General features: G+C 32.1%; 6 protein-coding genes and 2 pseudogenes across 6 annotated transcripts; 6 read left to right on the forward strand and 2 right to left on the reverse strand.

The window, feature by feature from the left end:
• The first annotated feature begins 1,777 nt into the window (after positions 1–1,777).
• On the forward strand, positions 1,778–2,812 carry LOC146929145 (uncharacterized; annotated as a pseudogene).
• Positions 2,813–7,301: 4,489 nt separating this feature from the next.
• Positions 7,302–8,272, reverse strand: LOC146929146 (uncharacterized). Its single transcript, XM_085701202.1, has one exon. It carries the CDS (start codon positions 8,270–8,272, stop codon positions 7,577–7,579), a length of 696 nt encoding a protein of 231 aa, XP_085557328.1. The 3' UTR covers positions 7,302–7,576.
• Positions 8,273–15,241: 6,969 nt separating this feature from the next.
• LOC146929147 (S-adenosylmethionine decarboxylase proenzyme-like) lies at positions 15,242–17,875 on the forward strand. The gene is made up of 5 exons (XM_085707228.1): positions 15,242–15,319; positions 15,435–15,489; positions 16,261–16,416; positions 16,516–16,527; positions 16,559–17,875. Exons 3-5 carry the CDS (start codon positions 16,279–16,281, stop codon positions 17,747–17,749), a joined length of 1,341 nt encoding a protein of 446 aa, XP_085563354.1. The 5' UTR covers positions 15,242–15,319; positions 15,435–15,489; positions 16,261–16,278; the 3' UTR covers positions 17,750–17,875.
• Positions 17,876–22,499: 4,624 nt separating this feature from the next.
• Positions 22,500–23,534, forward strand: LOC146929148 (uncharacterized; annotated as a pseudogene).
• Positions 23,535–33,767: 10,233 nt separating this feature from the next.
• On the forward strand, positions 33,768–34,274 carry LOC146929149 (uncharacterized). The gene has a single exon (XM_085707229.1). The coding sequence runs from the start codon at positions 33,768–33,770 to the stop codon at positions 34,272–34,274; it is 507 nt and encodes a 168-aa protein (XP_085563355.1).
• Positions 34,275–42,235: 7,961 nt separating this feature from the next.
• On the reverse strand, positions 42,236–43,976 carry GLYI8 (Lactoylglutathione lyase / glyoxalase I family protein). The gene is made up of 2 exons (XM_085701210.1): positions 43,617–43,976; positions 42,236–42,647 (listed from the first exon to the last, which is right to left on the reverse strand). The coding sequence occupies exons 1-2, from the start codon at positions 43,959–43,961 to the stop codon at positions 42,390–42,392; spliced, it is 603 nt and encodes a 200-aa protein (XP_085557336.1). The 5' UTR covers positions 43,962–43,976; the 3' UTR covers positions 42,236–42,389.
• Positions 43,977–49,699: 5,723 nt separating this feature from the next.
• LOC146929151 (S-adenosyl-L-methionine-dependent methyltransferases superfamily protein) lies at positions 49,700–54,058 on the forward strand. Its single transcript, XM_085701209.1, is given in 9 exon segments — positions 49,700–50,049; positions 51,544–51,657; positions 51,759–51,827; positions 51,963–51,982; positions 52,074–52,126; positions 52,238–52,268; positions 52,369–52,450; positions 53,600–53,766; positions 53,768–54,058. Coding segments are annotated over 9 exon segments (741 nt in total). The 5' UTR covers positions 49,700–49,865; the 3' UTR covers positions 53,789–54,058.
• Positions 54,059–62,685: 8,627 nt separating this feature from the next.
• On the forward strand, positions 62,686–67,219 carry AGL15 (AGAMOUS-like 15). The gene is made up of 8 exons (XM_085701213.1): positions 62,686–63,148; positions 64,426–64,504; positions 64,610–64,683; positions 64,794–64,893; positions 65,186–65,227; positions 65,865–65,906; positions 66,010–66,182; positions 66,844–67,219. The coding sequence occupies exons 1-8, from the start codon at positions 62,967–62,969 to the stop codon at positions 66,920–66,922; spliced, it is 771 nt and encodes a 256-aa protein (XP_085557339.1). The 5' UTR covers positions 62,686–62,966; the 3' UTR covers positions 66,923–67,219.
• Positions 67,220–69,638: the final 2,419 nt, after the last annotated feature.

Consider the following 69,638-nt stretch of genomic DNA (forward strand, 5'->3'; position numbering starts at 1 on the left):
CTTGCATACATTATGCATTGTCCATACCAACTGAGCTATGCTCACGAGGACTTATTTCGTTTGTTTATAGTAATTAAAATCAAATTTTTTAAATAATTTTGTTTGTTTGGATAACACCATAAAAAAGGGGATTTTTGTTACAAAATTACATCAATCTTTTGACACTTATTTTCTCTCTTATCTAAAAAAAATTCAATATTTTGTTACAAAATTACATCTAAAAAAAATTTAGAATGAGGTTACAAAATCAATATTTTGTTACAAAATTACATCTAAAAAAAATCAATATTTTTTTACAAAATTACATCAATATTTTTGTCACAAAAGTACCTAACTAGTTCAATTTTTTTAGTTTGTTTGGATACAAATATAAACAAGAATATAGAATGAGGTATAATTGAATTTTTGCTGGTTACTCCCTCCGATCCTTAATATAAGAAAATTTTCAAAAAAAGTTTTGGTCCTAATTATAAGAAAAAGTCACAACATTTAAGATTTAAGATGTAGTTATTGTTTAAAAGACTTTTTTTATCCCTCATTTAATGATTGTCTTTTTAATATTAGTGGATGCATTTAATGTTTCACAACATTCTATAAGAGTATATTTGTCAAAATGTTTAAAAAGTTACAACAATTAATGATAGCATTGGTATTAATGTTTTTTGGTTTTTCTTCTTATAATAAGGACCGGAGGGAGTAAGAGTATTATTTTTCATAATCAGAGTATTATTTTTCATAATCAGAGAAAGAGAAAGATTTGTAAACCTGATTTTTTTTTTTTTGACAAGAACCTGACTTATTTTTATTATGGAAATTTTTAATTAAAAAATACCAAATCTTTTTTATTTTGGAAAATGAATATATGCACGTGCAAATTTTCCTTTAAAGTTGTAACCAAAAATAAAAATTTCCTTTAAAGCACGGTTAGCATATGTAAACAAGTAATTTAGTTTCTGTACCGTATATATATATATATATGTGTTTCAACTCTGAATCATTCATCAGAGTACAGGGAGACAGTTTTGTACCAAAAAAACAAAGAAATAGTAGCACTGAAATCTGAATCGGTACTTTTTATCTCTATTTTTTTTCCCACTCTGTCTCTAATAATCTTGTTCTTTGAACTTTATCTTTTAGGTGAATGACATGATTTTATTCATTCTGTTGACCTTTGTCTCAGTATATGGATTCACCTGCATTCTTTTCTTTTGACGATTTTTTATTTTATTTCGTGTTGCTTTACTTACCTTATTTTTAGGGTTTGCTTTGGCATTCTTTGTTGGTTTGCTTTGATCTCTTTTTTTTTTTTTTTTTCTTTCTTTCCGTCTGTGCTGTTTCTTTTTATTATGAAAAGCCATTGTTTCTTTTATGTTGATCGTGTTTTGTTGTTTTTCTTTTTGGCTTCGCCTTCTGCGGCGGCAAAGGCCTTGTAGTTTCTGTTTTTCCCTTTCTTGCTCTCCTTGAGCAGTTTGGGTTTGATATAGACAACCTGAGTAAAACTTAGGGTTCAGTGATAAAAAGACAAATTTTAGATTGAGGTTACCGGTTTAAGTCCACGGGTACCCTTAGAGAAGGTAAATCTAAATTATGTTGCAAGTGTTCTTTAATCTTTAATGTCTTCTCTACTTAGACTAGAGTAGAATCGTTTTCTTGTTTTTTTTTTTTTATAAGCAAGTATTTCTTCACTCAATGGTTGAATCAAAAGATGAACCATTGCATCAACAACATCATTTTGATTTCTTTTTATGCCAACATTTACAGCTATCATCATCGTATCATGTCGTTCTCGTTCTATATAACGGCACAGGAAGTGGTAAAGTCTTTGAAAGAGAGTCTCATGGCACTGAATCCCAAAACTCATGTTGAAGATAAAGCCCTTACGAAAGCTTTAGAGGAAGTTGAAAAGAATTTTGGAACAATGAGAACTATGCTTTCTGAAAATGGAAAATATTCAGAATCATTGAATTTAGATCGGGTTTCACAGTTCGTGGAAGAAATCTGCAAGGAGGATGTTCTTACTCTTGTAATTCAAAAGCTGCCAATACTTGGATGGCAAGCAAGAAAGGATTTAGTCCACTGTTGGTCAATATTTTTTAAACAAAAGGTTGTTGACTCCAACGATTATTCGTGTGTAGAATACATTGAACAACACATTGAATTACTAGACTTTCTTCTTGTTTGCTATGATAAGAATGGAATTGCGCCGAGCTCTGGCATAATGTTGCGGGAGTGCATCAAATTTCCTAATCTTGCAAAAGGGTTATTGGAATCTCCAAGATTTGGGCTGTTCTTTAAATATGTAGATTTGCCTAACTTTGATGTAGCATATGATGCATTTTCTACATTAAAGGACCTTCTCACTAGACATGTTAATGTGGTCTCTGAATATTTGAAAACTCACTGTGATGAGTTCTTTGATCTATACAATGAGAATCTCTTGAAGTCGCCTAATTATGCCACAAGGAGGGGGTCTATAAATCTTCTCTTGGATATTCTTTTGGAAACTTCTAAAGAAACTTCCGATGCTCAGATAATGAAGCGTTACATCTCACAAGTTCGTTATTTGAAAGTTACAATGACATTGTTGACAGATTCAAGTAAAAAAATTCAGTTATCAGCTTTCGACATTTTCAAGGTTTTCGTTGCGAATCCTAATAAGCCTAGAGAAGTGAAAATTATTCTATGCAAGAATAAGGAAAAACTGCTAGAATTGCTTCATAAATTATCTCTGGAAAAAGATTCAAAAGAAGATGAGCAATTTAAGGAGGAAAAGGAGTTTATCATCAAAGAAATTGAAAGAATATCAATCTAAGTGGTTTATTCTATACCATTTTTGTTTGCGGTACACTGATTTTTTTTTTTTTAGCCATGTTTGTGGTACACTTTGTGTTGAATATTTTTACTCATTGAGTTGTTTTTCTTTGCCTTGATGTAGTATTTGTTAGCTTTTCAGTTAGTTACTTTCTGTATGTACATTTAAAGTACCTTTGTTTCTTTTCATTTTTTGAGTATCCTCTTTGATCACAATGATATTATTACAGACAATGATAGTAAGTATTGAACAAAATATTGCATGACATGAGAAAACAATATATGACAAGATAGAATTCTACTGGATAGAGATATATAGATGATGTTGAAATATAAAGAGTATTTTGGTATTTTTTTTACAGGTTGTACTCTAGATAAAAAATTGTCTCATGATTTAGAGAGGTACAAGAATTTCAGTTTTTCTCGGTCTCTTGCTGCATGTTTTGTCTTTAACAATTTCTAAATCACACAAGATACAAAAAATAATTCAGTCCAATCATCTATTTTTAGCAAATTTCCCTAAAAAAAATCTATTTTTAGCAAATCAAATACACATGTGCAGCATCTAATACATAGTATTAATATTATGAAGAGGAAGCTAAAGAGCTAGGCCAATAAATCAATTCCGTGCTCATTTTTACAATGATATATGAGTTAATTTGTATACACTTAGGCAGTGTAAAGCTGTGTTACACATAAATTCAATTAAATCATGAGTTTAATTCATAAACATCGACAATACAACAAAGTTTTATATATGTATCTAATGATATGTTTTCACATCAATTAATGAAGCATGTCGAGTCATGTTCTTAATTTATTTAATGAAGTGTTAATACACAATTGAATGTATGTATAAAACTTTGTTACATTATCAGTGTATATAAATTAAACTTAAGTGACCGTACTAGGACATTTGAGAGAATGGGATATACGTATGAATATGATTAGTATGATGGGAAAATGATTATGAACTCTTTATGGGAAAGATTACCAACCTTTAAGAAGAGGACATATAACAACGATATGTTCGAAACTCTTTATGATTCTCCCATATTTTTTATATTATTTATAAGTGAAAGTTATTTTCTTTCAAAAAAAAAAAGTGAAGTTTATATATTAATGGTTTTTATTAGAAACGCAAGGTGAGATAAAATCATATGCACGTCATAAAGTATATTAGTAAATGTAAATTAAATACATGACTAATTTGTTACGAATTAAAAAAAAAAAGTGATATTGACATTCAATAATTTATAGATTTTATAGAAAAGTATAATAAATTTTGTGATGGTTTATCATGATAAAAACCACCTCTTTTCAGCTAATTAAAACTAAAAATTAGATTGGTAATCATATAAAACTAGTATTCATATCCTCCTGATGATTTCTCATATGTTTTCAGTTTGTCTTTGGTTGTGCTTGAGTAGTAACCATAAATAAACAGTTTCATATGCATCATCGGATGTCTTTTTTTTTTTGAATGGCCAAATATATATATAAAGATAAATAGCGATAGAAACAACCGCAATAGAATGTAACAATATACACAAGGGGAGCCAACAAATGACTCTACACCCAACCTCCACAAAGGCAACAGCGCAAAACCCCACAGGCGGGGCCAGGCCGAACCCACAGAGAGAAAGCCCCAAAAATAATAAAAGCACCAAAAGGACCAAAAACACCAAAAGCCAAGCGCCCACCAAAGCAGCAAGCCAAGCAAACACCTGCAAGCACAAAGAACAGCAAGAAAGAGCCCAAGGCCACACCAGAAAGGAAGGGGAGATACAACCCCACCCAACCCAACCGGAAGCCCCAAGCAACCAACCACCACAAAACCCTACCGACTCAAACACAGGATGGGCTGCACCTCCCACTCAAAGAGAGAGCAGGGACTAGCAGGGCACTTAGCCTGGAACCACTTCCAAGCTAAGAGTTTAACTCTATCCACCACAGGCTCCTCACGGAGTAAACCACCAGCAAAAATCCAGTCGTTCCGGGACGCCCAAATGGTCCAAATAACAGCATGCCAAACAAGAAGCAGACCTAACCTAACTTTCCTCCCCCTCCTAACCCAGTAAATGCCTGAAACTGCTGGGGTAGCCCCAGAGGCAACAAAAACTCCCAACCCAACCACCTAGAAACTTGGTACCAAACTGGAAAGAAGGAAGGACAGGAAAGGAACAGATGCACCGCAGACTCAGACGGACAGTCGCAGAAAGCACACCCCACCCCACCAATAGGAAGCGGCACACCGGGCCTAGAGAGATTACGACGAGACGGGATCCTATCTAGGAGAAGCTGCCACGAGAAAACAATCACCTTTGACGGAGCCAGCATCATCAGATGTCTTATCTTCAGTTTTTTTGAAATATATTCTTACTTCTGAAATTTAATGGGAACTATATATTGATAAAATACAAATGAGTATATGAACTATATATTAACAAAAATATATCTCACTATATTTTTTTACGGGAATATGTTAGTATATATTTATTTATGAAATGTATTTTCATTTATTAGCTTTTTTAATATTGTCAATACTAAAACAAGAACAATATTATAATATATTATGATTAATCATACTTCAATTTTTTCCCTTTTTTTTTGAAAATGTATCACTAAAAAAATCATTGGAGTGTACAATTGTAACACGGGACCCATTTTAGTAACTACAACGAGTGATCAATTTTAGTTAGTATTTTTTTTAATATCTCTATTTAAACACCGCGACTGCCTAAGTTTTATTAATATATTGAAAAAATATACGTGGGTGTATGAACTATTTATTAATAAAAATATATATGTGAGTATATATTTGTTTTTCGGAAATATATTAGTATGTTCTTATTTCTGAAATCTAATGGGAACTATATATTGATAAATATATATGAGTGTATGGACTATATATTAATAAAAATATATCTCACTATATGTTTTTATACGGGAATATGTTAGTATATGTTTATTTGTGAAATGTATTTTCATTTTTTTTTAATATCGTCAATACTAAAACAAACAAAAAAATTATAATATACTATGATTAATCACACTTCAATTTTTTCCATTGTTTTTTAAAAAAATGTATCAATAAAAAACCCGTTGGAGTGTACAATTGTAACATGGGACCCATTTTAGTAACTATAACGAGTGATCAGTTTTAATTAGTATTTTTTAATCTTTCAAAAAAATTAGTATTTTTTAATATCTCTATTTAAATACAGCGACAGCCTAAGTTTTATTAATATTAATAAAGTATATGTGGGTGTATGAACTATATATTAATAAAAATATATATGAGTATATGTTTGTTTTACGGGAATATATTAGTATATTCTTATTTCTAAAATCTAATGAGAACTATATATATTGATAAAATATATATGAGTGTATGGACTATATATATATTAACAAAAATATATCTCACTGTATTTTTTTTACGGGAATATGTTAGCATATGTTTATTTATGAAATATATTTTAAGATAACAATATTATATAATCAATTAATTATGATTTTTCACGGGATGCTTATTAGTATTTTTCACACCAAAACATATTAGTAAATAAAAACTATGATTATTTTTATTTATTAGGTTTTTTAATATCATCAATACTAAAATCTAATATATATAATTGTTCATATTAAAATTTAATTTTTTTATAATTTTTTATTACTAACGATCAATATATACATTATTATGCTTTAAATGCTTTATATTTTTTCACTATAGACAAAAAAAATAACTATGCCAAGTGCATCCGAGACGCGACACGCGGTGGAGCCGCGGCCATACAGCGCGGCGAAGCCGCGCTACCCGTGCTGTAGCACGGGTATCTCGACTAGTATAACTCGGAAGCATTAAACTATTGCATATACGTGTCTGTCAAATGATACTCCACACACCAACTAAATTTCAATTCCATCCAAACACCATCAACTATTGCATATGTTACTATAGAGCATGTTTCTCATTTCTATTTGCTTCTTAAAAGAAGTGTTTCTCTTTCTTCCGCACCATCATAAAATCTTTTGGTTAACGTTACACTTGTTAGGGTAAATATGTTTTTATGGAAGAGAGGTAGATGAAACACAAGACAATGCTCAACAAAAATGAGTGAAGATTTCAAGAATACAAAGTTACAAACTAGTTTCAGTGCTGATAATAAATGTGACCAAAGCCCCATTTTTTTATCAACTATTATAGGCAACAATGACTAATCTAAACTAAAAACGACAAAGTGGATTCACTCCTCTTAACTAGAAATTTTTCATTACTCAAGAGTCATGATTACAAACCAATAATCACTTGCTAAAGATGAATAAATCTCTTACTACTTACACAATTCCCATATTGTTATCAAAGGACTGGTGTTTGATAATGAAATATACTTGGCTCAAATTATAAACTGAATGAAACTAGTTAGTCATACATTGGAAACCAAACAAGTATTGGTCATTCCATATATATAAAAAATAAAAAATACTTAGGAATTGGATTCAATGGATCCACGTAATTTTATTCATAGAAAACCAAGCATACCAAAATATACAAACAGTACGGCTGTAAGATTCTTGCAAAGCAATAAAAAACCTGAGATTCATTCATTCAACTTGACCAACAGGTTGAATGTGTATCTGGACAGCAAATCAGCAAATGTGGAAGGATGTTAGATACATTGAGCAATAAAGTTAAAAGAGAAACGAAAAAGAAACCACGATAACTGTTGTATGAGAGTCAGAACTCCGAGAGTCATTTCATTCAAAAATCCAACCATTTCTGATAATAGACACATGTTGTTGGAGAGACAACGCCATCTGTTGAACAAAAGCTCATCCGTTGACAAGAAAAACATGGAAAGGGAGTCGAGTCAGCAGATTTCTTTTCACCCTTGCTTTTGCATATGTAACAAGTTTTGCCAACAGGAATAGATGCAAAATCCCCATATCCAGTACTTGTCATCTGCATGATCTCATCATCTAAAACCAAAGTTTGCAAAATCTCTTCTATTTGTTCTCCCGTGACTTGAGTTGTGATGACCCCACTCCTTTTAACCCACTCCAAACATCCATCACATGTGGAAACTCTCTGTAATGAAATGCATTGCAAGCACGTTTGCTTTAGAGCGTCTATAAAAACCGTATCAAGACTCCCTTCGCTGTAAAAATGCCCACCAGTTATATCCTTCGAAGGCTCAAATTCTGTTCCCATGTAGATCTTTATACCTTTGTTTTTAATGGAAGGAAGTTCCTTTACCATACTCTTGTTCATAAGTGCCTTCATGTGTTTATTAAGCGCAGCAATAGGAAGGTTTGTTTCTCTTCTCATGTCTGTTTTTGAGATCCCTGAGTTTTCCTTCCTAAGTATAAGGTCATAGAGTATACGCTCTTCATTTGGCAGCGACGACAGTTTTTGTTGTTTCTGTTGAGAGGAACCAGATTCTTGCAAACGTTTCATTCCTTACAAGAGAAAAATGTCAAGCAGAGTGTTAATTATATCATTCAAATTGAAAGTACTTTACAGTTTACACTTTCAAGTAAATAATACTTTCCTGAATCATAATAAAGAATCTTTAAACCCTACTCATCTAAAATTTTGGAACATGGAAAAAATGAAATAGGCACCATGACAAGTCAATATGCATTATGTAGACAAAATGATCAATTATTTTAAGACATCTATGATTGACTAAGACAACTCCAAACACATAACAAGCAGCAGAATCCAAAATTTATAAGCGATAAAGTGACCAGAAACCTTTGAATAAAACACCAAAAGCCATGAATTATGATGAAATAGCAAAATAAATCGCCCAATATAACTATGAAGCCACAGTTAGGCCTGAGTAGTAACTGTCATGAAGTAAGATATAAAATATACAAAGGGGTCGATCAGTTCCAAAAATATTTAATATTTTACAGCTTCCACTTCCTTTATCTTGAATGTGAAGTTATGATATTTTGAATAAGAAGTATGTCTATTGAAAGTATAGAAAATTCTGAATCAGTCCCATGTTAATGATTTCTTTCTACCTCTTTAATATTTTCATCTAAGCAATTTTGCTCTTCTGCCATTTTGGCTTCCTGTTTCTTTTCTTCTTCAAGCAAATTAGAAAATTAGTAATTTTTCTTCACTTACATCATCTTCGGATACTAAAATATAATGTCCAGCATTTGATTAGTCTAATTCAAGTCATAGAACGCTGTTTGAAGTAGTATAAACCAGAACAGAAAACCATTTCATAAAACAGTTTGAAAACCGGTTCCCTTTGAGAAATTGAGAATGACAATTTAAAACAGTACTTAGCTCAAAAAAACAGTACTGTAATATTCAAATTTGATATCTAACAATACATGATTTGTAACTATTTCCAAAATCAAAAAACATCAACTACTAACTAGCAATACAACACATACACAGTTTCGATTCCCTTCCAAAAGTCAATTTCAAATTCCCTACTTAAACTCTGTAATATTTCCAAAATCAAATTCGATTTCCTCCATCAATTAGGATTTGTGCCTTTGTGGAGAGATGGAGTCGGAGAAGGACGAAATTGACACTGAGATATGAATATGAGTGAACTGCGTGCGACGGAAGGATCAGAAAAAGGAAGAGTGGAAGTTTCTAGGTGGTGAATGAAGGTCCATGGAGCCTGAGGAAGAGTGAGAAGCGTTCTTCTGTTCTGTCACCGGAGAGAAGATGAAAAGAACGCTACGCTTAAGAGTATACTGCTCATGTAATGTTATTAGATTTTTACCTTTCCATTTATTTGAGATTTTGATATTATGTTTATTTTGAAACTGTTTCAACAGTAAAAGTTCAGATGAAAAGTCAAAAAATCGATTCATTTTATAAGTTCCGAGTCAATTATTGATGATTTCAAGTCACTCTAGATGTGTGAAACATCCCTTAGAGTATTTGTCATGTAGTTTGTTTTTTGATGATCGGTTTTAAGTATTATTTAATTTAAATTTTTTATGAACGAAACCGAAATGGGTCATATTGGACATTATATGATTTATACATTTAATTTATTTTAATTGCGGTCACCTCATACTTTTTTTGTCTGGCTCCGGCACTGATATAGATTCTCATTGCATACCCATTCACTTAAAATGTGCATATATAAACTACACTGAGAAGCAATAAATTGATGAATGCCATAAGCAATTTTCCCAATTCTGATTAGCCAATAAGCATAAGCAATTTTCTAAACAGATTATTGCCCAATTTTCTAAACTCTAACCCTAAGCAATTTTCTAAACAATTAAGCAATTATCTAAACAATTAAGCAATTGGATAAATTAGAGAATGAATTGGCTTACCTTTGTTTGTCTTGTTTGTTTTGTTAGCAAGTGCAGCATATGCTAAAGTTTCAATCTCAACCCTTCATTTAATAATATTTGCCACATGTCACACATCTAAAAAAACCTATGTGGGGTTAAAGGCAGCGATATGATCAAAATCATGAGGGTATTATTGTCGTTGAACCTTCACCTTCGCTCTTTCTTTCAGCTGTTTTTCTTTCGTTCCTCATTTTTCTTCATTCTCTGTAAGTGCAATATTACGATTTTCCTTTTGTTTTTTTATCTTTTCAATTGTTTTGTTTTTTGTGATGATTTCAATGTTTTGATTATTTTTTCTGTTTTTTTATATTGTTTGATTTAGGTCATAATAATTCAGAATTCTGATTCATTTAATTGGTCTTCACTTATTTACAATTGTAAGTATGATTCAATTTATGAATGAATTTTATTTTCAATTTTTCGTAATTTTTAGATTATTGTTTATGGTTTTAGGACGAAGAAACATGCTTCAATTTCTGAATGAATTAGAGATTGAATATAAAAAAGTTGAATGATAGCATAGCATTTAATGGTTAAATCCTAAAATTGATTATAAACTTCAATCATATATATGTTTCTTAAAAAAGTCTGTTTATATAAACTAAAATTGTTATACATTTAATTTATTTTAATTGCGGTCACCTCATACTTTTTTTGTCTGGCTCCGGCACTGATATAGATTCTCATTGCATACCCATTCACTTAAAATGTGCATATATAAACTACACTGAGAAGCAATAAATTGATGAATGCCATAAGCAATTTTCCCAATTCTGATTAGCCAATAAGCATAAGCAATTTTCTAAACAGATTAGGGTTTGTGCCTTTGTGGAGAGATGGAGTCGGAGAAGGACGAAATTGACACTGAGATATGAATATGAGTGAACTGCGTGCGACGGAAGGATCAGAAAAAGGAAGAGTGGAAGTTTCTAGGTGGTGAATGAAGGTCCATGGAGCCTGAGGAAGAGTGAGACGCGTTCTTCTGTTCTGTCACCGGAGAGAAGATGAAAAGAACGCTACGCTTAAGAGTATACTGCTCATGTAATGTTATTAGATTTTTACCTTTCCATTTATTTGAGATTTTGATATTATGTTTATTTTGAAACTGTTTCAACAGGAAAAGTTCAGATGAAAAGTCAAAAAATCGATTCATTTTATAAGTTCCGAGTCAATTATTGATGATTTCAAGTCACTCTAGATGTGTAAAACATCCCTTAGAGTATTTGTCATGTAGTTTGTTTTTTGATGATCGGTTTTAAGTATTATTTAATTTAAATTTTTTATGAACGAAACCGAAATGGGTCATATTGGACATTATATGATTTATACATTTAATTTATTTTAATTGCGGTCACCTCATACTTTTTTTGTCTGGCTCCGACACTGATATAGATTCTCATTGCATACCCATTCACTTAAAATGTGCATATATAAACTACATTGAGAAGCAATAAATTGATGAATGCCATAAGCAATTTTCCCAATTCTGATTAGCCAATAAGCATAAGCAATTTTCTAAACAGATTATTGCCCAATTTTCTAAACTCTAACCCTAAGCAATTTTCTAAACAATTAAGCAATTATCTAAACAATTAAGCAATTGGATAAATTAGAGAATGAATTGGCTTACCTTTGTTTGTCTTGTTTGTTTTGTTAGCAAGTGCAGCATATGCTAAAGTTTCAATCTCAACCCTTCATTTAATAATATTTGCCACATGTCACACATCTAAAAAAACCTATGTGGGGTTAAAGGCAGCGATATGATCAAAATCATGAGGGTATTATTGTCGTTGAACCTTCACCTTCGCTCTTTCTTTCAGCTGTTTTTCTTTCGTTCCTCATTTTTCTTCATTCTCTGTAAGTGCAATATTACGATTTTCCTTTTGTTTTTTTATCTTTTCAATTGTTTTGTTTTTTGTGATGATTTCAATGTTTTGATTATTTTTTCTGTTTTTTTATATTGTTTGATTTAGGTCATAATAATTCAGAATTCTGATTCATTTAATTGGTCTTCACTTATTTACAATTGTAAGTATGATTCAATTTATGAATGAATTTTATTTTCAATTTTTCGTAATTTTTAGATTATTGTTTATGGTTTTAGGACGAAGAAACATGCTTCAATTTCTGAATGAATTAGAGATTGAATATAAAAAAGTTGAATGATAGCATAGCATTTAATGGTTAAATCCTAAAATTGATTATAAACTTCAATCATATATATGTTTCTTAAAAAAGTCTGTTTATATAAACTAAAATTGTTATACATTTAATTTATTTTAATTGCGGTCACCTCATACTTTTTTTGTCTGGCTCCGGCACTGATATAGATTCTCATTGCATACCCATTCACTTAAAATGTGCATATATAAACTACACTGAGAAGCAATAAATTGATGAATGCCATAAGCAATTTTCCCAATTCTGATTAGCCAATAAGCATAAGCAATTTTCTAAACAGATTAGGGTTTGTGCCTTTGTGGAGAGATGGAGTCGGAGAAGGACGAAATTGACACTGAGATATGAATATGAGTGAACTGCGTGCGACGGAAGGATCAGAAAAAGGAAGAGTGGAAGTTTCTAGGTGGTGAATGAAGGTCCATGGAGCCTGAGGAAGAGTGAGACGCGTTCTTCTGTTCTGTCACCGGAGAGAAGATGAAAAGAACGCTACGCTTAAGAGTATACTGCTCATGTAATGTTATTAGATTTTTACCTTTCCATTTATTTGAGATTTTGATATTATGTTTATTTTGAAACTGTTTCAACAGGAAAAGTTCAGATGAAAAGTCAAAAAATCGATTCATTTTATAAGTTCCGAGTCAATTATTGATGATTTCAAGTCACTCTAGATGTGTAAAACATCCCTTAGAGTATTTGTCATGTAGTTTGTTTTTTGATGATCGGTTTTAAGTATTATTTAATTTAAATTTTTTATGAACGAAACCGAAATGGGTCATATTGGACATTATATGATTTATACATTTAATTTATTTTAATTGCGGTCACCTCATACTTTTTTTGTCTGGCTCCGACACTGATATAGATTCTCATTGCATACCCATTCACTTAAAATGTGCATATATAAACTACATTGAGAAGCAATAAATTGATGAATGCCATAAGCAATTTTCCCAATTCTGATTAGCCAATAAGCATAAGCAATTTTCTAAACAGATTATTGCCCAATTTTCTAAACTCTAACCCTAAGCAATTTTCTAAACAATTAAGCAATTATCTAAACAATTAAGCAATTGGATAAATTAGAGAATGAATTGGCTTACCTTTGTTTGTCTTGTTTGTTTTGTTAGCAAGTGCAGCATATGCTAAAGTTTCAATCTCAACCCTTCATTTAATAATATTTGCCACATGTCACACATCTAAAAAAACCTATGTGGGGTTAAAGGCAGCGATATGATCAAAATCATGAGGGTATTATTGTCGTTGAACCTTCACCTTCGCTCTTTCTTTCAGCTGTTTTTCTTTCGTTCCTCATTTTTCTTCATTCTCTGTAAGTGCAATATTACGATTTTCCTTTTGTTTTTTTATCTTTTCAATTGTTTTGTTTTTTGTGATGATTTCAATGTTTTGATTATTTTTTCTGTTTTTTATATTGTTTGATTTAGGTCATAATAATTTAGAATTCTGATTCATTTAATTGGTCTTCACTTATTTACAATTGTAAGTATGATTCAATTTATGAATGAATTTTATTTTCAATTTTTCGTAATTTTTAGATTATTGTTTATGGTTTTAGGACGAAGAAACATGCTTCAATTTCTGAATGAATTAGAGATTGAATATAAAAAAGTTGAATGATAGCATAGCATTTAATGGTTAAATCCTAAAATTGATTATAAACTTCAATCATATATATGTTTCTTAAAAAAGTCTGTTTATATAAACTAAAATTGTTATACATTTAATTTATTTTAATTGCGGTCACCTCATACTTTTTTTGTCTGGCTCCGGCACTGATATAGATTCTCATTGCATACCCATTCACTTAAAATGTGCATATATAAACTACACTGAGAAGCAATAAATTGATGAATGCCATAAGCAATTTTCCCAATTCTGATTAGCCAATAAGCATAAGCAATTTTCTAAACAGATTAGGGTTTGTGCCTTTGTGGAGAGATGGAGTCGGAGAAGGACGAAATTGACACTGAGATATGAATATGAGTGAACTGCGTGCGACGGAAGGATCAGAAAAAGGAAGAGTGGAAGTTTCTAGGTGGTGAATGAAGGTCCATGGAGCCTGAGGAAGAGTGAGACGCGTTCTTCTGTTCTGTCACCGGAGAGAAGATGAAAAGAACGCTACGCTTAAGAGTATACTGCTCATGTAATGTTATTAGATTTTTACCTTTCCATTTATTTGAGATTTTGATATTATGTTTATTTTGAAACTGTTTCAACAGGAAAAGTTCAGATGAAAAGTCAAAAAATCGATTCATTTTATAAGTTCCGAGTCAATTATTGATGATTTCAAGTCACTCTAGATGTGTAAAACATCCCTTAGAGTATTTGTCATGTAGTTTGTTTTTTGATGATCGGTTTTAAGTATTATTTAATTTAAATTTTTTATGAACGAAACCGAAATGGGTCATATTGGACATTATATGATTTATACATTTAATTTATTTTAATTGCGGTCACCTCATACTTTTTTTGTCTGGCTCCGACACTGATATAGATTCTCATTGCATACCCATTCACTTAAAATGTGCATATATAAACTACATTGAGAAGCAATAAATTGATGAATGCCATAAGCAATTTTCCCAATTCTGATTAGCCAATAAGCATAAGCAATTTTCTAAACAGATTATTGCCCAATTTTCTAAACTCTAACCCTAAGCAATTTTCTAAACAATTAAGCAATTATCTAAACAATTAAGCAATTGGATAAATTAGAGAATGAATTGGCTTACCTTTGTTTGTCTTGTTTGTTTTGTTAGCAAGTGCAGCATATGCTAAAGTTTCAATCTCAACCCTTCATTTAATAATATTTGCCACATGTCACACATCTAAAAAAACCTATGTGGGGTTAAAGGCAGCGATATGATCAAAATCATGAGGGTATTATTGTCGTTGAACCTTCACCTTCGCTCTTTCTTTCAGCTGTTTTTCTTTCGTTCCTCATTTTTCTTCATTCTCTGTAAGTGCAATATTACGATTTTCCTTTTGTTTTTTTATCTTTTCAATTGTTTTGTTTTTTGTGATGATTTCAATGTTTTGATTATTTTTTCTGTTTTTTATATTGTTTGATTTAGGTCATAATAATTCAGAATTCTGATTCATTTAATTGGTCTTCACTTATTTACAATTGTAAGTATGATTCAATTTATGAATGAATTTTATTTTCAATTTTTCGTAATTTTTAGATTATTGTTTATGGTTTTAGGACGAAGAAACATGCTTCAATTTCTGAATGAATTAGAGATTGAATATAAAAAAGTTGAATGATAGCATAGCATTTAATGGTTAAATCCTAAAATTGATTATAAACTTCAATCATATATATGTTTCTTAAAAAAGTCTGTTTATTATAATTTCTGAATTTTTTTTGTTAACACGGATACAAACACGGACACCGGACACGACACGGACACGACACAGACACTGACTCTGACACGACCACACAGCTAATAATTTCTAAAAATCGCATAATTCAATGTAATTACAAGTGTTGGTGTCGTGTCGGGACACGCCTAATCCGAGGAGTGTCTGTATTTCATAGATTGTTAAAGATGCATTGTTTCACGCTGCATATTGAATTTGTTTTGATTTCACATTATTTAGTCACTATATTAAAAAAATAGCCCATAAATCATGACATCTTGTGTTGTTTTTTATTTTTTGGAATAAAAATACCATCTAGATTTGGTTGCATAGCTGTGTTAACTTTCAATTGCATTTGTAACAACTTGTTAAGAAATTGATATGGTCACTATCCAATTTTGATGTATGTGTTGTTCATGCTATGCTATATTATTATTTCATGTTACATTTTGAATTTCTATGATTTCACATATTATAGACATTTTGCAATTACCGGCTTATTTTTGTGTTTTACATTTTGATTTATTCTTTTTCCAGGAAAGTGTGAATGAAGTAATGGAGTCTAAAGGTGGTAAGAAGAAGTCTAGCAGTAGTAATTCCTCCTGTTTGTACGAAGCTCCTCTCGGTTACATCATTGAAGACGTTCGACCTAATGGTGGAGTAGAAAAATTCAAATCCCCTGATTACTCAAACGTAATAATTTCCCATTTCAATTCCTTTGATTAATGTCTACATTGTAAGATTGGTTGATTTGACTTTGTTTTTTAACACCCTTTTTTCTTTATTATGCAGTGCACCCGCAAACCATCCTGAGATTTTCTGGGTTCTGATATAGTTCTTAGGTTTTTCATTCTGCAAAATTATTCAGTTTACTCCTCTCCTTTTTCTTGTCCTCCCTCCATATTCTACAAACTACAAAAATTATTTTCCCCTTCGAGTCAAGATGACAATGACAAACTCAGCTATCGGTTTTGAAGGCTATGAAAAGAGGCTTGAGATAACTTTTTTCGAAAACGGTGTTTTCTCTGACCCTGCTGGATTAGGCCTCAGGGCATTGTCCAAAGACCAAATTGACGAGATTCTGAAACCAGCAGAATGCATCATTGTTGACTCACTATCTAATGATTATGTTGATTCATATGTTCTTTCCGAGTCAAGCTTATTCATCTATGCGTACAAACTTATCATCAAAACCTGCGGGACTACCAAGTTGCTTCTGTCGATACCTGTCATTCTTAAGCTGGCTGATGGTCTTAACATTGCTGTGAAATCGGCGAGATACACTCGCGGAAGCTTCATTTTTCCTGGAGCTCAATCGTTCCCTCACTGTAGCTTTTATGAGGAAGTTGCTGTTCTTGACAGATATTTTGGCAAACTAGGTTCTGGTAGCCAAGCTTATATGATGGGTGATGCTGATAAGTCACAAATTTGGCACATTTACTCTGCTAGTGCAAAGCTAGAAGCTTCACCGGATGCTGTCTATGGCCTTGAAATGTGCATGACTGGTTTAGATAAAGAAAAAGCATCAGCATTTTTCAAGTCCGATGCATCTTCAGCAGGTTTGATGACTAAGAATTCTGGAATCAGGAAGATCCTTCCAAAATCCGACATTTGTGACTTTGAATTTGAACCTTGCGGGTACTCAATGAACGGAATTGAGGGAAGTGCAATATCAACTATCCATGTCACCCCAGAAGATGGGTTCAGCTATGCAAGCTTTGAAGCAGTAGGTTATGACTATGAAGAGAAATCTCTGAATGAACTTGTTGGAAGGGTTTTAGCATGTTTCTATCCAGCTGAGTTTTCTGTTGCATTGCACATTGATACAAATGGTGAAAAACTTGACAAATTTCCTTTGGAGGTTAAAGGATACAACTGTGGAGAGAGGATCAATGAAGTGCTTGGAGAAGATGGCGCTGTTGTGTACCGTACCTTTGTTCGAAATGATGGCTGCACATCTCCAAGGTCTACTCTGAAATGTTGCTGGAGTGAGGATGAGAACGAGGAGGAAGTTAAGGAGATATAATAGTACTTTTTTCTTTATGCTGTGTTCTTGTTTATGTTTACTGTTATCAGGGTTGTTACCTGAATAAATTTAAACTTTCGTTTTGAAAGCGATTCAATAAACGTGTTGTGTTATGTTGCTTGTTCATTTTTTATGAGTGTTGTACCTGGAATGGATTATATCTCTAAATAAATTAAGTATTTGCTATGAGAAATATCAGTCAATCATCAAATATTTGTTATGAGAAGTATCAGTCAATCGTCAAATGATGATGACCAATGCTGCAAAGATATAAAATAAGGGAAATGCTTGAGATAGCGAGAAATGACGTAGTGACAATTTCACGAAGGCTAGGCTTTGCAGCGTTATACAATTCAAATTCCACTACCCCGTTTTTGCCGGCAAGCATGAATTGTGAGTGGTTCAACAATAGTTCGGGACAACTTTATACAATAATATTTACATTGAAAAATAAGAAAAAATTAATAATAAAGATGAAGATAATAATAAAAACAATGAAATAGTTGTTATCAAATATTATAAAGTAATAGACTAAAAATATGTGAAAATACTATAAATAATAAAATCACATTAATGATAAAGACGACATTAATGAGTCATGTGATTTTTATATATCATTGAAAAATATTTGTAATTTTTTTATCAATTCTTTTAATTTTATATAAATTTATAAATAATAAATATGTATTAAAGAAGTAGAAAATGTGTTGTAACATTCCAACTTTAATTAATGATGGAATAAAACTACTTAAGATTTTCAATGTTATATGAAATGGCATCAAACTCAACAATTTCTTAACTATTTGGCTGAATTGCTATGGGAACAAGAAACAAGAATAATTTCAGGATGGCAGCTCTTGTCCCTCGTTTGAATATGTGAGTTCTCTAGTAATCTTGAATTTGATTAGATAGGGATGTATTTGTTAGTTTGGTTATGGTGGAATTTTAAGAATTGTTGGTTAAAATTCGTATAGACCTATACTGTCAGAAAAGCAGTAGTAAATACTTGTGCTTACATCGTTTTTTGAGTGGGAATAGAACCATTTGAAAATAGACAAAATTTAACACGAAATAGGCTCTGGAAGAACTTAATTTCGTTATTCTATGTTTGATAAAACTGAGTTAGAAGTTTGACTTACTGAATTAAAATCTGCATCATTGCTGTTGGAATGTTTCTGTCATGTCTCATTGTTCATACTTCACTTTGGAATGAGACTTGTACCATTAGAAAGAAGACAAAAAATTAACTTGAAATAGGCTTTAGACTGGCTTAAATCGATTATGTTATGATGGAGAAAACTAAGTTACAAGTTTCAATTGTTTAATCAAAAATCTGCACTAATGTGGTTGGAATGTTCATGCTAAAATATTCGGTTCGCCAGCTAGATTGAAAGGACAATGACTGAAGCGGAGGTTTGAAACTAAGGTTTTAAGAGCAAGAGAAAAGGGCTGAAGGGAAAGCAACGACATGAGCTTGGAATTGGGGCATAAGCTGTTGAGAGAATCCAGAATTGTTATGGTGAGTTCCTATTAGCTTAGTTCCCACCCTTGGGTTAAATTATGTTTTGGTTGAGTGAGATAATTGTAATTAGGTATAATTATTGTATGATAGCTTCCCTAGTGTGTTGGTATCGTCATTTCTGTTAACTCACAAAACAGTAATAGGCAGCTTTGTTGTGTAATAGGCAGCTTCAGATCAATCGGCTTTAGAATAAATTTAAGTGACCATACTAGGACACTTGAGAGAATGGGATATACGAATGAATATGATTAGTATGATGGGAAAATGATTATTAACTCTTTATGGGAAAGATTACCAACCCTTAAGAAGAGGATATATGACAATGATATGTTCGAAACTCTTTATGTTTCTCCCATATTTTTTATATTTATAAGTGAAATTTATTTATTAATGTTTTTTATTAGAAACACAAGGTGAGATAAAATCATATGCACGTCATAAAGTATATTGGTAAATGTAAATTAAATATATATATGGTTGATTTGTTACGAATTAAAAAAAAAAGTAATATTGACATTCAATAATTTATAGATTTTATAGAAAAGTATAATCATGATAAAAACCACCTCTTTAATCCCCGTGAGCTTAACTCAGATGGTAAGGATATTTCATATTATATGTTGGGGATAGAGTTCGAACTTCGGACACCCCACTTCTCCACAATTAAATTATGTGAGCTCCAGCCACTAGGCTACTTGACAAAAAACACCTCTTTAAAAATACAATTTATGGCCCATATTGTTATAAATTAAAATAAAACTTGATATTTATTAATTTATAGATTTTATAAAAAATCGGAATTTATTTTGTTTGTTTGTCGTAATTAAAATATCAATTTTTAAATAATTTTGTTTGTTTGGATACAATTATAAAAAAAAATTACAAAATTGCATCATTCTTTTGACACTAGTTTTCTCTCATCTACAAAATCTATTTGTTGAAAGGCTACTCTTAACAACTTTTCATTTGAAGTTGTTATTAGATATTTTTTGTAGATTATATTTTTTTTAAATGTTTCTCTCATATTTTTTATATTATTTATAGGTGAAATGTATTTATTAATGTTTTTTATTAGAAAGACAAGGTGAGATAAAATCACATGCACATCATAAAGTTTATTTTTAGTAAATGTAAATTAAATATATGACTGATTTGTTACAAATTAAAAAAAGTGATATTGACATTCAATGATTTATAGATTTTATAAAAATGTATAATAAATTTTATGATTGTTTATCATGATAAAGACCATCTCTTAAAAAAAACAATTTAGGGTCTATTTTGTTAAAAATTAAAATAAAAGTGATTTTGATATATATTAATTTAGAGATTTTATAAAAAAAAAAAATAATTTTTTTTTTGTGGTGGCCGAGGTTTGAACCCAGGACCTTGCATACATTATGCATTGTCCAATACCAACTTCCAATACCAACTGAGCTATGCTCACGAGGACTTATTTTGTTTGTTTATAGTAATTAAAATCAAATTTTTTAAATAATTTTGTTTGTTTGGATAACACCATCAAAAAGGGGATTTTTGTTACAAAATTACATCAATCTTTTGACACTTATTTTCTCTCTTATCTAAAAAAAATTCAATATTTTGTTACAAAATTACATCTAAAAAAAAAAATTAGAATGAGGTTACAAAATCAATATTTTGTTACAAAATTACATCTAAAAAAAAAATCAATATTTTGTTACAAAATTACATCTAAAAAAAAAATCAATATTTTGTTACAAAATTACATCAATATTTTTGTTACAAAAGTACCTAACTAGTTCAATTTTTTTAGTTTGTTTGGATACAAATATAAACAAGAATATGGAATGAGGTATAATTGAATTTTTGCTGGTTACTCTCTCCGGTCCTTAATATAAGAAAATTTTCAAAAAAAGTTTTGGTCCTAATTATAAAAAAAAGTCACAACATTTAAGATGTAGTTATTATTTAAAAGACTTTTTTATCCCTCATTTAATGATTGTCTTTTTAATATTAGTGGATGCATTTAATGTTTCACAACATTCTATAAGAGTATATTTGTCAAAATGTTTAAAAAGTTACAACAATTAATGATAGCATTGGTATTAATGTTTTTTGGTTTTTCTTCTTATAATAAGGACCAGGGGGTATTATTTTTCATAATCAGAGAAAGAGAAAGATTTGTAAACCTGATTTTTTTTTTTTTGACAAGAACCTGACTTATTTTTATTATGGAAATTTTTAATTAAAAAATACCAAATCTTTTTTATTTTGGAAAATGAATATATGCACGTGCAAATTTTCCTTTAAAGTTGTAACCAAAAATAAAAATTTCCTTTAAAGCACGGTTAGCATATGTAAACAAGTAATTTAGTTTCTGTACCGTATATATATATATATGTGTTTCAACTCTGAATCATTCATCAGAGTACAGGGAGACAGTTTTGTACCAAAAAAACAAAGAAATAGTAGCACTGAAATCTGAATCGGTACTTTTTATCTCTATTTTTTTTCCCACTCTGTCTCTAATAATCTTGTTCTTTGAACTTTATCTTTTAGGTGAATGACATGATTTTATTCATTCTGTTGACCTTTGTCTCAGTATATGGATTCACCTGCATTCTTTTCTTTTGACGATTTTTTATTTTATTTCGTGTTGCTTTACTTAACTTATTTTTAGGGTTTGCTTTGGCATTCTTTGTTGGTTTGTGTTTTTTCTTTTGAAGATTTTCTTTCTTTGTGTTGCTTTACTTGCTTTAACATCAGGGTTTGCTTTGATCTCGTTTTTTTTTCTTTCCGTCTGTGCTGTTTCTTTTTATTATGAAAAGCCATTGTTTCTTTTATGTTGATCGTGTTTTGTTGTTTTTTTGGTTTCGCCTTCTGCGGCGGCAAATGCTTGTAGTTTCTGTTTTTCCCTTTCTTGCTCTCCTTGAGCAGTTTGGGTTTGATATAGACAACCTGAGTAAAACTTAGGGTTCAGTGATAAAAAGACAAATTTTAGATTGAGGTTACCGGTTTAAGTCCACGGGTACCCTTAGAGAAGGTAAATCTAAATTATGTTGCAAGTGTTCTTTAATCTTTAATGTCTTCTCTACTTAGACTAGAGTAGAATCGTTTTCTTGTTTTTTTTTTTTTATAAGCAAGTATTTCTTCACTCAATGGTTGAATCAAAAGATGAACCATTGCATCAACAACATCATTTTGATTTCTTTTTATGCCAACATTTACAGCTATCATCATCGTATCATGTCGTTCTCATTCTATATAACGGCACAGGAAGTGGTAAAGTCTTTGAAAGAGAGTCTCATGGCACTGAATCCCAAAACTCATGTTGAAGATAAAGTTCTTACGAAAGCTTTAGAGGAAGTTGAAAAGAATTTTGGAACAATGAAAACTATGCTTTCTGAAAATGGAAAATATTCAGAATCATTGAATTTAGATCGGGTTTCACAGTTCGTGGAAGAAATCTGCAAGGAGGATGTTCTTACTCTTGTAATTCAAAAGCTGCCAATACTTGGATGGCAAGCAAGAAAGGATTTAGTCCACTGTTGGTCAATATTTTTCAAACAAAAGATTGTTGACTCCAACGATTATTCGTGTGTAGAATACATTGAACAACACATTGAATTACTAGACTTTCTTCTTGTTTGCTATGATAAGAATGGAATTGCGCCGAGCTCTGGCATAATGTTGCGGGAGTGCATCAAATTTCCTAATCTTGCAAAAGGCTTATTGGAATCTCCAAGATTTGGGCTGTTCTTTAAATATGTAGATTTGCCTAACTTTGATGTAGCATATGATGCATTTTCTACATTAAAGGACCTTCTCACTAGACATGTTAATGTGGTCTCTGAATATTTGAAAACTCACTGTGATGAGTTCTTTGATCTATACAATGAGAATCTCTTGAAGTCGCCTAATTATGCCACAAGGAGGGGGTCTATAAATCTTCTGTTGGATATTCTTTTGGAAACTTCTAAAGAAACTTCCGATGCTCAGATAATGAAGCGTTACATCTCACAAGTTCGTTATTTGAAAGTTGCAATGACATTGTTGACAGATTCAAGTAAAAAAATTCAGTTATCAGCTTTCGATATTTTCAAGGTTTTCGTTGCGAATCCTAATAAGCCTCGAGAAGTGAAAATTATTCTATGCAAGAATAAGGAAAAACTGCTAGAATTGCTTCATAAATTATCTCTGGAAAAAGATTCAAAAGAAGATGAGCAATTTAAGGAGGAAAAGGAGTTTATCATCAAAGAAATTGAAAGAATATCAATCTAAGTGGTTTATTCTATACCATTTTTGTTTGCGGTACACTGATTTTTTTTTTTTTAGCCATGTTTGTGGTACACTTTGTGTTGAATATTTTTACTCATTGAGTTGTTTTTCTTTGCCTTGATGTAGTATTTGTTAGCTTTTCAGTTAGTTACTTTCTGTATGTACATTTAAAGTACCTTTGTTTCTTTTCATTTTTTGAGTATCCTCTTTGATCACAATGATATTATTACAGACAATGATAGTAAGTATTGAACAAAATATTGCATGACATGAGAAAACAATATATGACATGATAGAATTCTACTGGATAAAGATATATAGATGATGTTGAAATATAAAAAGAGTATTTTGGTATTTTTTTACAGGTTGTACTCTAGATAAAAAATTGTCTCATGATTTAGAGAGGTACAAGAATTTCAGTTTTTCTCGGTCTCTTGCTGCATGTTTTGTCTTTAACAATTTCTAAATCACACAAGATACAAAAAATAATTCAGTCCAATCATCTATTTTTAGCAAATTTCCCTAAAAAAAAATCTATTTTTAGCAAATCAAATACACATGTGCAGCATCTAATACATAGTATTAATATTATGAAGAGGAAGCTAAAGAGCTAGGCCAATAAATCAATTCCGTGCTCATTTTTACAATGATATAAGAGTTAATTTGTATACACTTACGCAGTGTAAAGCTTTGTTACACATAAATTCAATTAAATCATGAGTTTAATTTATAAACATCGATGATACAACAAAGTTTTACATATGTATCAAATGATATGATTTCACATCAATTAATAAAGCATGCCGAGTCATGTTCTTAATTTATTTAATGAAGTGTTAATACACCATTGAATGTATGTATAAAACTTTGTTATATTATCAGTGTATATAAATTAAACTTAAGTGACCGTACTAGGACATTTGAGAGAATGGGAATACGTATGAATACGATTAGTATGATGGGAAAATGATTATGAACTCTTTATGGGAAAGATTACCAACCCTTAAGAAGAGGACATATGACAACGATATGTTCGAAACTCTTTATGATTCTCCCATATTTTTTATGTTATTTATAAGTGAAAGTTATTTTCTTTCAAAAAAAAAAGTGAAGTTTATATATTAATGGTTTTTATTAGAAACGCAAGGTGAGATAAAATCATATGCACGTCATAAAGTATATTAGTAAATGTAAATTAAGTATATGACTGAATTGTTACGAATTAAAAAAAAAATGATATTGACATTCAATAATTTATAGATTTTATAGAAAAGTATAATAAATTTTGTGATTGTTTATCATGATAAAAACCACCTCTTTTCAGCTAATTAAAACTAAAAATTAGATTGGTAATCATATAAAACTAGTATTCATATCCTCCTGATGATTTCTCATATGTTTTCAGTTTGTCTTTGGTTGTGCTTGAGTAGTAACCATAAACAGTTTCATATGCATGATCGGATGTCTTATCTTCAGTTTTTTGGAAAAAGGAACAATTTGATCCTTAGGTACCCAAATGGGTTAGTACCAGAAAATTGTTTCCTCTCAATTATGAACCTTAGGAAATTAATATTTGACATGACTATTGATTTTGCAACTGGTGCAAAACTAGTATTAGAAGGATGATTAATTCTGGCACAAGGATCATAAACCAAGAACACATTTCATTTGGATCGTACCTCCATAATAAACTATAGCCACCCTAGTTACTTCCCTTCGATCAGATAATAAGTAATTATAAAAATGAATTCCAAACATTTCTTCAAGAGATGAATTTTAGCTCGCAGCTCTTCATTTGCTTTTATTAATTTCAAACTATCTTCTTTAAGAATGATGTATTTTTTAGAACCAAAGGAATATTTGAGATTCTAACATCTAATTAGTTTTGATGATCAAGATATTTTAATTGCCTACCAGTTAATAACAACACCTTGGATCCGCAAATCGCTGCAAGATTTTATCTTCTACGTTTGGTTATTTGAGATTGTTTACCAACAATAGCGAATCAATTTGGGAGAGGTGTTTTTGACGGAATTCGTTGTGTGGTGTCCAGGAATTTCAGAGTCGGAGGAGTATTTGTTTGCGAGGTGCAAACTTGCAAGGGCTATTTGGAATGATATCTTGAAATGGATATGAGTGGTTTACGTGGTAACAATAGTTTCTGTTTTCATATAAAAAGGGGAAGCAAACGAAAGAGTTGTTGTTGATATGACACAATTTTTTGGTATTTTACTCTTGTTCTGGACCGGTCAAATAACTAGGCCCAATTGAAATAGATAATCATGGGAAACACGCGATTCTACGATTTTACGATTTACTTAGTTCTGCGATCGCAATGAATTCTTTCTTTTTCTGTGGTTATCTCCCTTAGAGGATGGTCCTAGGTTTTCATTAGATTTTCTTGGTTGTCTTCGTTATTTTTGATCATCTGTATTGCTATTTCAATCTCCCCCTCTGGTTTTCTTCATCATTCCCTTCAACCCGGTTGATCTAGGTTCTATCGTTCTTTATCTTCCTTGGCTTTCCCTTCTTGTCCCGCTCATGGAGTTTTCACCATCATCACCAAACATGAATAGCACTAATCAACAGAACAATCTCAATTCTGTTTCCAACCCCAATTCCCATAATCAAATTTCTCACGACCATGATTCTTTCTTGTCTCTTCTCAATTTTGTTAACAACCAACCTGAATCATCACACTAACCTGCTGCGTGGAACAACCACCACCATACATCACCCACTAACCACAATAACCACCAATACCCAGGCAACCCCCAAAAAAAACCCTAAAACTCATACCTTGCAGTATCATACACCAAACATCCATATACCATCCCCCTTTTTCACCCAACCCTTCAACAATCAAGAAACATCACCAAATCACCAAGAAATCTTTGCCCATTGCCACTCTTCTCCCCAACCTTCTTCAAGTTCACCACATGTCCCAAGATTCTTTGTGTATCGTGATGCAGAGGTCTCTGAGGGAGTTAATTCCTGCAAAAGAAGCATATTGGGTAAGATAATTACTGACAAACATATCTATATATGTTCTTTTCAATCTGGTATATCTGCTATTTGGGGTGCCCCTGCTGGGCTCAGCATTCAAGAACATGAAGGGAATGTTCTAAAATTCTACATGGATAACCTTGAAGACCAAGAAAAGATTATGCAGAGGAGCCCATGGATCTTTCGTAACTCTTGGCTCATACTACAACCCTGGGATAGGATCACTGACCCCCAAAACTATAAGTTTGATCAAGTTCCTATTTGGATCCAGTTATGGGGATTGCCTCGTCATTGCAAAACAAAGGCCATGGGAAAGAGCATAGGTAGCCTCTTAGGCCAGGTTTCTGAAGCTGAATTATATGAATATCCAGGGAAAAAGGTTATAGTCAAGATAAGGGTGGATATCCAGGTCAGAAACCCTATCACTCCAGGCATACACATAGGCAATACCATAGATGGCACAAACTGGATTGACTTCAGATATAAGAACCTGCCTCAAATGTGTTTCGATTGTGGTTTAGTTGGGCACCCAGGGAAATTCTGCAAAAATCCAAAACTGGAAATTGAGAAATCTGCCCCCATAGGACCTTGGATTGGATCCAACATATATGGCAGAAGAATTATAGACCCAAGAGACCGGAAATTCTACAGCAACCCTACCATGGCTAAAAATTATGGTCAGGTTAGCCCATCTGCACCTGAGGATCTACTAAAACAGCTAGAAGATATGCGTATACAGGAAACAAGGGAGCAGCATCAACCCTTGAACCCATTGAAGCGCCCCCATGAAACTCCTAATAATAGTCCAACTCAGAATCAGTGGAAGAATATATTTAGTGGGAGAATATATTTAGTGGAAGAATATATTTAGTGAAGAAATATAATTATTTAGAATAATGAGGCTTTAGGGCAGAATTGGAATTAAGAGAAAATAAATAGGTTAAGGTTTATATAAAAAGGAGAGCTAGAGTTAGAAAATTATATTACGTGCAAAACTGTTTTGGAGAGAGAGGAGAAACCTAGAGAAAGAGGAGAAACCTAGAGAAGAGAAGAGTCAGAGAAGAGAAGTCTATAGAATCCTTGCAATCAATCAATCTAAGGTAAGGGTGGGACTATCATTCAATAATCTTGAGTCTATGATTCTGGAAATTTCATTTAACATGTTGTAGGTTTAGTTTTTGAGAATAGGAGAATTATGGTTAAGAGTGATAATTGATGATTTATGTTATGTTGTTGTTGATTTGTAGTTGTCGATGATTGTTGTTGTTAATGTCATATTATGAATTGGGTATGAATTATGTTGAGTTGTTGTTGTTGATTGTGATGATTTTGAATGAATGTGAAGTTTGAATAATATAAGTTTCTTTTCCTAAATTTTTCTTATCTCTGTCCCGAATTTTGAAATAGAAACTGGTATTGATCGGTACAGAATTGGTCTTAGGTGTAAACATAAAAGTTGTAGGTATGGAAGTTAGTTTTCTAATGTTGTTGGTCTAACGTCAAAATGATTTATAGAACTTGAGTTATGGCCAAATTACTGCACGTAGGTCACAGTGAATTTTTATGGACTTTTTGCACAACTTTTTCGAATTTGAAACGAAAACTGATATTGATCGGTACAGAATTGGTCTTAGGTGTAAACACAAAAGTTGTATGTATAGATATTAGTTTTCTAATATTGTTGGTCTGACGTCAAAATGATTTATAGAACTTGAGTTATGGTCAAATTACTGCATGTAGGTCACAGTGAATTTTTATGGACTTTCTGCATAACTTTTTCGATTTCGAAATGAAAACTGGTTTAATCGGTACAGAATTGGCATTGGGTGTAAACATGAAAGTTTTAGATAATTTTGTTAGTTTTCCAGTGGCTTTGGTTTGACATGGAAATATGTTATGTATAATTTATTATGTTTTTACAAAATTGCATGATGAATTATTGATGTTTGAATACGATGTTATATGATGAATTGTTGATGTTTGAAATATAATATTAACGATGATCTGTGAAGTTGTTATAAGATGATTTAATGTAATTGGTCTTAGGTGTAAACACAAAAGTTGTAGGTATGGAAGTTAGTTTTCTAATGTCGTTGGTCTGACGTTAAAATGATTTATAGAACTTGAGTTATGGTCAAATTACTGCACATAGGTCACAGTGAATTTTTATGGACTTTCTGCACAACTTTTCTGAATTTGAAACGAAAACTGGTATTGATCGGTACAGAATTGGTCTTAGGTGTAAACACAAAAGTTGTAGGTATGGATATTAGTTTTCTAATATCGTTGGTCTGACGTCAAAATGATTTATAGAACTTGAGTTATGGTCAAATTACTGCACGTAGGTCACAGTGAATTTTTATGGACTTTCTGCACAACTTTTTCGATTTCGAAACGAAAACTGGTATTGATCGGTACAGAATTGGCCTTGGGTGTAAACATGAAAGTTTTAGATAATTTTGTAAGCTTTCCAGTGGCTTTGGTTTGACATGGAAATATGTTATGTATAATTTATTATGTGTTTACAAAATTGCATGATGAGTTGTTGATGTTTGAATACGATGTTATATGATGAATTGTTGATGTTTGAAATATAATATTAACGATGATCTGTGAAGTTGTTATAAGATGATTTAATGTTGTTACTGATGATATATATAATCGTATATGCATTATGTGAATTATAAGTGATGTTTTGAGACGATGATTACAATTTGATATTGTTATATCTTGAGATTATTGATGTACTGTCATGTTGCTGTTTACTATTGATTAAAGCTGCATGTGTCGGTCTAAGATGTGAGATGTTGATCCAAATTATTGGAGTCATATAAGACGTTCATGTTGTCTAAGTTGTAAGATGTTGAGTCCATGCATACTCATTTAAAGACGAGGGCTCATGCCCTAGGAGCTTTTGCTCAATAGCGACGAGGGCTCATGCCCTAGGAGTATATTTATGCTCAAAAGCGATGAGGGCTTATGCCCTAGAATGGTACCACATGCATGAGTAAAATGATATAGTTGCATAGTCGAGTTAAGTTGCATTGTTGAGTCAAGTTGTTAAGTTCATTTATGAAGTTGATATTGATGTTGATTATGAAGTTGATTATGATGATGATAATGATGCTACATGACCATTGTTGTGATATGTTGATGATGTTTATGTTGTTAAATATAATTGTTGAATTATATGCTTAACATTATTGTTTGTGAATCTCACCCCTTCTGCTTGGAAATGTTGCTCTTCGTATGAGTAACTTTGCAGGTAATCGAGATTATGTAGCTGTTGATTGCTATCGTGAGTGGCTATCTCTCACTGTGTCTTTAGGTGCTCTGATACGTAACGGGATGGGAACTTTTGTGGTTATTTTCTATTCTTTACGTACTGCTTATGATTTTACATGACTATGATTTAGTTTTTGGATTATTACGAGATGTTTTGATGAGGCCTTCGTGCCAAGACTAATTATGTTATTGAATTAAAATCCGCTGTGAAGTTTTTGAATATTTATGTGGACCAATTTATGAAGGATGAATTGTTATTTATTCCATTTATGATTTTTAAGAAGTGTAGCATTCCGTTTATGTTGAATGACTCTGATTTATATGTGAAATTTTTATGTTGGGAAAACAGTGTGTTACAAACTCTACTCAAATCAAGGCTATGGAATGGACAGGGAACAATACTTCAGTCATACACCAACTAGAAACTATCAGCTTCTCATCCCAAACAAAAAAGCTCAAAGTGGATACTGAAAACCATCAAAAACAATTGGCAGGCCTGCAAGAGCAGGCTGGCCAAGGAAGATGAAGCTTATTTCGTGGAACTGTCAAGGGACTGGTAATCCTAAGACAGTCAGAGCCCTAAAAAAGCTCATTTGGGCAAGCAAACCTGATATTGTGTTCCTCATGGAAACCAAAAAACTTAAGTCTAATTCCTCTAATCTCTGTAATATAGGTGATCTGAATGGTTATTTTTTTGTTGATTGTTCCACTGCTGGTGGAGGTAAGGCAGGTGGCCTAGGTCTGTTATGGAACAAAGATTCTGTTAACATTGAAATAAAAGGTTTTGATTTTCACTATATTGATATGTTTGTCTCTGCTCACGCCCCTAACTCTCCTACTTGGAGAGCCACTGGTATCTATGGCTATCCCTAAAACCAGAACAAGTTCTTTACTTGCAATTTGATTACTGATTTGGCTACCACTAACTATCAGCCAACTTGGCTAGTTTTTGGGGATTTTAACATAGTTTTAAACAATCATGAGAAACAAGGGGGAAACCCCATTGATGAGAATATTGCAAACTGTTTTAGAAATACTATCAATGTGTGTCATCTGAAGGATTTAGGTTACCAAGGCTTACCTTTCACTTGGGCCAACAACCATGACCCTGAGTCTTACATACAATGCAGATTAGATAGATTCTTAGCAACTGATGAGTGGTGTTCCATTTTCCCAAATTTTAAAAAGCATCACTTGCTCAAGTTTAAATCTGATCACTGCCCTATTCTTTTAGATTGTTTTACCTCTTTTACTTGTCATTACAGATATCAAAAACCAAAAAGGTTTGAACAATAATGGCTCACTGATGAGCACCACAAAGATATTGTTCAGGGCCACTGGAATCACTCTACTGGGGATATAAAAGCTAGACTCCAGGATACCCTTCAAGCTCTGCATTCCTGGGGTAACCAAACGTTTGGTACCATTCCTGAGAAGATTAAAGATACTCAAAAAGAGCTCCTTAGCTTGGCTGCTCACAGTGACCAACAAGAGGCCCAACTTAAGATTAAGACTAAAGAGTAGGAATTGGATGAACTTCTAGCTCAAGAAGAGCTTTGGTAGGAATCAACGCTCTAGAGTGTTATGGCTGACCAGTGGGGACAAGAACACCCACTTTTTCCATCAGAAAGCAAATCAGATAAGGAGGAACAACAAGATTGAGTCAATTACCAATCAAGATGGCAGAATAGTCAATGAGAGACAACACATAGAAGCTAGTTTCCTTTCCTACTTCCAGGACATTTTCACAAGTCAACAAACCTACAACATAGCAGATACTACTAGAGTGGTGCAGAACAAGGTCAGTCCTGATATGCAAGAAGATCTAGCAGCACCCTTCTCTGAAAATGAGATCATTACTGCTATCACTAGCATGAAAGGTCTGGCTGCTCCTGGCCCTGATGGGCTCCCAACTTTGTTCTACCAGACTCATTGGAATATTGTGGGCCCTGACATTATTAAAGAAGTCCTCAATGTGTTAAACAACAATGGTGGACCCCACCCTTTTTAACCAAACTCATATTTGCCTTATCCCCAAAAACAAACACCCTGTCCAGCCTAGTGACTACAGGCCTATCTCTCTTTGCAATGTTAGCCTAAAAGTCATCATCAAAGTTATTGCTAATAGGATAAAACCTATTTTAGCTAAGATTATAAGCCAAAATCAAAGTGCTTTCCTCCCTGGTCGCCTTATTTCTGATAATACTATCATTGCCAATGAGCTCTTCCATTATTTCCACCATACCACTAGCAAACCTGGTTACATGGGTATGAAAACTGACATGGCAAAAGCCTATGACAGGGTGGAGTGAGTTTCCTACAGGCCACTATGTTATCTATGGGATTCCCCAACCATCTAGTCTCTACCATCATGAAATGTGTCACCATTGTCTCTTTTCACATCCTCATAAATGATCAACCTTCTAAACCCTTCACCCCTCAATGTGGCCTAAGACAAGGGGACCCCCTTTCACCTTATTTGTTTCTCATATGTGCTGATGTACTATCAAATCTCCTTATCAAAGCTCAGGACTCTAATACTATTCAAGGCATTAAAATAGCCAAAGAGGCCCCCAGAATTTCTCATTTGCTGTTTGCAGATGACAGGCTTATTTGTTGCAAAGCCACCATTGAGGAAGCTCACAATATTAAAGACATCATTACCCAGTATGAGAAGGCCTCTGGCCAAAAGGTCAATTATGATAAATATGAAATCATCTTTAGTAAAAAAAACCAACGAAGATATTCATAATGAGATTCTCCAAATTCTTAATATGAATAAGGTTGAAAATTTCTCTAAGTACCTAGGAATGCCTACCCATATTGGTAAATCTAAGAGGCATGTATTTGACTTTCTCCAAGACCGTATCCTTAAAAAACTCAAAGGATGGAAAGAAAAGCACCTCTTATTTGCTGGTAGAGGTACTATAATTAAAGTTGTTGCCCAAGCCATCCCCACCTATATTATGAGTGGTTTCCTCCTTCCTAATCACTTCTGCCACAAACTGGAAAGCCTTATCTGCAAATTTTGGTGGGGAAGTTCTACTGACACTAAAAAGATCCATTGGATCAGCTGGTTTAAGATGTGTAAAACCAAAAAGAATGGTGGAATGGGGTTCAGCGGGCTTAGAGCTTTTAACGAAGCTCTGCTTGCCAAGCAAAGATGGAGAATTCTAACTCAACCTAATACTCTGATGTCTAGAGTGCTACAATCTAAATACTTTCCCCACAGCTCTATAGAGGATGCCACCCAGAAGAATAACATCAGTTACTCTTGGCGCAGCATCTTGCAGGCCAGATGGGTCATTAAAAAAGGGAGTTTATGGACAATAGGCAATGGGAATTCCATCAATATATGGAAGGATAATTGGCTCCTAGAGCATAATGGATTCAAAGTTCTCAACACAAAACCCCCCCAACAGATCCACCAACAAGTGGGACATTGAATCCCTAAACCAAATTTTTCCCCCTTTTGAAGTTGATCAAATCACTAGAATTCCTCTAATCAATCCTACTGATGAAGATGAGTTAATTTGGGCCCACACTCACAATGGAAGTTCTATAGTAAAGTCTGGCTACCATGTCATTTGTCAATGGACGGATCAGGAAACAAATAGCCCCAGCAGCTCAACTACTACTCAAGATCCAGTATGGAATAAAATCTGGAAGCAAAACATACCTCCTAAGCAAGCAAATTTAATTTGGCGCATTCTCCATTCAGGTCTTCCTGTCAAAAGTAACCTCATGAAGAGAGGAATATGATTTGAGTCTCTATGTCCAAGATGTGGAAAAGATGCTGAAACCACCACGCACCTCTTCATGCAATGTGAGTGGGCTCAGAGGACTTGGTTCGCTTCTCCTCTTACTCTCCAGTTCCAACACATGCAACAAGGAAATTTTACCGAATGGTTAAAGCATCAGATCAGACATGAAAATAAGGAAAGTATGGAAATGATTTTGTCATTGATTTATGGAATCTGGAAGGCTAGAAACAACTTAGTATTTCAAAGTCGGGACATACCTATTAGCGAAGTGATTCACAGATCTCTGCAGACTCTCACCGATTACGAAAGGCAAAATCTTAAGCTTCAACCCAGATCTACTTTGACCAACCCTGACTTGAACTGCCGTGACACTTGCTGGAAACCTCCGACGAGTACATCCCTAAAGCTAAACGTGGATGCTCACCTTATAGGTGATGGCCGTTGGGGTTTAGGTCTTGTACTTCGTCGGAGCGATGGAAGGCCAGTCATGGTAGCAACGAAGGTGGTTAACATTTTGGGTGATGCAACTACTGCAGAAGCTATGGGAGTAAAGGTCGCTCTAGACTGGATCTGTGAAGGAAGATGGGAGGACGTCCTTGTTGAGAGTGATTCGAAGCTTGTGGTAGATGGAATCAATAGCCATAGGTTACCTAGGGGATATTGGGGATCTGATAGGAAACTATTGTAAGGAGAAGATGAAGAATCTCCAGAGAGTCTCTCTTAGGTGGGTTAGTAGACAAGGCAACTGGGCTGCCCACGCCGCTGCCAAATGGGCCTCTAGTGAACCCAATAAGGAGTGGTATTGTAATTTCCCCACCCCCATTTTCACTCATATCCAAAAAGATATGAGTCTTTTAATATAAATCCAGCTTGGTTTTTGTCCACAAAAAAAAGGCACAATTTTTTGGTCGATTTAGAAGGCAAGAAATGATATAATTTTCTTTTCAAACTCTCTAACGCTAGAGAAGGTTGATAGGATAAAACACTTGCTTTGGAATTGGTTTTTGGGAAAAAAGAAAGGGTGGCCTGGTTTTGTTTGGTATTGCAATTCAGATAAAAAAACTCATTAATGACTTATTATATTAAACTGTGAACTACACCCCCATTTTAACAAAATCAAAATAGCATATTCTCTAGTCAGGTTACTTTTTTTTATTTCTTTCTCATCATACGATGGGGGAAGATCCATCACTTTTTTAATTTCTTTCTCATCATACGATCAGGAGAAGATCCATCACCCAGATAGATAAAACGCATGTATACTCTTATTCTCATTAACGCTAATTCCTTTAATTTAAAAAAAAAAAACAATTGCATATCAAAAAAAAAAAAGTGCTACAGTACATAGAAGAGTATTATACGATACAAATATTACATCATGAATTGTGTCTCAATTGCTTGATTAATATAAAGTTTCGATCATAATGTAAATTAAAAAGTTATATGCTGGTAGTGTTTAGAATTTTTTTCATTGTGGTTTACTTTTATTATTACGTTTAATTTTTTCATCCTTATATTTTCTTGTTAAGTTTATTTTTCTATAAAGTATAAACACTAAAATCAAAATAAATATAAAAATAAAATTTCAGCAATTAAAAATTAATTTAATAATGATATATATAAAAGATGTATTTGATCAAAAAAAATAAATTTTTTTTGACCAAAATCAAAAAAATAATTTTAAATTACTAAATTCTAAATACTTAAATACTACTCCCTTCGTTCCTTTTTAAGTGTCTTTATAGGGTGCATTTTTTGTTCCTATTTAACTGTCATTTTGGTATTTTTGGTCCCTATAAATATACAAACTTTTCGTTTTAGTCCCTCCAATTTTCTTTTTGATTTTTAGTCATCCAAAAGTTTTTCATCGTCACTTTTGGTACCTCTTTTCAAATAAACTCATATGTAGAATTCATATTTTTCAATAAAATGAAAAAAAAAAAATATATTTTATCAATGCTTTAAGTTCTAAGAACATGGTTCAGGAGGTCAAAATTATGTTACCAAATTTATTTAACCAAATAATACTGAATGTTTTGGTTTTTTGTGGAGTCAGAAATATGTAGGCGGGGGTTACAATAGAATGTTTTGGTTTGGACTTTGTGATTTCATTTTACTATAGTCCCATTGTCCATTATTGTGCTAATAGCCCATAAAATAAAATATCATTAAACCTTATCATGTGGGGTCAAATTTTTTGTGAAATCTTTAAAAACAAAAAGTCACCAATGGGTTGCAAGTAAACACTCTCAGCCATTCAATATTTTTATTAATATATCAAGGGTTCAAATTCACCTTTCCCATGGTGGGAAATGATTAACCTTTCCCATGGTAAACGTCACCAAAAGAAAGCTCTTCTTGTATTATTGTTTAATGACATTCAAACCTAAATTGCATTACTAGATAATTTTTCGAGGTATTAGGGAGTTTTAAGCAAGTAGAGTAGTACTTCTACTTCATATCATTGTGTGAATTTATTACCTATAGTACTTATATCTTCCTACATTAAATGAAATTTATTTGTTTGCTGCTAAAAAAAAGAAAAAGAAATTGTGCCCTCACTTCAATTACCTGGCCTCATACACAAACCTATACATGCAAAAGTGGTAAAAATAGAGATATAAATATAACATGTATTATATCAAGATAACATTTATTTGATTATTTTATTTCTCACTTGAGGAGCAGATGAAAAAATAGATTAGTTCCATGTAATACGTTTTTCCCAGGTATTTTTAAACTCGTTAAAGAAATAGACTCCGTCTGGGCTAATTTCACGCATACATTTGGATGTACATGTTGCTTCATCCTTTGTGGAATCATAAATTACAAAATTATGTTGCACATTATTCCATTTAATGTCACACGAATAGAGAGTAGTTCCACCAGGGTTGGCTTGGAAAGACCATTCTACAATTTGTCCACTGTGCATTGTTTTTTCTCCAACATCATTATTTGTTGATCTACAATGTAGAGTGAGAACGGTGTCAACTTTCAAATCATTTTCAACATGCACCGTTGTCGTCTTAACATTCATCTGACCTACTCCTAATCGGCAATGCACATGGCCAGCTGCCGTGATCACCAATATAACAACAATAATCAAGACATTCATCATCGTATTTTTTACTTACCACTAACTCTAAGCAAATTTAATCAAGTCTAATGCATTATCTTACACTCCGAAATCTCTATTTATAAGCCACAACTAAATGTATTGCAATAAAGATGGTCAAAAAGTTTCATCTCTTTGATGGATAAAGCTTCTTTTGTGGTCAAAGTTTTTTTTTTTTGGTAAGATAGTCAAAGATTTCATTGTTGAATACATCGTTTTTATTGTTATTAATAATAATATTTACTTAATATATCATATTAATAAGGTCATAAAATCATATTATAAACATGCAGATATTAAAGATAAGTAACAGACAAAAGTGAAGTTGACTCGCTAATGAATGTTTGTCTTTTTTAAGGGTGTGAAAATAGGATGAATTTGTTGATCAACCTTTTAAACTTGTCATTTTTTCCCTCAAAAAAACTTGTCATTTTTGTCGGAGTGAGTCGGGGTTTTTAACCTCATTAACTTGATTTTTTTTAGGGGATTTTATTTTATTTTTAACGTCTATATTATATATAAAAAAATAGAAGCTTTTGAAGTAACTTTTTCATTATTTTAATTATACCTTTGAACAATTTTTTTATAATAATTTTTTTTAATGTCATTAAAAAAAATAAAGATTTATATTATATTTCATATATTATTGATGTCATTGGAAAATATAAACATAGTTTGCTTGGTTTGTTATACTTTGAAATTCTCAAACATCATTCTAATCTATATACTTTTTTAATTAAAATTAAAATTTCATAAAAAACACCATTCATAATTACAATTTACAAACGTTAACGCAACGAAAAGAGTGGAAAGATGTGAATGTCCGTATTTCCGCTAGTCAAAATAAAACTTTATTGAATAAAGGTGAGAAAAGTACAAATATAACTTAATATGCATATCATAATTTTTATACCAATATTCATGCATATTTTAATCAATAAAGTTAAATTAATAATTAAATTATAAAATAAGTTATAAAAACTAACATGGAATAAAAAATCCGATGAAAAAAATGTAGGAAAAGCAACAACAATGACAACAGCAATCAACATGTAGTGAAAGCAGGTTGTGACAACAATTTTCTTTTGAAGGGACTACAAAAGATTTTTAAACAACGTAATTATTTACAAACTAGATTGCTGACCCGTGTGTCGCACGAGTTTATTGTTAAGGGATTGACATACGAATAATAAAATGCAATATATAATTGGTAACAGTGAAAAAAAGAACCGGTGGTAATTCATAGTAGACAAAATAAAACACTTCATAAAATGTATAAAATCTGAAAATATTATAAAAGAAAATTCGGTAATCCTATCAATAATTCGGTAAAAGAAATATGAAAATTTTAGTACATTTGCATGTAGTTTCATCACACATTGCGAAATACTTCCTCATATACGACGTTAGACGTCACATTGGTATCTTCACCATCTTCATCAATGATAAATATCTTTAGTCCTTCTGTGGATGTAACTCTTGAAACAACAACATACCGTGAGAAAATACAGGTGTTGGTAGATATACACCAACATGTTTAAGCGACTGCCCTTGACTTTTGTTAATTGTCATTGCAAAAGATATAGTCAAAGGAAATTGTCTTTGTTGAAACTTAAAGGGAATCCTGACATCTGAAGGCGATAGAGATAGCCTGGATACAAAAACCTGATCACCAACATTACTTCCAGAAATGACTCTCCCCTCAATGACGTATCTTCCCATCCTAGTGATAACTAATCTGGTTCCATTTCATAATCCATATCGTGTATCTATATTTCTCAACAACATAATTAGCACACCAACCTTTAACCTTAATTTGTGATTAGGCAGTCCAGAAGCAGTGATAGTGTTGAGGAATTCAGGTGTATGAACATCGTCAATATGATCACCGTTTAAGTTACGCTGAATAGGTGAATCATAACTCAAATAAACCTTCTCCTCACCTGGAACCATGTCCAACAAAAACCATTATTTAAGTTATATGCTTCGAAAAACATGCTTTTTTAGGTGTCTATCTAGCTAATAAAACAACACCTGCGTACACATTCTGTTCCATAATTAATTCTTTTTGAGCAGCTGTTCCATAATAATTAATACAATTAAATTGATGATGATATTATTATTTAAAAACAATGGTGTAAACATCTCAAACTAAAAACAAAAAACGCAAAAAGGATATTCCAATTCTCAAAAAAATATGCATATCGATAAAATGCATGTTAAATTAGAATACTTGTTAAGCAGTGGTATGAGAGGAAGGTTGTAAGATCACGTCCTTCGATTTGCAAAAATCAAAATATCAAAATATATGATTCTTCTGCTGTCTGTGTAATTTACCACGGTTTAGGTTTTTTTTTTTAGAGAAACACGGTTTAGGGTTTGCTATATATAGCCGAGTTTGCATGGAAATTAGGGTAGCCGAGTTTGCATGGAAATTAGGGTATTCTGTTTGTTAACGTATTAAATAAGTGTACAACAACTTGTAAAAAAAAGTCTACAGAAACAATAGATATATACAAACGATGACACAACAGGATAGGAATGAAAAGCTCATCAGTGAGGAGAAATATTAAGGATCAAAATATATGATTCTTCTGCTGTCTGGTAATTTACCACAGTTTAGATTTTTTGTTGTTGAGAGAAACACGGTTTTGGGTTTGCTATATATAGCCGAGTTTGCATGGAAATTAGGGTATTCTATTTGTAAACGTATTAAATAAGTGTATAACAACTTGTCAAAAAAATGTCTACAGAAACAATAGATGTACACTAACGATGACACAACATGATAGGAATGAAAAGCTCATTAGTGAGGAGAAATATTAGGGATTGCTGCATTTTAGAGGGAATTTGTTAGTTTAAATTGGTGCACTGCATTTTAGATGGAATTTGTTAGGTTATATTGCTGCTAACCTAATGCAGCATTTTAGAGGGAAATTATTAGGTTAAGTTGCTGCAGACCTAATAAAATTAATAAATAAGGACTCCTAGTGGATTGATACTCTTTTTACTACTTGATAGAACACTGCACTTGCGGAGCTTTCATATGCAAGCCCCAAAAATATCACTAGAGAGGAGATTTTGACGGTTACTAGGAGGAATCTCCAAAACAATCAAATTCAAATGATCCACAAAAATGCTAAAGTTAGCAAGTTAATCAGCACTTGTATTTTCTTCAGGTCAAATAGTTATTTGCACATGTTAATTCATTTTTTGCAGCTTCCTAATATGATGAACTAAAATAGGGATATTCCTATTAAACTTGAAATTGTGACAAATAATAACAATTAATATCTTAAGAGTCATTTTCTACTATAAGATGATCAAAGTGCTCCCTCCAAGCCACATTTATACCCAAATACAACCCCCACATTTCAGCATGTAACTAGGGGTGTTCGCGGTCTGGTTTGGATCGGTTTTGAAAGGAAAAGTCAACCGATCCAAAATAAAAATCATGTGCGGTTCGGTTCGGTTTGAACGATTATTCTAAAAAAAATCCGATCCGATCCAAATATATGTGGTTTAATTTGGATCAGTTTTTGGACATCCAAAGTGCAACATGTAATTTTTTTATTAATATTAATATTACACATACACAGTAAAATAATAGGTTTGATACAAAATATAACACAAATGTATTAAAAAAGTTAACATTATACAATGAAAATGATTGATTATATTTGAAATAGATGAAGTGGTAATAATATAAATTAAATTAATGCAATATATAATACTAATAAAATAATAAATAAGTATTAAAATCTACTTTTACGGTTCGGTTCGGTTCGGTTTAGTTCGTTTTAAAAAGGTGATCCGAAATCCGATCCGATCATAGTGGTTTCTCCAAAACAACATCCAAATACATCCAAAAATATTCGGTTTTTTGCGGTTTTCGGTTTTTTTGGATCGGTTTAGATTTGAACACCCCTACATGTAACGCATCAAAGACTTCAATCGTCTTAGTGTATCCTTTAATTCATTTCCATACGAATCACAAAAAAGATCACCACAACCCAAAATATGACCCATATCCTTGCACGCACCATTGTTGTTGAGCTTGATCCAACCTTCTTGTGGTTGCTTTCATCGTATATAGATGGTGTCGTTCAATGGTGACAATAATCAAGGTAAAATTTTAGGTAGAGTTTGGGGAAAATCCCTCCACAATAACTATTAAAGATGTTATGCTTGTTGAAGGGCTTAAGCACAATCTCTTAAATATAAGTCAATTTTGCGACAATGGGTATATTATAACTTTCAATACCCAAGGTTGCAATATTGAGCACAATGCGGATAAGGAAATTTTGTTTAAGGGAGTAAGAGTATAAAATGTCTATATGTTTGATCTAGATGATGTGTCATTAAGTTGTGCCAAAGTGTCTTGTTACCAAGAGTGAAGACTTTTGGTTATGGCATAAACGTCTTGACCATGTTCACTTTGACTTACTAAATGGAGTTACGTCCAAGGATGTGGTAGTCGGTTTACCCAAAACAAAATTTGTAAAAGAAAAATTATGTGATGCTTGTCAAAAAGGAAAACAAACTGGAGTCTGTTTTAAACTTAAAAATGTGATCTCTACCACAAGACCTCTAGAACTTCTCCACCTAAATCTTTTTGGTCCCTTAAAACGCCTAGAAGGCAACTATTACGGATTTGTTATTGTTGATGGCTACTCTAGATTCACATGGACATTATTATTATTATTATTATTATTATTATTATTATTATTATTATTATTATTATTATTATTATTATTATTATTATTATTATTATTATTATTATTATCTATTAAGGATGAAACCTTTGATGCTTTTGCAGGAGGGTAAACTAAAGTTTCAATTGATCCAAAGTTTTTTTTTCCACAGGAGGGTAAACTAAAACTCGTCTAAATGATAAGGGTGTAAACACTATTTAACCTTTTCGTTAATTTGGGGTGTAACAAAAAATTCATGGGGTGAAACTAGAAAAACTGATCAATTGTTTAACATTTCTTTTATAAATTTTCAAAAATTCTTTGGATTTTTTCTTCTAAATGGAGCTCTTCATTTCTGTCGAGAAATGAAGGGAATCCTAGCCCATATTTTAGTTGACCTAACCGATTAGATAGAATTTTTAGCTCCTTCAGTCAGCCCAAGATAAGATAGAGTTTGTAGTTCTTCCAACCAATTTTGACCGATTTATAACTTAAATCTAACTAATGCTAGCAATATATATTTTAAAATACACGTTTTGATTGGTTAAAATCAACACGAATTCCACAAAATTATATATGATCCACATGATTTGGTGGTACCATACCATGTGTGAACTTTATCCAATCAAAAATATGTGTTAGAAAATGTTCGTTGAAGAATGTCTTGCTAACATTCCTCTTCTAATATTATTTTTTAATTTTTTACCGAGAGCTTTTCTAGTTGAAGCTAGAAATAAATTTTCTTTTCATGGAATCAATCAATTGCATTTTTTTGTACACACAAATAATTAACATCATATATCTAGAAAGAACATATTTAAAGGATATATACATCGATCATATTTGAGACAATTCTTTGGTTTACTTATTTTCTTAAAATCAAATTTCCATTAGTTTAACCTATGAAAGCAACTAGTTTACTCTTTATCAATGAAAGTTTGCTTATAAAAAGAAAAAAAAAACTAATCAAAATAACTTTATGAAAACTCAAAGTTTATTTTACATTATCATGCTCATTTTGATTTGTCTCCACAGGTGGTGTGTGGCGATCCATTGGAATCTTTATCTTGCCTCGTGAATCAGCAGGAATGAGTTTTAGATTCTCACAATTGCATATTTCAACCATGAATCCATCTGGGTCGTTGAAAAAAATTTGATCCATAGTTGTTCCATCTTCTGCTTCTAGATTCCTTTTCTTGTACTTCACATTCATTTCCTTCAATTTTTTCTCCATGCCTTTTACATCTTCGCACTAACAAACAATTGCAATGCAAAAACAAAAATGCAAATCATACCAAGCAGATTTCTACGTTGTAAATGCAGTTAACAATAGAAAAACACAAATCTTTTGTAATGTTTTATTGTACCTGCTTGTGTATTATAAAAGCATAAAAGAAATCGAAAAATTTACTAAAATGTGATAGGAGACATGGATTTGTTGATTAAGTCCGTAATTGTTACTCTTTTTTATGTCAATTCATATTTATAAGATAGTTCAATAGTTTGGTTTATCAAATCAAATACTTAAAAATTTATAAGTTATCTTCTAAGTTACTATGTGATCTAAGCTCATTCATTGTAAGTGAACTTATAACTTTTTTTGGACCAGAGCATAATTAACTTAGTTGGTTCAACAAATATATTCCCTCTATCCTTATATAGAAGGACTTATTTGACTAAAAATTTGTTTCTAAATATAAGCTCCATTTCAATTTATTAGATTTAGTTATTATTTTTTTCTAAACATACCTCTATTTTTTTTGGTGGTGGTCAGAGTTTGAACTCCGGACCTTACATATATTAAACATACCTCTAATTAGTACTAATGGTTTGTCTTGAAATATTTGTTCTGAAAGAACTTGTTTGAAATATGATAAGTCAAATTTAATACACATATAAATAAAGGACAATTTAGCAATATTAACACAAAAAATTGACACATTAATTACACGTACAATTTTTCTTAAGAAATGTGAACAAAAAGGGATATATGTATAGGACATAGCAAGTAGAATATTTAATTTAAATATAGTGTTTACTTCCTCCTATCTCGTTTATAAGCAATTTTTCAGTTTTTAGATTCATTAAATAACTAATACATCTGGACTATATATAATCTGAATACATCAGTGAAAAAGTAAAAGTTGTTTATAAATGTAACTAGAGCAAGTAAATAGTAAATTAAAACTTTCACACACGTATTCACTTGGACAGTATTTACCTGAAATGATATATGATTGTCTTGAGGATCCAAGTCATGTTGAGCATCAACTGAAGGCAATTTGTGTTCCTCTTTGGACTGCACCAAGTGAATACCAACTCCATAATTAAACAACCAAGCACCTTCAAAATCCAAAACTTGAGGCCTCTCAATCAAAACAAACCCTAACACCTTTGTGTAAAAGTCTATGGATTCCTTCACATCTCTGCATAGCCTTGAAATATGGTTTAGTGCCATTAATGGTGTTTGGTTATTCTCCTTAGCTCCTTCATCTCCTTGCCTCTCATTTTTCTCTTCTTTTTTGTTACTGTTTCTTTCCTCGTCTTTAATCTCTTGTTTCTGCATTGTTATTCTATTGCGGAGTATAATTTCTTGTTATTCATATAAAAAAGGGTATATTGATGGGGTGGTGAAAATGGGAAAGAGGAAAAATGCATGGATTTGAAACGTGGAAGAAAGATGTAATAGAAGCATGCATACGTGTGTGAATGTGTTGGCTAAAGACGCAATATTCGATCTGGACGAGGTTGCTTGGATCGTACACAATACAATGAGCTATTTTGGCATGCGGTGCATGCAGCTCTTTCCCAAGAAACTACTCCCTCCGTTTCAAAATGAGTGTCGCTTTAGCCAAAAAAATTTGTTTCAAAATGAGTGTCGCTTTCAGTTTCCAATGCAATAATAACTTTTTCTTTTCAATTGTACACTCCAATTAATACTCTGTACACTACTTCCAAAGTATTACTTTTAAAACTAACCAATAGTTAATAAGGATAATTTGGTAAAATAACCATTCTCTTTCTCTTAATCATTGCATTTCTTAATATATGTGTAAACAACTAAAACGACACTCATTTTGAAACGGAGGGAGTATTTTTTTTGGGGTCATATTAACGGCCCCATTGGCACCGATTAAGAAAGCCCAAAAAAGAAGTTTTAATTGAAAATATCACTTTTTATAATAAATTGACTCCACTTTATAATATTTGATTCTTTAATCGGTGTTTAAGGGACTTCAGTTAGTGTTTCTCTTCTTTTTTTAGGAACTAGTGTGTCTGTTTTTTCGTCATTTTTATTGCGTTAATGCTACGAATAATAGCTTTTATGAAATTTTGATTAAAACTACAGTTAAAACTCTATAAATTAATAATGTCAGGACCGGAGAAATTTATTAATTTAGAGAGTTATTAATTTATCGATAAATTAATAATTATTAATTTAAAGAGTTTTTAAGTAATTATACTGTACATACCAAACAAAAAGGCAAATTAGTCTATGCCTCTTAGAATTACGTTGCAGCGAACATTGGGACTCAACGTAAATTAGTAACTAATGTGTTCATATGCATTGGAAATCAATAATGACTTTTGAAGTACAGTAAATGTAAACAAGAGGAACAAATGTGTTCAATGTATTCTTAGTATATTTTTTTAGTTTCTATAAATTATTAATTTATGATTTTCTTGGGACAGAAAATTATAAAGGGATCTCCCGAAAAATTATTATCTTATTATTTTATCGAGTTTTTCAATTTTTTACATTGGCCCAAGTCGGGACCGGACAAATTTATTATTTTAGAGAGTTTATTAATTTACCGATTATTAAATTAAAGAGTTTCTACTGTATATGTATAGATATTTTACATTTTCATATTGTATAACAGACTATACTTATCTTTTTAGTGATACCAACAATATAATAAATACAATATAAATTTTTACTTTTTTGAACTACAAACAACAGTCTAGTATTCCATAGACAATTTGTTTATTTAAAGGTATAATTGAAAGTGAAAAGGCAACCAAAAACCATGTGTTCTCTTTAGTGAAGTATTATTAGATTTTAAAATGTCAAACTGATCTAAATAACTGAAAACCTTACTTAGAAAATAAGAGCTAAAAACTTCATAAAATCAAATATTATTAGATTTTGTTGAAGTGTTTTTGTGAAAATTGTTCGGATTATATATTAATTTTTTTATTTAAAAAATCTAATCAAATCGAACCAAACATCATATACAAATTTAATACCTACGTATTTTGTACTAGTATGATAGATTGTATAAATTAATATATTATTTGATGTTGTTCTTGTATGAAAAATGGATGCATGTGGCGAAGTCTCACGTCGATGATATGATATGTTATGATTGGTCGTACGCCCTTCTTCTAGCGAAGGGGGTGCCTGCAAAAGAAATTTTGATACCAAAGTAAGACGATATGCGAGCAGGTAGAAAATATGTGATCATGTTGAGTGATCACACATGCGGGAAGACCCCAACCTATTTATAGTGAAGTATTCGGTGATGCACTCCTTGTTGTTGCTATTTTCTATGCCATATTACCTATTAGGGATGAACCACATGAATTATTTGGGTTTGGTTATATAAGCAGTTGGCGAAGAACGGGATACCAACTTAGTTAAGACATCCATTCTCTTTGATGTCATTATTTTCTTAATTTAGCAAAAAAAAAAAAAAAAAAAAATTATCGGTGTATTATAATTTACACTATCAACAAATCATAATCATTCATAAATTTTATACGAATTGATGATTATGATTATGATTTTTAATGATAGTGATTCATAAATATTTTAAAGATTATGATTAATTGATGAGTAAAGAATATTTACACGAATTGCCTATATTATTATTATAATATTTAAAATTAAGATAATTGTATATCTTATCTTCAAGCAAACACGAGAAAGGGGTAAGAAAGAAAATATTAAGCAGTACACTAAAACCTAGGGGTGTTCAAAACCGAACTAACCCAATAGAAAAACCGCAAACCAAACCAATCCAAACCGAAACCGTAAAAAACCGCACTTGGTTCGGATTAATTCGGATGACATTTGCACTGAACCGCACGGTTTGGTTCGGTTTGCGGTTTACATCTTAGCAACCGAACCAAACCAAACCAAACCACAAGAATAATGAACATTACTTAAACATGTGCTAGCCCCAATTACATAGCCCAAGAATAATCTCTTTTGATTCGATTTTTCCATTGTTGCACCATCAGGTTCAATTCTAATTTTTCATCTCTTTCAATTCATTTTTAGTGATGAATTTGTTTCCTTTTCTTCGCAATAATTTGTTTCATGCTTATGTTTCTTCTTAATTTTACCTATTTTGATATAAGTTTTACCTAATATTTTATCATATAAACAACAAAATAAAATGTCCTATGTTTATTTTGTAACAAGTTGGCAATATTAGAGTTAATGTAATATTTTTTTTTTATCTCGTGATAAACCGCATAAACCGAACCAATCCAAGTTGCATTGGTTTGGTTTGGTTTGGTTTGGATGACTTTTTTAAAAATCAACCAAACCAAACCAAACCGCATGTCTTTTTATCTCGCGGTTTGGATGACTTTTATGCTCAAAACCGAACCAAACCGCACTGCGAACACCCCTACTAAAACCACACTTTCACTTTACACAATCTTGTCAAAAAAAAAAAAATTAATTGAACATAACTACACACAATTAACACGGGAGAGTTGGTATTAAAAAATATTACAAAAGATTGCAAAATTTATTCCACAGCCGAGAATCGAACCCGGAATTCATAACAATTGAATTTGCCTGGTGTGCTACTGTGGATTTTTGTCTTAAGTTCCGCCCTTTGTTTATATATAGTATACGACTGTGTTGGTCAAGGTATTATTATTATTTTTTTTTACCATAGTTCTTTATTTTATTTTATTTTTACAAAATATCACTAGTTCTTTTTTTCTTCAATAAAGTAAACCACTAGCTCTTTTTTTAGTAAGAAACCAAAAGGAAAGTTTTTGAACACTATGAGTTAACCTACTACCTCGTACATCATCGATAAAAATCATACTTAAGTTAGGAGAAACATAATCTAACATAAATCAATTGTTTCGGATTGGGCCTAGACCCAAACAAATCTACTTCATTTGGTTTTTGAGTGTTACTTTTCCCACCCTATGGCTTTCGTCGCGCGCCCTATTTTTTTTTCAATTTTACCCCTAGTCCGGATTTCGTAATCCGGAATGCATTGTTAGTAATTTTCAGATGTCTCCGGATTTTAAAATCCGGATTAGTATTTTAGCAGAACTTTTGCAATTTTAAGCTTTACAATTCGTAAAATAAAATGTGTAAAATAAAAAACATAAATAAAAAGACACAAACATAAAAACAACTCATTTTATTAATATATGAACAATACATTACAATAATTTTCAAGCTTTTTAAGCTTATTACATAACATCCTAAATCTATTTCTAATCTCCTAAGAGCCTAATTCTAATCTCCTAAGTGCCAAACCACTGGTATGTGATGGGACATACCAGTAGTTTGCCTATTGGAGGAAAACCGGAGGAGGAGGGAAGAGGAGGGCGGGAAGAAGAAACAAATGCCCCTGAGGGAGGTGGGGGGTGCTCAGACTTACGCCCCGACAGGCGAAGCTAATAACCACATTGACCCACATGACCCTTAGATGAACCGCCCTTCGTTGCAGCGCGGTTCCATCCTCATTGACTGTTCATACAAACCCTGAAAGTTTTCAACGAGGCCCTTATCTGTGAAAGGCCAACGATGGAAAACCATGGTTGTAGAAGGAAGAAGAGGAGGAGAGGGATAGTGTGAGAAATGGTGGGGTTTGGAAGGGTATTTATAGGGAGGGGTGGGTGAAAAATGGTTGGGAAACCATTAATGCAGTCAAAAAACGTGGTAAAACACGTTTTTTTGACTTGACCACCGACAAATGCGTGTGGTGCAAACCACCGGCCATGGCACTGAAGCGTTCCGGAATATACAATCCGGAATGCACCTTTTAGTTCCGGAATATATTTTCCGGATTAGTGCGATTATGGTGCTCTTATGGTGAACGAGGGGAACGTTTGCACTTCTTTGTAGGGCTAAGGACATTCCGGAATGTATAATCCGGAATGCTTCAGCATTGGATTCTTTTGAAAGAGAGCTTGGCTTCTTTTGAAAGAGTTCCATCAATTAGTGGTTGGACGGTTACAACTACTAACACGTTTTCATTGACTGTATTAATGACCTAGGACTTGTTTAAGGCTATAAATAGACTTCCATCTTCAACAAATACATTCATTCTTCACTTCACCTCTTTCCTTCCATTTTCTTCAAATTTTTTAAGTATTGTAGGAGTGTCGGTGGTGTCATGGTCATTGTTGACCGTTCCTATGAACCCTGCAATAGCATTTCAGCTTGTGTGGGGTTCATATAACGGTCAACAGAGACCCTTGACATCAAAGAAAGACACAAAATATGCATATCGTATATGGCCGGATTGTATATTCCGAAAGTTACTAACAATCTTGTCCGAAAAACATAATCCGGACCAGGGATATTTTTGGAATTTTTGCAGGGCGCGCGAGAAGGCCATAGGGTGGGAAAAGTAACACTCAAGAATTTTTTAACAAATGTCTTTAAACCAATTTGTTTAAAAGCATAATTGAAAGTAAAAAAGTCACTCAAAAACTGAGGCAGTCGGCATCATCCAATTATTAATCATCTTGACATATTGTTATATTAATTTTTATTTAAAAATCAAATCAAATTTTAAATGAGTTTTACCTACATATGCAGTACAACTAGCGAATACCTAAGAATTCATGGTTTTTTAGTCAAGAGGTACTACTCCCTCCGTCCCATATTACTTGACCTATTTAGAATATTTGCACTATTCATGTAACATGCTTTGACTCTATTTTTCTACTAATATATAAAAACAAAATATAGCATATAAGATGTTATTAGATTCGTCTCGATTAATATTTTCAAAATATTAAATTTTCGTAATTTTTTCTACTAGATTATTAAAGAAATTTAAGTTTAAAATTGTGCATTGGCATACGTGACAGAGTCAACTAGGTCAAGTAATATGGGACGGAGGGAGTAATAATTTATCTAACCTAAGAATTCATGGTTTTTTAGTCAAGAGGTACTAATAATTTATCCAAACTTAAAAGTAAATTAAATCTTATTTACCTCTTCAATTTTCAAACAGATGGATTCTCCAAATAAAAAATTGAAACACGAATATACTCTTCCATATATTCCTTAAAAATTCACCTGAGTTCGTGTTTAGTACTTTAGTTAGTTAGTTGAAGTGTGTTTGATTATTCAACAAAAAGTCCACTCAAAAGTCCAAACTCAAAAAGCCCAAACAAAACCAAACCTCAAAAACCAACAAACAAAACGAACGAGTTCAGTTGTTGTCTTGTCTTATCTTGTCGCCGGAAAAACATGTTCAGAGACGTGTCAAGTTGCAACACCTATGATTACGGTGATGCTCATTACTGGGACGCTCGTTACATTCAAGAGGGTGGTTCTTTTGATTGGTATCAGCGTTACTCTAATCTTAAACCCTTCCTTCGTCACTGTTTCTCTCTTTCTTCTAGGATTCTTATGGTTGGTTGTGGCAATGCTGGTAATAATCTTTTTCCTTTCTTACCCCACTTGTTTGGTCCAAATCTTAATATATAGATAATCATATAGCTATATATCCAATTTAGTCTCTAGAATGTATCAACTTAGTCATCAATATTTTAAAGAGATCTGTATAATTGCAAAATGTTAATCAGGTTTTAGATCTATTGTGAATTCTGAATGTTAAGAGTCCCACTTGGAAGTGAGATGGCGTGAACAAGTGTTTATAATTGCGGCCGGTCTTTACCTTACAAGCCGGTTTTGTGGGGTTGGATTAGGCCCAATTACAAATTCTAAGAGTGTATACTTGCTTTAAACCTTTAATGTGTATAAACGTCTATTCGTCTAAGAAGTAATTGACTAACAGAGAAACATTTCCATGTATTTATCACTTAACTGCTTTGAATATTTTACCGCTCAAGTTGAAGGAATTTTTTTTTTATCTTTACGGCTGTAAGACCGGTGATAAGAGACGTAGTGTTGGGTGGTAAAAACCCAACACAAAGATAAAATAAGTGTTGCGGAGATGAGGGTGTTGCGTTAGGTTTAGAAGAGTTTGGATGACACCTATCATAGAAAAGGTGGAAACCCGGGTTAGGTTTAGAAGAAAAAAAAAACATCATTTTGAGTCAGTAAGGCCTAGCTCAACTGGAAAATGCCGATATTGTTTGGGCTTTGGCTGGACACTGCCATCTTGGTTCGAACCTGGACCTTGCAATTGTGTGTGTGAGTTTTAAGCGATGATTAGCACTTTGTCTAAAGACCCAAAATAAAATACTCGGCTTAGGTGGTTTGGGTATGTAGAGAGAAGGTTTATAGATTCTGTAGTAAGGAGAGTAGATCTGGCATAGGTGGTTTGGGTATGTAGAGAGAAGACCTGTAGATTTTGTAGTGAAGAAAGTATATCAGATGGAGGGTAGGCAAATTGCTAGTGGAAAGATATAGAAAAAATACAAGAGAAACTATTAAAAAAGATCTAGAGATTAATTATTTGGAAAGAGATATGATATACATGATACATTATAACGTTGTTTGATATTTATAGCCGACCCTACTTAGTTTGATAAGGCTTGGTTTTTGTAAAAGTTGTAGTGTAATAGCAGTCATTGCTTCATCCCTGCTTCAATTTATGAAGAAATTAGAAAAGTACAATTTTGAAAAGCCGAGGAGTTTTCAAAGTAGTTTAGGCAATTGAGTGGTGCACCTGAGTCAAACTAACTGAGTTTTGTGGATCCATTTTGAGTCAAGCTAACTATGTTTTGTTGATTCGTTCCGAGTCATACAGGAATTTTCCTGACATGTCTTCCGATTTAACCAAGAATGGATTCCTCATTCTTTTGATGAGAATAGTGATAACAGTTTACTGAACGTGAGCAATGCATGGTGTTATTGTCAATATTTCATAGTTCACTATCTTGCTTGAATGAGATTTCTCTTTTATTGAGTCCATAACTTTTCAGAAAATTTACAAGGAGCAAATGGATGTATTTTGCAGTTATATCGGAGGATATGGTCAAAGATGGTTTTGAGGAAATCGTGAATATTGATATTTCATCGGTTGCCATTGACATGATGAGAAAAAAACATGAGTGCATCCCTCAGCTAAAATGTACTTATCAATAACATTATTTTACTTGTTTTCTGTACAATCTTTTTTACAGAAAAAAGCGATTAACGACATATCTTAAATTATTTCATGAATCTCAATAGACTTGCAGATGGATGTTAGGGATATGAGCTTCTTTCCAGATGAATCTTTTGATGGTGTAATTGATAAAGGTAGTGGTTAATCATCTAAGTCCGTACCTTTTCGAAGTTAATCAAATCTATAATTATATACATGGCAATTCAATATACTGATGCTACTTTGTTTTTGCTATTACATTTACACTTGTGGTATCCCGATGCATCTAGGAACTCTTGATTCATTAATGGTATGGTTTTCCACTGATTGTTCTCATCGTTTATCTAATTTATAGATTCACGCTTTAATCCTCAAATTTTCTTTTCTTTTTTGTATTTTAGTGTGGTACTGATGCTCCAATTAGTGCTTCTCAGATGCTTGCAGAAGTGTGTAGGTTGTATAATTTTTAACAAGCATACATTTCTTAAAAAGAATTCACGGAATATTCATTCTTCATTTCTAAATCGTCACCAATTATACTTTTTTTTTTTTTTATTCTTTGCAGACTTCTAAAACCTGGAGGGACTTATATGTTGGTAATCTCATTTAATGGATTTGAAATTCTATTTATCATCTTGCTATTATCTATCATGGAAATTTTAAAAATATAATTATTGAATGAATCGCCTCTTGCAGATTACATATGGTGATCCAACAGTACGGATGCCTCACCTAAGCAAACCTGTATACAATTGGAAAATTACGTTGTATAATATCCGTAAGATTTCGCCCTTCTGCCTTTTTCTGAACTGGAAAAATGCCTTTTTTCTTGCTATATGTGGATAACAACACCAAATGACCTTATTATGTTTTGAATTTGTGGTTCTCCTTGGCATTGCTTATTGTATGCTAAAAGATGATTGAGAGATTTTATTTTATTTTGTGCCTTTTTCTTTGGATCATATACGAAGCAAGGTTAAAACTGATATTTCTTTTATGTTTTATCAAAGATATACGATCTTTATATTTAGTATCAATGTTTCTTTTGTCAGTTGCAAAGTGTGGTTTCAACTTTTCAATCGCTTATTTCCTTGTGCTTAGTATTATTTTAATTTTTGTTACAAGTGCTGTTATTTCTGTGATTAGTATTATTTTTATTAATATTATTTGTACCATTTTTATGTTCATCGCTTGAAAGTTAATCAAGATGATGGGCTCGAGTCTTTAATGAGCTTCAGTCATGGACGAATTGTTTGGGACAACACTAGTTCGAATCTTGGTTCAACAATCCTTAGTTAAACTTTTATTCACCTCCTAGACGAACCTTGAATTGCCAAAACCCATTTTCCATGGATTACCATATCTTCATAAAATCCAATTAAGTTTTCGCATACTCTTTGCAAGTCAGGTTTTATATTTACTGTTATAATTAATGTTTGGTTCAAAAGAGGAGACGGGATGGGAAGAAAATAGAGATATGTTTGGTTCAAAAGAGGGGAGGGGAGGGATTTTAATTAAAAGTATGTTTGGTTCAAGGGGAGTGGAGGAATTTTAAATGATTTATGAGTGTTTTTTAGTCACCTCCCCTTCAAATCGGGGAATGAAAAAGTGGTCCAAGAGGATTTTGATTCCCTTTCTTCCCCTCTCTCTCTTAATAATTGAACCAAACATAAATGATTTAAAATATCCTCTCCCCTCGATCTAGTCTCTTCCAAACGGACCTAATTATAGGATATAATTTGGAAATCAGTTGATTTATAAAATAGAGCGAAATAACTTGTTGCATAGGCTCATTTTGCAATTTGTTTGTGAAATAATGTGCATTTCCTGAATATATATAAAATATCCATATGAAATTTTATCGGTTATAGTTGTGTAGCACTGATTCAGTGTTCATGTCGTGTTCACATTCTCTTAATCCATGCAGCAAGACCGGGATTTCATAAGCCAGAATGTAGTACTTCATCGAAGAAATCATTGTTAGAGCCTATTCCTCTTACTGACAAGGGCTTACTTCCAGCAGATTGGGTTGTGGAAGATCCAGATTCTCACTTTATATATGTTTGTAGAAAGGTAAATGACACAAACGGAGACGATATACCCGCATACCGATTAAACATTGATGTCTTATAGAGCATACTCGCATTGAAGCACTGATGAAGGTGGTGTTTATTCTCCTCACAAACATTGATATGCATGAGTTATTTGCTCTTGTTAATTAGATGTTTGTAATAGTTTTTATTTTATTATCATATCATAAACTAGAGCAGTGATGTTAGGTTTTTTAGAGATGATGATATCATTTAATTTTTTTTGAAGATGTCACACAAATTTGACTGATTAACACTCATTTGTATGATTATGCCTTTGCATATGTCTTGGTGAACTGTGGTTGTTGCATAGACACAATATTTTGTCTTGAGCCAGAATTATATCATACTTCTATTGGGGAATTAGTCACTTTAGTCCCTGAATGCAGAGAAATTGCAAAATAGTCCCTGAATGTAGACTCTGTTGGTCAATTTCAGGGACTAAAGTGACTAACGGAGTCTACATTCAGGGACTAAATTGACTAACGGAATATGCATTCAGTGACTAAATTGACTAACAGAGTCTATATTCAGGGACTATTTTGCAATTTATCTGCATTCAGGGACTAAAGTGACGACTCATTTCCTATTCAGGGACTAAAGTGACTAATTCCCCTACTTCTATCCTAGTCATTATTTTCTTTTCTAACCCCACCTTAGGAGCCACATGGAATGGTCGTCTATACCAGTGCAACCTGCACTTTATTGTCGATTCACTTTAGACATTTGAGGTTAAAAATTAATGGAAGGGACCAACTTAACTAACGGTAGTACAATTACAAGACCTAAACGTAGCAACAATTAATTATGGTCAAGCTCCTCCTTCAGAACTTTTACTATACATCATAGTCCTTCATACTAAGTATTTGAACTAGTAGAGTACAGAAGAATGAGAAGCAACACTTTGTTGTGTGGGTGCTGTGGTATATCATCAATGAAGAGACATGGTATAATCCTTATCATCAATGAAGAGACATAGTACAATATTGACATTTTGTTTCATGGCTCTATCAAATATTATTGCTACTACTGCCATTATCATCAATCATCATTAGATAATCCTTTATTTTCTATAAAGCCTTCATTTCTCAGCTATGCCAAGCTAAGCTGATCTGAGCCAACCAAAGTTAATTGGAAACAAAGGACATAAACTGACATGATCACTATAACGAGGAAGCAACATTTTCCCATTTTTCACTTTCTCGGCATAGATGGTTCTCCCTTGTGTAAGCAACCTTAGCTTCCTGAGAAGCAAAATGATGCATTCCTAATTAGATATCAGCACAATGTAACAAGTGATAACTGAAATCCTAGGTTGAAGCTAAACTGGAACCATATGTCAAAAACTAATGCACAGTCCAATAAGCAATCGACGTACTTACTTGAAAGACAGTTCGTAACTTCAAAGAAAGGGCTTATGGCATTGGAAGACGACATCTTGATAGGGGATGCCAATATAATTCTTCAAAGAAAGGATTCGTTCGAAGGTACACCAATAAGAAGAGAAATGAACTATGACCTGCAAATAATCTTTCAGATCTAAGCAAGGTGATACATAACATTGATATAGATATGATATGATACACTGATACAAACAACATTATATTTCATATCTCATAATAAAAGGAGCAAGATCTGCAATGCATAGGAATCAATACTGAACATCAACTACAATACAAAGTTAACTCTTAATCTCTCAACTCAGGAATCAACTAGAAAAAGGGAGGAAATTAGTCCATAGTAGAAGGGGAGAAAAAATAAAAGTAAAAGCAAGCAGAACAAAATGTAAATTAAGGATGCTTGCTAAGAAATGTGAAAACAATTAAAGGAGAAGATTCAACTGACGTAAGAATCGATTGTGAGGAACATAACGAGAATCCGTTCCATCTAGAAGATTTGAATGAATTCATTTTCCTTGACATTGATTCATCTTAAAACTTTGCAAGGACAAAATTTTGCAATATTTTGATTTGGCTGTTTATGTTCTATAAATCTGAGCATGATTCCTCTAAAAGAAAAAATCTGAGCATGTTACGTAGAATCATGACACAGTTGTGAGCTGATCATCTTATCACTGTGCTTAAGCATGAATCTATGATTGATGAGCAATGCAAATAAAATTAAAAGCTGCTACTACGGAAAGGTAAGCAAAACCACAACCAAACCCGAAACACAAAAAAGAAGGAAATCTCAAAACCACAATAAAAACATCATCAGAATCATGAAGTTTTTTCAATTTCCTTGTTCTAACAATGTTTCAAAATTTCTGTCCAAACAAATGCATACATGGTTTAATGATCATAACATTATTCATGAATGCAGTTGCGCTGCAACTCCTTAACAAAATAAAGTCATGGGATGTGAACATAGCTTTATGTTTTCAAACAAAATTGTCCTTGAATTAGTCACTTTAGTCCCTGAATGGGAGAGGATTCGTCACTTTAGTCCCTGAATGAAGAGAAATTGCAAAACAGTCGCTGCATGGTCAATTTCAGGGACTAAAGTGACTAACAGAGTCTACATTCAGGGACTAAATTGACTAACGAAGTTTGTATTCAGGGATTAAATTGACTAACAAAGTCTACATTCAGGGACTATTTTGCAATTTATCTGCATTCAGGGACTAAAGTGACGAATCCCTTCCGATTCAGGGACTAAAGTGACTAATTCCCCTTTACTTTAGGGATGAATGTGTTTTGACTACAATATTTTTTACAAATAAACTTCCAACTTCAATTCTCAAATGTTAATCTCCTTGTTAAGTTTTACTAGTTCTTCTTCTTCTTCTTCTTCTTCTTCATACCATCACTATGTGCGTTTGAACGTCTATATTTTTCTAAAAATATAAACATTAAACATAAATTTAATGAACAATCTAAACTTGGTATTCTTGTTGGTTATCTGGATAATGCATATATGACATGCAAACTTATAAAATCTACGTTTCTTGCGATTATCAATTTCATAAAACTATTTTCCTTGTCAAGATCTTCAATCCCCTCCATTTAACAATGCAATCAACATTAACACTCATATTTGGTTATCAATTAAGTGAATCTCTACTGTATTACATAATCCTCTAGGTATTTCTTCTAGAAATAGTCATGTTCATAATTTAAAGAGTTAAATAATGTTTATCTCCAACCATTTAGGCGAGTTTTAATTTAGACCCTTGTAAAAATAAAAGTTTGAGATTCTTGAAGGCTGACTGTGTAAAATGGATTATGTGGCATGTTGAGTGCGTAATTTTTTTTTTTTTTCAATATTTTTTGGTTACATGTGTGTAATTATATTACATGTCATTATTTCTTAAAAGAAAAACTAAAAAAGTAAAAATAAAATCTTTCTTTTTTCTTCCCTTTCCCTCGTCAGCATCTACATATATTCGGTGAGTATTTGATTTCCATTGCCAAAACATAAGCATGTTTGGTAGTTCCTTTTAGATATCTAAGTATCCATTTCACATCACTCTGGTGTTCCTTTCAAGATAATCTACATCAGAATATTTGTTGGAAATCATGGTAAATGTTTATTTCTTTCTACATCCATCTTTATAAATTTAGTTAAATATGAGAAATTGGATTGGCTCAATCCCTACTACTACTCGTCAATCCACTACAATGGTTAAGTTATCATGTTGGGTTCCATTCCGATCTCTTGAAAACTAAGAATTTCTCGATATTGTATTGGTTAAAATATCTCATCTCTAATCTCGATATTGATCATCATAAGTCAATCACATTTCTTCTTGATAATTAAGCTACCATCCACATTGTCCAAAATCTAATTTTTCATGCACGAACCAAACATATTGAAGTTGGTTGTTATTTTGTTTGTGAAAAAAAAAAAAATAAGCCTTCTAATTACTACTCATTCCTATATTGTCACAAGTCGACAAATATGTTTACTAAACCACTTAAACGTGATGCTTATCGATGAATACTGTGAAAGTTGGGTGTTCTTGAGATTTCAATTTCATCTCCAACTTCAAAGAGGGGGTGTTTGGAGCATATCATGAGTAGGGGTGGCAAAACGGATCAAACTCGTCGAGTCGGCCTGTTTAGCCCACTGTTTTTGGCAGGCTGAGTTGAAATTTTGAACTCGCTTCCTATAATTGGCTCGCCCCGCTTAACTCGTTAAAAAAAAGGACGGGCACGGGCGGGGCGACCCGCTTAACTCGTTTTTCTTTTTTATTTTAAGCTTATTTTATCCTTTTAGATGTATTTTGGTTGTTGGATTTATTTTAGGATTTGTTTTATGTTGACGAATATTCCTTATTTTGCTATTGAGTATGATGTTGAGTTCGACAATTTATTTATTATCTCGTTTCTACCACAAATTTATTCGATGCATATACTTTTATATTTTTTTATGGTAAAAGCGACATAGTTTTTTTTTGTAACAATTAAGTTGTAAAAAAAAATCATTAAAAAAATGTTGTTTTTTTTTTCTTAAAAAAAAAAGTTTTCTGTTTGGCGGGCCAACCTGCCAACTCTTATGTCCGCCACTAAACGAGACGGGGTGAAAATTTTGGACTCGCTCACCTAATTATACTCGGCTCGTCTCGTTCCATTTTAAGCGGGCTTAGACGGAGCGGGCCTAAACGGGGTGGGCCGGTCCGCTTTGCCATCCCGAATCATGAGTATCATTTCAATTTCATCTCCAACTTTAAGGAGGGGTGTTAAGAGCATATCATGAGTATCATATTACCATGATCAAATATCAAGGATACACAACACATCATGACATCATTTAATTATTATCATACCAATTGTAGCTAAAAACTTTCATATATTATATCAAGTATTTATTAGCTTTTATGCTTTAGTAAAATTAGGCTCTCATTTATTTTATTGTTTTCAAATATTGATTCATGATACCCCTGCAAAAAAAAAAATACTGATTCATTATACAAATATTTACTTTTTTTTCTGCACGATAAGAATTGTTCTTTCTATATATTTATATTGCAAATACATCAATGTTATCATAACATTTTGGAATATAAAAATTGCTCCTTCCCATCTGTTAAAAAAAAAAAAAATTGGTCCTTCCCTTTCCCTTTTAATGAAATTCGAAAGCTCTATTGAAATAGTCAACTTCGAAAGATTTAATTAAATTGATACAGATTCATCAAGTTCTTTTTTCGACAAGACATGCTTGTTTTATTATATTCTTTAAAAAAAAATTGGATTTAACTTCTCTAGTAAAAAACTTGAAGAGTTATTTATTTTTTGATTGGAAAGAGTTATTTTGATAAACTCATAGTTTATCCCCTAAAAAAAACTCTTAGTCTATTTTTCTTTTCAATATTTCTAATATCTACCATTAAGTTATTAAGGAATGATTGATAATTCTCACTTGCATTAGTACCAAAACCAATCACATTCTTGAAACGCTTAGCATAGACTAATCCTAAATGGACTATTCTAGGTGCCTAAAGTGCATGCAATTTGACCCACTCCATGCTCTCAATTAGTCCCAATACATCATAGGACCTCTTTAATAAGATATTCTTACATTTAAATAAATGATTTAGATACCTATCTTTCTTTATTTGTTTAATTTGAAGTAATTGAACTTATATGTTCCCTTCCCCCTTAAGGTTATGTAATGATACACTCTATGTAGCTCATGAGAATTAGCTAGTATTTCTTTTTTTGGGAAAAGAACAGTAGAATAGTAGATAATTCCAAATAACATCGTAGTCATCGATTATTTAAAGTTCAAAGAAAGTGATAGAACCATGCCCTTCTGCATTTCAAAACAGAACACAAAATGACAATCATAGAAAGTAACTGTCGTTCCTTCCTTCCTTAATTTCATTTACTTCACTTTTGGCATATCTCACCAAATTTGGAAACTAAAAATTTGAATTTATTTTTTTGATAAAGACCATCCACCCCATATCCTATAAACAAATAAGACTAGTCCCCCCTATTCAATGACTCTCTCTAAATATGGCATTGCTTTTAATTCCTTTATTTCTATATATACATATTTTCTATATTTTATATATTATATTTTGTTTTTTTTGAGTAAAAAAGCTTAATGTGGCAAAACAAAACAGAAGGGACGGAGTATTCGATGTGGCAAAGGAGAGGAAAGTGGGAACTGATTCCAATGGGTCCCACTATTTTCAACCTTAATACTAATAAAGGAAAAAATGAATATTAAGGAAACTTTTATCAACCTTATAGTCCCCAAAAAAGAAAAGTATTCATAACGCTACTACTGTCCTTCTACAAATTAGGTAACAGGCTAATGGCTGGCTATTACTAAAAGTAGGTGTCATGTGCAGAAATCAGATTAAGAGAAGAATAATACTATTCAAATAAAGTAAAACAATATTAAAAAAAGTTGCTTAATTTTTTATTTGTGATAATTATCTTAAACGATACTATTTCTAAAAATATCTCTAATCATACTACTAATAGAGGGTGATATTACAAATGGTAACAAGAGTTCTAAAAATACATCTTAAGAAAATGAATATAGAAGTACTATTGTATTCAATATCTCAAAGTTTAGAAATAAATATTAGTTAAAAAAAATTAGAAATATTATTGGTTGGTGGTTTTGACTTGGGACCATAAAATGTGTTTCTTTGAAGGTCTTATGTTAGATTTTCTCTCGTGTCAATTTCGATCGACCTTCTTCCACAATTTTTTTCTCGAGTTTAAAAATTGTTTTATTTAACAAAAAACTTAGAAAAAGATGCTCTCAATTTGGCAAAAATAATGGAGGTGTCCATTACTTTAATTTGAACTAGGTAAATGATATAAATGCATAAATTTCAAAGGTTGGTGATATTAATAGAGATGTACATTTATCGTTTTAAAATGAGTGTCCTTTTAGAAAGAAAAAAATAGTGAAAAACACTTACTCCCTCCATTTCTAAACAAATTTTATTTTTTAGGTTCATTCATTAATGATGTACACCCTCCGGTCACTAATACAAGCAAAAGTTTGATTTTTAGATTCATTCATTAAATGACGTATGTAGTCTTTATTATAGACTACATACGTCATTTAATGAATGAATCTAAAAATTAAACTTTTGCTTATATTAGTGACCGGAGGGTGTATGTGATTCATAATATAGACCACATACATCATTAATTGAATGAATCTAAAAAGTCAAATTTGCTAGCAACGGAGGGAGTATTATAAAATGAAAGTAATAAATTTTTATAGAAGTGTGTGTCCTTAATATATTGGAAATTGAAATGATACTTAACTTTTTGAATGGAAATTTTTAAAAAAGTTTTGCTAATTAGTGCCCTTAAGGAAATGGCTTATCATATTAGTTCACACATTTTTTTTGGGTAATGTTAACCAGTACCCCAGGTGCACTGGTTAAGGAATCAAATGTAGTAAGTATTACATTGGAACTTGTGTTGTGAACTCTTCAAAAACATAAAAAGTGTTATTTTCATTTTAAAATTTCCTTTTTTAGTTTCCTTAACCAGCGCCCCGAAGGCATTGGTTAACTTGACCTTTTTTTTTTAATATTAACAACTGTCGTAAAAGTACTTAATAACGAACAAAAAAAGAAAAATTTATGTTGAAAAGAACATTTGTAGAATTTGAAAAAATTGATTATACAGTTTCCAAAACATTATTACTACTCTCTCAATTCCAAATTATAAGTTGTTTTAGAAAAAAATTTCTAAAATATAAGTCACTTTACACCACCAATGAAATATTAATGTTACTTTTGCTATTGTACACTTAACTGCTTTGTTCACCCTTCTTTCAATTTTTTATTTACATTTCTCATACTATAAATGAAGAATTTATAAAATAATTTATAATTACTCTTTTTCATACAATATTAAGTACAATTGTTAACATTTTTATTTTTATTTTATTTATGTAAAATAGTCAAAACGATTTGTAATTTAAGACTGGGAAGTATATTTTAATTTTTTTTTGGGTAGTGTTAACTTGTGCCCTTAGGGCACATGTTAATAAACCCAAAAGAAGAAGTATTCCCTAAAATTTTGTGCATTTGATTGACTAAAAAGTTAAAAATTAAATACATTGCACACATTCCAAAAAATTGTTTCTATATTTGAATAATTAACTTGTGCCCTTAAGGCACAAGTTAACATTTCCCTTTTTTTTTTTATCATTTCCAATAAAACAAAACAACAAACCACAATAAAGGAAAGAAAAATCATGGGACCCACGAGAGAGGACCAATTATTATGAATCTCACTCTAATTGTAGCAAACAAAATAAATAATACAAATTTTATCAAATAATAAACTAAAATGTTTGAAAGAACCCGAGTTCAATGTTGATTTTTAAATGCAAAAATATTTTATCAAACTTTATTTATTTTCGGTCAAACTTTAAATTTTCGGTTGAAATGATTTTTTTCTCATAAACAGATTAAAAATTAAACAGCAAAGTTTTTAAGGACAATGTTAACCATTGCCTTTGGGGCATTGGTTAAAGTATTAAAATAAGTAAGTTTGCATTGAAAGTGGTGTAATTATTGCTAAGAAAAAGGTAAAGACTTGTGTTTCCAAGACAGAGTTTCTTCTAATGAAATCCTTAATCATTGCTCTTAGGACACTGGTTAGCAAGACCCAAATTTTAATGGGTTCAAATCGGATTTTTTTTTAATATAGTCATCCAAACCAAACCGAATAATTGTTTTCGATCAAATCATTTTTTTTCCTCAAAAACGATCCAAACCACGCCCAAATCCACCAATAAGAAAATATAATAATAAAAAATAAATAAAAGGAAATAGTCATGCATAAACTCATTATTTTGGATCAAATAATTTTTTACCTCAAAATCGATACAAACCACACTTCAAATCTCATTGATAAAATAATAAAAAAAAAAAAGAAATAAAAAGAAAGAGAGTCATGCATAAACTCTAAAAAAGATACATTCGCCATGCAAAGTTGCCGTTTCAAGCATTCGCCATTTGTGGAAAAAAACGCTCTCTTTTTTCTCTTTCTCTCTCTCTTTAACCCCTTTATCTTCTCCGCTAATTATTTCTAATTTCTAACCCTTTTTTCTAACTAGTCCAAATGCATAACCCAAAAGGGTTACTTCTATTTTAGTAGTTGAGACAAAAAAGGAACCTCTTTTATACCTTTTTCTTCATCAAAATCTCATTTTTTCAACTGGGTTTTCCTTACTTTTCTCTCTTGTTATCATTTCATTTGGGTTTTGAAAATGGGTAGGGGCAAAATCGAGATAAAAAGAATTGAAAATGCTAATAGCAGACAAGTTACATTTTCAAAGAGAAGAAGTGGTTTGTTGAAGAAAGCTCAGGAGCTAGCTATTCTTTGTGATGCTGAGGTTGCTGTTATCATTTTTTCAAACACAGGAAAACTTTTTGAGTTTTCCAGTTCTGGGTATGTTTTTTTGTTTTTTCATTTCTTTGCATGTTATGTTTGTTAGGTTTTGTTTTGTTTTTATGTTTTTGTTTCATAAGGGTTGTTAAATATATGTTTTATGTTTTTTTTTAGGTGTTTGTTTTCATTGTTTGTGTGTCTCTGATGTGGATGTTTCATAAAGGATGTCATGTCAAATATATGTTTTTATTTATGTTTTCCTTGTTTTTTTTTAATGTTGCATGTAAAAAGATTGAATTTTTTTTGTTGTTGTGCAATGAAATTCTGATTTTGTTATTTTTTAGGTTAATTTAGAATTTTTTTTTTTAATTTCACATTTTATTGAGAGACTGTGTTTTGTGATTTTAGGTTTTGTATAAAAGTTTTTCTATTGATTCTACCTGTTCATTCATGTTGAATTACTAAAATGTTGATTTTGCTGAAGGCTCATTTTTTTATTATGCCAACTGAATTTTCTTAGAACATAACAATGGATTTGTTTCTTTTAAGTTTCTGTTTGTTTCTGCGATTGACTGAATCTAAGATTTCTAGCTTCACGAAATCGCGGGGTGCGTGAAAATAGGAGCTGCAATGTGAAACCAAACATGTTATAAATCGATCATTTGGCCTTCAACGGTAAAGTGAACCGTTGACTGTGAAACCAAACACGTGATAAATGGTTCGTTTGGCCTTCAAAGTGCCTGTTGACTGAAGCTAGGATTTATAGCTTCACGAAATCGTGGGGGACGCGAAAATAGGAGCTGCAATGTGAAACCAAACATGCTATAAAGCGATCATTTGACCTTAAAGGGTAAAGTGAACTGTTGATTGTGAAACAAAACATGTGATAAATGGATCGTTTGGCCTTCGAAGGGTAAAGTGAACCGTTGATCGCGAAACCAAACACGCGATAAACAGATTGATTGACCTTAAAGGGTAACATAAACCATTGACGATAAAATCAACTATTGGCGTCAAGTGTATATGCATCACAAATTATAAATGTATTGAAATATCAACGGTTGATTTTCTTATTAATGATCGAGATTAGTTACTTACTTTACCCTCTAGCATGAATTCGCAAAGCTATACTTTTTTCAAAAGTATGGAGTCTGATAATTAAGATCAACAACGACATTTATTTTCCAAATTCTCTTCTTTTCTGTGTGTTTCAAAGCTTTGTTATGCACCATTGCCTATTCAACTATGTTTATTTCTCAAATTTCCTTCTCTATGTGTCAAATCTTAATTGTGCTCCATTTCCTACTAACCAGGCCAAATTTTTCTTATACTTGCAGTATGAAACGAACACTCTCAAGATACAACAAATGCACAGATTCTTCAGAGAGTGCATCAGTGGAGGAATATAAAACAGAGGTAATCAGTAATAGTTACAAATGATTGATAACACAATGCTGTTTGATTCTAGTTAAAATTACTTGCCTTGCCTGCATAACAATTGTTCTAACTTTTGTTCATTAGATACTTCCGAAGGAAGATTCTAGGATGGTGGAGATTCTTAAAGATGAAATTGCAAAGCTAGAAACAAATCAATTGTACGTGTTTTCTTTTTTCAATCTTTTACATTTCTTCTTGTGCCATTTGTATTTGCATTACTGCGCAATAAGGATGACTTTTTAATTATGATCATTTTTTGTGACTATAGACGACTGATGGGAAAGGACTTATCTGGATTGGGAATGAAGGAACTGCAACTTCTAGAGCAGCAAATTAACGAGGGACTATCATCCGTGAAGGAGAGGAAGGTCCTTATCTTAACCCTTTCCTATTTTTTCGTCTTTCTTCCCCCACCTCACCAGCGTTGTCAAATATCAGCCATGCCACGGCTTATTGCGTGGGCAACAGAATTTGACTTCCGCAATAGGCAATTTGTAAAGGATGGCAGCCCCATGGCGGATTCCAGGCTTTCCGAAATGGTCTGCCATCTGCAATCGATAACACTGCACCCCACCAAAATTAAGTCGTGCTATAAGGTTGTTTTGTGGTTTCTGCTCATAAACATACTAGACCTTTAATCCTTGACATCTGTTCTTACAGGAGGAATTACTCATGGAACAACTGGAGCAGTCTCGAATACAGGTACGTTGAAATCAGTAATTAACATTTGAGGTTTTGAGTTGTTATTGGCTTAGTTATAGGTGTAACTCTTATAATTGTAAAAAAATGTATAACTCTTATATCACATTAAATCATTTTATCATGAGTAACTTTGAGAATAAGCCTATTTGGTAGGCAATATTTCTTTCTCAATTAGAAGTCAAGCTCATTGCAATGACTTATAAATTCTGAAAGATAATCCAGTCAATGTATTTTTCTTGATATTTCTATATGCAATTTAATAGATAGAGTTTCTTGATTCGAGAACCTGGTTTAGCATTATCAGATTTCTTCTCTTTGTGCTTTCTGTTTTTTTCTTTCTTCTTTCTTTCAATTATTTCAGTTATCTTCCTCTTTTGTTTTTTCTGTTTTATTGCTTTCCCTTTTCTTCTCCATTTGATTTCTTTCTTATTCTTCTGTTCTTTTCTTTTTCGATTTCTTTCACCTCTTTTCCTCTGTTTTGTCAGTTTGTTTCTTTCCTTTCCCTTCTCGTATACGATCAAATTAATAATAGATTGTCATGTAGTACTAATGTCTTCTCTCTTCTGTGAAGCAAGGGAAAGGGATAATTGTTTGTTTCTATCTTCATTCTGATAATTATTTGATTTATTCTTTTCAGGAGCAGAAGGCTATGCTGGAGAATGAAACTTTGCGGAGACAGGCAAATGATATTCTTAATACGATTTTAATCCCCTGGCATTTCTATTTTGAATAATATTGTATCACTCATAATAACTTTGTGCTTTTGCCAATCTCTATCGCAGATTGAAGAACTTCGGTGCTTGTTCCCAATGACAGAACATGTTATGCCATCTTATCTTCAGTTTCGCCATGTGGAAAGAAAGAACTCCTTCGTAGATAATGGTGTTAAGTGTCCCAGCTTGACTAGAAACTGCTCAGATGAGAAAGCTGATTCAGACACCACATTGCAATTAGGGTATTATTCTTTTCTATCACCAAAAAACTAAGCTGCATCCAAAATCATATCGCTGAATGTCGTGGAAAAACATATACTTCTATTATTACTTGAGTTGTCAGGGCTGGTCTCAAGCTAAACTTAGTCAACATTTTTTAGAATACTCCTATGAACATATGCAAGTTTTAAAAAGTGATTGCAGTCTTGTCTCAATTCTCTATCTTTGCTAACAAATCTTATTGAGGTGACCTCTACTGCATTGCAGTTGTGATTGTGGAAGCCTCAAAAACCTTGACATTGCAGTCGGGAACCCAAATTTAAAATAAACGAGACACAACACTTACATGTAGACACCAATACTTATTTAAGAAAATGAAAGAAATTGAATATAACCACACATGTTGGTGATGTGTCTATGTCAGACACTGATACATGTCAGACACTTGACTCGTCTTCAATTTGAAGTAATGGTGCTACACTGCGCTCTAATTGTTCAAGTTTCCTTCCTTCTCTCTCTTTTAAACCTCTTTTTCTCAACATTTTTTATTATGTGATTAATCTGTTAGCTAAATGTGATAATTTCTAACAGAATATCAGACATGGCAAAATTGTAAAGCTTTTTGTCCTTTTTTTTGTTTACTATCCCAATTTTGTGTAGTCTCATTTGCTGCTTGTTTTGCAGGTTACCTTCTGATGTTAATCACAAGAAGAAGACTCCTGAGAAAAAGACCTTTTCCAATGATTTCATTGAATCAGATTGATTTACTCTGATACAGTTCAGGTTTTCCGTGTTTCGACACAGAAAAGTGGAACATGAGACTATTGTAGTGCAGGTGTAGTTGTGCACAGTGTCAGTTTAGACCATAGAAGAAATGTAGGATTGTAGGCAACAACTGAATTATAATGTAGAATTTGGCTCTTCTCCTTTGAGGGTTTTTGCAAGGTGCTGATTTGATTGATGGTTATACCAAATTTTGGGATAATGGGCTGTAAAAATCTTGAATGATGAACCTTGTTTAAGTTTTTCATGAAAAATATGCTTATGCTTATTTATTGCACATTCATGTTACTTTTATGTTTTTCCTTTTATCTTTAATCAGTGATGTTAGAAACCTGGTTGTATTAGCCTATACTAAGGTGATAGAGAAAAAGAGGTTAGATATTGATAGAATTAATTTTATGTGTTTGTATGACTTGAGAAAATGTTCTGTTTTTATTCTATATTTCTACTTTAACTAAAACATTTTGTTTTCTGTTTTCAAATATTTGTCCATGAAACAGTGAAAACAACACAAATAATGTGACAGTTTCATAACTAAAAGTGAAAACAGAACATTTTACAATCCCTTGATTTCCTGTGTATGCTTTATTATGTGATAGAGCAGAGCCAATAAAACAGAATAAATCAATGGAAAGTTGATAATAGTGGTGAATATTATTAAGTAGATGAAATAAAGAAATGAGTTACAAGTTCCCTAAAAGGCTACTAACAAATAATCTAATTGCTTACCTAGAACTCCCTCTACACTCATACTTATATAGAATACTACCAACGAGATATTTCCCGATAATATCTTTACTAAGAAGATCCCTTAAAACAAAAAAAAATCCCTTAAAAAAAAATATATCTTTACTAAGAAGATATCTTCACAAAATATCTCTTTTGCTACTTCCAGAGAATATCTTCATAGGATATTTATTATATATTACTAATCTTCTTATTAAGTAGACACCCTACTAATTACTTAAACACCTTACCCCGAATCCAATATCCTATCATTATGATAGATAGCATATAAAAGATAATTCTTAGACAATTATTTGATGGGATACCGAGTTTTTAAAAAAAAAAATATTATGTAAATCCAGATTTTAGTTCTAACTCTTTTTTCCTAATCTTGGCTTCTTATTTTTCAGTCCACCTATGAAATATCCAATAAAAAGGATTTCTAGTTATTTTTCAGTTTCTATTATAAACTAGTTACAAACCCGTGCTTCGCACGGGGGTTCAGTAACGTATTTGACAAAATATTATATTGGAAGGATAGATTGTGAAATGACAGATAATTATAAACCATAATACAATATTTAAAGTACTCTTGCATTACGGATTACAAAATTAAATCTTTAAAATGGTTTGATCACAAGTAACAAATGAAAACATATTTTGTCAGCGGTAGAAACACTTTTCCAGTAATAATTGATATCTATCTATAAACCAATGAAAACCCTATTACCAAAGCTGCCTGATTTATATCATTTTGACTTTCAGCTTCAACATATATAAATCATTTCACATGATCTACAGCAAAGACAGATATTAACTGCAATTTAGTATCCAGTTCTTTCAGGCGAACAAACTTCTGCATCAGATAGATAGCTGAAAGCCTCTCTACCTAATTTATATCATTTTGTGTTTTAGCTTCAACGTATATAAATCTTTACACATTATCTACAGCAAAGGCTAGGGATGTCAATGGATACCCATGGGTACGGATAATATGATACCCGTCCCCGCCCCGTTGGATAAGTATGATACCCGTGCCCGCCCCGTATCCTCGTGGGTACTCACTATACGGGTACCCGTGGGTATTGAGGTATCCATGGGTACCCATGGAGTTTTGAATTTATTTATTTTTTGGTACAAATAATAACTTTTTTTAATTACCAAAAAACTTCAACTTTTAAACATCCATACATAATCCACTCAAAATTTCATAAATCATACATAATTCATAGAAAATTCATGATTCTTATATAATCTATATGTTTTATGATGTGAATGAAGTGGAAACGGTGAACTTAATAAGATGAATTAAAAAATTTAAAATAAAAATAGGTTATTATTGAGGATTTTTAGGTGGGGGGTAAAATTTTCTTCAATAAGGTACTAACTTTAAGTAATAAGATATGATATATAAAGATATATTAGTAATTTACTTAATTTATTATCGGGTATGGGTACCCATAGGTATGGATACAATCCAATCTGTGTCTATGTCCATATAATAATGGGTAGTCAAATACCCGTTTATTATACCCGTGGATACCAGTTTAGCTACCCGCTCCATACCTGTGACGGATTTTACCCACGGGTACCCGTGGGCATGGGTATTTTTGCCACCCCTAGCAAAGGCAGATATTAACTGCAATTTAGTACCACGTATATAAATCCTTTCACATGATCTACAACAAAGGTAGATAGTAACTGCAGTTTAGTATCCATTCCTTTCAGGTGAACAAACTTCTGAATCAGACAGATAGTTGAATGCCTCTCTACTTGATTTATATCATTTTGCCTTTCAGTTTCAACGTATATAAATCATTTCACATGATCTACAGCAAAGACAGATATTAACTGCAATTTAGTATCGAGTCCTTTCATGTGAATTATACGCACTTTTAAAAACTTGTTTTAAAGGAGAGATGTTCAAATTACGGAATATTACCATTCTTAGTAAATTTGAGAATGAAGTT

This window comes from Medicago sativa, chromosome 4 (assembly GCF_051527215.1).
Source record: "Medicago sativa cultivar Bolivia chromosome 4, Bolivia_mono, whole genome shotgun sequence".
Classification (NCBI taxonomy): Eukaryota; Viridiplantae; Streptophyta; class Magnoliopsida; order Fabales; family Fabaceae; genus Medicago; species Medicago sativa.

What these genes read in the sequence shown, in the direction of transcription:
- LOC146929149 (XM_085707229.1), top strand. Translation starts at nt 33,768, where the DNA reads ATGGAAATGATTTTGTCATTGATTTATGGAATCTGGAAGGCTAGAAAC.
- LOC146929147 (XM_085707228.1), top strand. Translation starts at nt 16,279, where the DNA reads ATGGAGTCTAAAGGTGGTAAGAAGAAGTCTAGCAGTAGTAATTCCTCC.
- AGL15 (XM_085701213.1), top strand. Translation starts at nt 62,967, where the DNA reads ATGGGTAGGGGCAAAATCGAGATAAAAAGAATTGAAAATGCTAATAGC. An exon ending in AAGCTAGAAACAAATCAATT is followed by an intron (nt 64,684 to 64,793) that starts GTACGTGTTTTC and finishes TTGTGACTATAG; the next exon opens with ACGACTGATGGGAAAGGACT. An exon ending in TGGAGCAGTCTCGAATACAG is followed by an intron (nt 65,228 to 65,864) that starts GTACGTTGAAAT and finishes TATTCTTTTCAG; the next exon opens with GAGCAGAAGGCTATGCTGGA.
- GLYI8 (XM_085701210.1), bottom strand. Translation starts at nt 43,961, where the DNA reads ATGCAGAAACAAGAGATTAAAGACGAGGAAAGAAACAGTAACAAAAAA. An exon ending in ACAATCATATATCATTTCAG is followed by an intron (nt 42,648 to 43,616) that starts GTAAATACTGTC and finishes ATTGTTTGTTAG; the next exon opens with TGCGAAGATGTAAAAGGCAT.
- LOC146929146 (XM_085701202.1), bottom strand. Translation starts at nt 8,272, where the DNA reads ATGAAACGTTTGCAAGAATCTGGTTCCTCTCAACAGAAACAACAAAAA.